Consider the following 72,089-nt stretch of genomic DNA (forward strand, 5'->3'; position numbering starts at 1 on the left):
TATTTACATACAAACATATTTATGTGTGGCAATATAATAGAAAGCTCTTCAATTGTTATATATCTCAGTTTCCCCTCCTAAAAGATTAGTTTAATTTCAGAATTACTTCAAATTACTATTATCTAACTACTACAGAAATTTGTTCTTAAGATTAATATTCTATTTGTAATGAGGTTTTACTACATATGCCCAAATTACCTAAGATGGAGTCACTTAGAAGACAACAGCATACTTACTGTTACATATCATAGCCCCAAATGGTCATTGTTTGGATTCTGATGAAATCAGATGGAATGAAAATAGAAGTCATTTCTGTTTTGGCCAGAAACCCTGAGGTCTTCCCCACCCCCAGATTGATTGATTTATTTAGAATTTTTTTTGACTAGGTGAAAGAAGGCATTCTTTGCCTCAATTTCAACCTACCCTTAATCACTCAATAGATGTAGCCTCAGTCAAACTGAAACCTGTTGAAGACCTTAAAAATGGCAAAAATCTCTCTCTCTGCATCCAGGGCTATGTCCAGCTATCTGAAGATCATCACTGGACCCAGATAACTCTTCAGGCAGGAGACCTTATATAGCCCTCCCTCACGTTAGTCCAATTCTCTTGCATGATATGGCATCACTTCCTTGATGCCATGGTCCTCTTCAAGAATGAAGAACAAACAACAACAAGATTTTTGTGTGTATATGTGTCATGGATTCATGTGATAATCTGGTTAAATCTACGGATTTCTTCTCACAAGAATGTATTTTAATGCAAAAACCAAAATATTTAGAATTACAGAGGAAACTAATTATATTGAAATAAACATGATTTTTTTTTCTTATCAAAGTTCATAGATCCATTGCTCCCTTGGGAGATTGAGGAATCTAGATTAATTCTGCTAATATCACTACTTTGTCCCAAAGAAATCAAAGTAAATGGAAAAGGACTTATGTGTACAAAAATGTTTAACTACTTTTGTGGTGATGAAGAATTAGAAATTGAAGGAATACTCATCATGTGGGGAATGGATGAACAAGTTGTGCTATAAGACTGTGATGGAATACTATTGTGCTATTAAAAAAGTGACTAACATAATGGTTTCAGAAAAAGAACTCATTTTCCCTCGAAGTTTCTATTAATTCTAGGACTCCCTTATCCCTTTCCAAAACATTCACTGAGTTTCTTTTCCTCTATTTCCAATATTGATTTTAGTGAGTTCTTTCAAAAATACAAATATTTACTTAATGTTATTAAAGAAAATATGCAAACAACTGAAATTTGGGGATGAATACTAGAATTTTAACTTAATACTATGTTATAAGACAGTTTGAATTTTTCTGAGACAGGCAGAAAATCACTGTGAACAGTGTTATAAAAGGTAGATAATATACTCTACATATTTATAGTAATGATTGGATTGCTGTTATATTTAAAATCAATAAAATTTTTAGAGTTGGAAAAAAGATTTATAAACTCATGCAAAGTGAAGTGAGCACAATGTAGAGTATATTATACACAGTAATAGAAATATTTTAAGGAATATCAACTGTGAAAGACTTAGATATTCTGATCAGGGCCAGTGATCCAAGACAATTCTAAAGAATCAATGATGAAAAATGATACCCACCTCCAGAAAAACAACTGACAAACTTCTAAAGCATATTGAAGTCTAGTTTTTAAACTTTCTTCATTTTTCTTGTGTTGTATTTTGTCTGTGTTTTTGTTTGCAATATGTTTGATATGAAAAGATGTTTTGAGTGATTTTGCATATATAATCAATATCAAATTGCTTATATTCTCCAGGAAAGGGAAGCGGTGAAAGAGAAGGAAAATTTGGAACTCTAATTTTAAAAAAGTATGTTTAAAAATGTACATGTAATTGGAAAATATTTAATGAAATAAATAAAAATATATTGTGGGATGGTGGTGGGAAGTGTGCTTGATCACATTCTAGAGAACACATGGAAAGTTTTCATTTTAATTGCCTTTACCATAAGCTCATGCCAAGGCATATGCAGAGACAGGGAATGAATCACATGAGTTTTGGTGTGACTCAAATGGCCTCCCCATCAAGTTTGACTGAGAAATCTGAGTACTAGAATGGAACATTTACAGAAATTCTTTTAAACTTATGATTAAGCATCACTTTCTATTCTAATTAATTATTTTAAAATACATTTGGATATCAATACCTAAAAGTAAATGAAAACTTCACAATGCCTTACATCATAGTATTCCAAAATCACAAAAATTTTAAGTCACAAAGGCATATATTATGCCTTAATATATTATATTAATATATTGTTTATAAAGAGAGGACAATTAGCATAAAGGAATGTTATATTCGTTGATTGAAAAAGGAATTAGTGAAAAAATACTTTATTACTTAGTTTTAGGAATAGATTCCAACCTCTATCTCCTGCCTCTGTCCACAGCTTGACCAGGTGCTTTCAGAAAGTACAAATTGCCAGTTATTTAAGACTTATGTAAGTCACCACAGTTAACAACAATTAAAATAAATGCTTCCATAGCAACAGAACAGCACACATAGTCTATTGCTGAGAAAGATAATAATGGTCCTTTCAAAAGAGTCATTCTTACAATCTAATTTACATCACATCAGTTTATTAATTCCACTAATCATAAAGCTAGCTAGCCTTTGTTTCCTTTTATGGGATCATTTTATATAATTACAAAATATCTTGATTGGTTCAGTCATTTATTTGAGGATAATTCTTAAATGATGCCAGCTGTTAGTTTGCATGAATTTTCATCTAGAAAGGGATATATATATATATATACATACATATATATATATATATATATATATACTTAATACAAAAATGTGTATTAAAAGGGAAAACATTATTCAGTATATTATGTATTACACATTATACATTTTTGTAGACATTCACATTCATTCACTCATTAGATCCTCACAAAAATATTTTACCTGGTTTAAGGAAAGAGAAAATTATTATATTTTTCTCCTTCCTTTTATTATGAGCCCCTTTCCTCTTGCTTTTCTTCTTCTTTTCTTCCTCTGTTCCTCCTTTGTGTATCTTCTTCTGGTTAGTTGCCACTTTTTAGTAATTTGTATATGATTAATAAAGTAGGATTTTTATCCCTTGGCTAGTAGTATAAAGTTTTATCCATGCTAGGATACACAAAAAGTCATGATGTTAACTTCATTCTTCTTAGTAAAAATATAACACTGAGAGCTAACTGCATTTCGAGTCTTGGCATAAATTATCTTTGTCATTATGTTTGAAAACTTTAGAGGATCATACATTTTGGATTGGCAGAATAAAGAAACTGAGGCCCACAGATGTAAATAGTCTTGCCAAAGGTCACACAAATAGTTGCAATGCTAGAAAAGATTTCTGGTTTCCTCCCTTGGCAACCAATACTCTTTCCATTAAGCCACATTGGACAGCAATAATGCTGACATTATCACTCAATTGTGATAAGGATAAATGAAATGGTGTAAATTAAGAATACACTCTGAATAAAACATGTGTTTTCTATTTTTATTCTACAAACACACACACACACACATGCACACACATGTTCACACATTCCTTTTTCAAACTGTATTGAATGGTAAATATATAGGGTATCTGTACAGTTTTATGCTTACTAGCTCTCATCTAATATTTTTACTGTTTAATAGTCAAAACCTAAAGAAAAAAATTTTATATATTTAATGGTTCCCCTTCCTCTCCTTTCATTCATTTCTTATATTTTTGTGATTTGGTTTGTAATGCACTTATTCAATAGAAATTACTCTTTCCAAATCTACCAAAGATATTTTAATTGCTAAATTAATTGCTCAATTCAAGTAAATTTTGTGTTTTTGTGACACTGATTTTTCCTGCTTTTTATTTAGATATTTATCTTTGTCACATCCTAATTAGTATGAATATCCCTTTGGGATCTGTTCTGGGTTATTTTCTCTATGTCCTTTCTTCCATCATTCCAATGGGCTCAAGTATCATTTTTATGCAGATGAATCATAGATAGAATGATAGAGGGATAGATACATAAATATATAAATGTGTGTATGTGTGTGCATATATGCAATCTACTCACTCTTTTCAACCCAAATCCTGAATAACTTACTTATTGTCTTTGCCAATTGTATATCCTATATACATCTCTAATTGTACATGACCAAAATAGAACTAATTTTTATTTCTTCCTAACCTTCTTATTTCTGTGAAGGATAACATCATTTTTCCAGTCACTATGATTTGCAACTTTGGTGTCATCCTTGACTCTTAATTCTTCTGTAACCCACATAATCCACTCAATTGCCATGTTTTGTCTATCCAGTATGCCTCCACAACAATTTTTCACTTCTATTCCCTTCTACACACACACACACACACACACATACACACACCCCTTTAGTTGAGGTCCTCATCATCTCTTTATTGCAATAGCATCTGAATTGATGTCCCTGAATTGATGTTGCTCTAATTCACCTTCCACACAGCTGCCAAAGTGATATGACTAACTAGATTTTGAGACTTATTGCTTATTTTTCCCTTTCAAGAACACTAGTCAAAGTGCCTACTTACTGTCCCTGGCAGAAAACATTCTGTTTCCCCTCTCTTTGCCTTTTTATAGACTATCTCTCATGCTTAAAATGCACTCTCCACTCAGTTCAATCTCAATTTTCTAAATTTCTCTAAATTTCAAGTCAAATGTTGTCTCCTAAATGATACTCTTTTGATTACCCTTAAATATTTGTGCCTACTTCCCACCAAAATAACCTTGTATTTTGCTTTTTTTAATCTATATGTTCTTTCTCCAATAGAATGTAAAGATTTTGAAAGGGGACCCTTTCATTTTTGTCTTTATGTTTCTAGTACCTGACACAATACCTGGCACAGAGGGTATATAGTAAATGCTTGCTGAATGACAGGATAATTAACCTGATTAAGCTCCTATTTGAAACCTATAATTAAATCTTTTCATTTTTTATGTGTAATAGACATCTAAATTTAAACATCTGAAAACTTCCAAACCAATTGATATATAATCTTATACTTCTGTACCCTTTAGCCCAGCAGTGTAGCAACAACAAATTTGTCTCCTGGTGTTTATCACATTTAACTTAATACATTCTGTTCTCCAGCTCAGCTAAATAGAGAAATTGCTCAGTATTTTATATGGATGTGTATGTATGTATGTATATAGATAAATGGATGGATGGATATATAGATAGACAGATAGATATTCTGCCTAGTTACCAAGGGAAAGGTGAAATATGAACATATGAAAAAGGATTTTTCATTTTCACAAAATGTTATTCTCACCTTCTCACCAGTTGGCATCCAGGAAAGAATTGGTACAGACATATATTTGTCTATTAAGAATATATCTACATTGACAGCAATGGAAATCCCTTTTGGTACATATTGTCTCTTGTATTTACTAAAATTTCTAGAGAAAAACCTTCATCAAGTTATGTTTCAGACACTTTTAAAATAAGCAAAAGTTCTCTGAGACAGTTTTTGGCTGAGTCATCAGACTTTTAAACTATCATTATATTCTACCATGTATTTAATATAGAATGTGTATATTCTTAAATAAAATCATGAAATATTTATCAAATGAAATAAAAGGTACAAAAATTATGCCATGGAGATAAGATTCTAATAAAGTAAAAGAGGCAGTTAAGTGAATGGAAATCAGACAGCACCAAATTTTCTAATCTATACTCAAGGTTTGAAAGCTGGGAGCTTCTCTTTTTATTCCTATCTCTTGGATTCATTCTTCCCTGCCCCAGGCCAATGGGTTAGCTGACTGAAAACTAAACTAATGCGTTTTTTGTTTTTTTTTTTGCCAGTTATTGATCCCAGAGGCACTCACTTTATGTATCTAGAACAAAGTGACTGACAGCTAAGGATTAAACAGCAGAGGGGTCCTACATAACACTCATAGAACTGAGGAAAATTAATGGATGGATAAAAAATTGATTCAGAATTTATCACATGCAAAGCATTGAAACTATAAATAGAAAAACCAAGATACTTTTTTTTTTCTCTCAAGGACTTCATATTCATATATAAGAGAATTTAGCTGCAAATCATATGGAAAGGTCCCATGGTTATTATGGGTGATTATAGTTATGCAGGGACAAAGCAGATGCTAATATATCTTACTTAATGGCATTTCTACTGGTCAAATCATCTCTATTTCTAATTTTGAACCATGCGATAGTGCCAAGGTCTTTATTGTGAGAACTTTCTTTTTTTGCTCTTTGGAAATTGTGGTTGCTAAGGCCAGCAGATTCTACTTACCTGTTGCTGCCAGGTTGCATTTGTATAATGGTATGGGGGACTGTACTAGATGCAAGACCATTTGTCTGAAGGATGTTCCCATAAATTTTGGGCTTACACTCTCATTGCTGGCAGTTAGTCAAAGGTTGGTGTGTCGTTTTAAGAAAGGTGGTTCTCATATCATGGTCTGGAAAAAGGAAGGAAATCAGGAACAACAATCCTGGAAACTACTAGCTGAAACTATGATTGTCATTTCTGTTATATTAATGAAAAAATTGAGATACAGAAAAATTAAATAACCTGTTCAAGGCTGTATAATTAGTTTGTGATGGGAATAGAATTCAAACTTGATCCATGGGCCTGTGAGGAAGCAGAAGATAGGTCAGAATTAATGTTTTATATCCCAAAACAACAAAGAAATAGGAAAAGAAAATATTGTTAGCAACTTTTTCATGGTTGCCCCAATTTGTAAACTGAGGAAGTATCTCTTATTACAGACAATTAAACACACTGTTGTATATGGGAAATGATGTGTGCTATGAGAAATTATGAAATGGAAAGTTTCTGAAGAAACTGGGAAGGCATCTCTGCATTGATACAGAGTAATGAAAGTAGAGCTATATGAACAAATTATACAATGAAAATAACGTTATTTAAAAAGACAACTTTGTCAGAATTTTGATCATTGTAATCATAAATCACAAGACCAAAAGAATGAAGATGAAACAAGTCACTTTCTTCCTCATTGATCATAAACTTAAAATTCAAAGAGATGTACATTTTCAGACAATTAATGTGAGAATATATTTTATTATACATTGAAATGTCTTGAAAACTTTATTTTTCATTTAAAAAGAAATTTCCTTATGGTAAGAAGAACAGATTAAAAAAATAAAAACACAATCAAGAATATTTATACCATGATACAACACATTTAATTCAATATAATTTATTGCTATGTAGTGATATTGCTCTGAATTTAATTCAGGCACTGAACCACACAGCTGAAAAGGAATGGTAAAAACACATTGCATTATCTTTTTTCTTAAAAAAAGAATTTGAGTATTTCAATGTACTGCTTTGACTGAGCAGGATTGCTATTGATATTGCTGTTATTGGTAACGAATAGGAAATATTTATTGAGAAAACATGTTAAGTGCAAATGATTTAAAGTGTTATCCATTTGTGTGGATCTTGTATTGCTAAAACATATATTTTGTTTAATAAAATTTTCATAAAACAAATAGTAGATGCAAACTGGGCTCAGAGTTAAGAAATATCTTTTTGTCTGGGCTTAATTTCTAGATAGGTAGAAGCAAATTAATAGTATTTTAAAGGATGAAACCAAAGTTTCACATACAAAAAGCATAAACAACAACAATAACAACAACAAAAGACTTTCTTGTTATGATCCTTTTTGCTTTTCCTTCAATTATACTACAGTTTTAAAGGGGGAAATGTTTGAAATAAGGGTTTAAGTAATTAATTGATTGATTGAAGAGTTCATATTGCTTGTCTTGCATATGTATGTGTGTGTGTGTGTATGCCTCGTATTTAAAATATAGAAAAGACACAAAATCAAGGATATTTATTTTGAGCATGAAAATCTGTAGGCAGTCATATGGACATGTATAGAGAAAGGGGAAAATGTAATTTCTGGCTCCCAGGAGATAAAATATTTTGTAATGAAGAACTTCAGAGATAGCACAGAATCTCATGATTAGAAGGGATCTTGGTGGTTACCTAGTCAAAGTTACTTACACATCATCAAGAATGTTTTCTATGATTTTGTTTTTGTTATTTGACCTTTGTCCTTGAGGAGATCCTGATATCAGGGAAGTGATGCCATGACACGCAAGTGAATTATATTTAAGTGAGGGAGAGCTGTGCAAGGTCACCTTACTCACTTTACCCTCCAGAGCAATCTGGCTCCAGTGGCCAAGTATAGATCAAGATGACTGGAGATGGCCAAGGATGAAATGGAAGACTTTTATCTTTTTAAGCTAAGGTCTTCAACAGATCTCAGTTTGACTGAGGTCACATCCCTTCAGTGATTAAGGCTAGGTAGCAATTGAGCTATCTTGTCCAAAAAAATCTAAATAAATAAATCTGGGAGGGGAAGACTCTCAGGATTTCTGGCCAAAGCAGAAATTACTATTTACATTCAATCTAAGTCGATCAGGACCCAAAGAAAGACCAAAGAGGGCTTGACCTAGGACCTATTGATAGCCAGTGAGAATCAAACTGATTTTAGTTTAAGGCCTGGCATTTAAGAAAAATATCTAGATAGAAAACCCCAAGATAAATTGCTATCTAGCCTTATTCACTGAATGCAGTTGTTGAAAACCTTAGCTTAAAAAGGCCAAAGTCTCCCATTTCATCCAGGACCATCTCCAATCATATGATCTATATCTGGCCACTGGACCCAGATGGCTCTGAAGAGAAAGTGAGGCAAATGACCTTGCACAGCCTTCTCTCACTTAAATGCAATTCACTTACATTCCATGGCATCCCCTCCCTGATGTCCACCAAGTTTCCTACTCCTGAGCTTTTTCTTCTATAAGTTAAACCTTTCTAATTTTCTATACTCATTCTTTAATGATCTGGTCTCAAAGTCATCCTCTCTATGGGACAGGAGAAAGACTGATGGGTTTAGTGTCAAAGAATCTAGACTCAGATCCCAACTCTGCCCACTTACGAGGTGTACCACTGATCAATACATATCATTTTTTGGGGTGAAAAAATAACCCAGTTATTCAGTGGAAAATGAGGAGGATGGACCAAAGATCTCTAAGATTACAATAACCTTATCCTAATAAACCTCCTACATACTGTCTTAAGCTTTTAAATATCCTTGCTAAAATGTACCCAAAACTGAAGAACTTTGTGTGTACTTCAGATCCTCATGGGAGATGTAATGGAGGAAAAAATAAAATTGGAGTCAGTAACACCTATGGATGAATTCCAAGTGACTTTACACTGTGGAAGTCACTTAATCTCAAGAATCCTCATGGTTGTCAGCTGTAAAATGGGAATAATTGCATTTAACCCATAGGGTTGTGCTCATCAAATAAGAGAGTAGTGGTAAAGCTCTTGGTAAGCCTAAAATAATATATAAAAATCAACTAATCATGAAGTTTATGTATTATATAAGGTAGTGTGTCTTATGTAATTTAGAAACAGTCTGAAAGAACCTGAAAGATCCTTTGCCATTAAACAAAGATGTCACAAATTGTTTAATGCAAAAAAATGTTAAGTCTGGAAAATAAAATCACTCACCAAAGATAAGGACAGCATTGGTGGGCATATTTGTCATCAGGGTTTGCTAGATAGGGTCAAGCATATGTTTATTTTTCCCCATTTAATCGTGTCTTATTTTTCCAGTTACCATTTTTTTTCCAGTTTCTACCATTTAAGATTTTTATTTCAATTTTTTTCTTCCTCCTTTCCTTCCTCAAGGCATCAAGCAATTTGTAACTAGTTATACATATGCAGTAATATTACACATTTCCACATTAGTCATGTTGTGAAAAAAAGAATCAGAACAAAAGGTTAAAAAACATAAAAAAGAAAAAAAAAAACAAAAATAAGTGAAAATAGTATGCTTCAATCTACATTCAGACTTCATAGTTCTTTTTCTGAAGGTGGATAGAATTTTCCACATTTTCCACTATGAATCTTGTGGAATTGTCTTAGATAGTTGTATTGCTAAGAAGAGATAAGTCCTTCAAATTTGATCATAATACAACATTGCTGTTACTACATACAGTGTTCTGGATCTGCTCACTTCATTCAGCATCTGTTCATTTAAGCCCAAGTTTTTCTGAACTCTGCCTACTCATCATTTCTTATAGAATAATAGTGTTCCATTACAGTTATCTACCACAATTTGCAGACACATGTTTCAAAAAGAAAAGTGATACTCAAGAAGAAAACTGTCATTTTTTAAGTTTATATTTTAAAGTAACATTTAGTGATTAACCAAAAATAAGTGCAATTAAGTTTTAGTTTCTTTGATGATTAAAAATCACATCTTTTATGGTAAACAACAAATTTTTTTCTATAAATAGATAAACAAAATTCTTGCATTTTAAATGTGACTTTGATGGCAAGTGCGGGTGCTCATGAAGAGTAAGCTAGTAATTATAGACCTTTAACTTGGAAAAGATGGTATTTTCAATGTTTTTGAAATAAAATATTGCTACTACAGCTCCTAGAGAAAAATATAGTATTGTTAAGTAGCAGGCTAGTATAATCTCCAAATGGGAAAGAATTGTTTAAGCAAAAATGATTAACAGGTTGAAAGTTTTCAACTTTGAACTGAAATTCAAGATAAGTATGAAGAATTTAAGAAATCAACTTAATGGTTTCAATGAATGAATAGGTCTAGTTGAGTGAATGAATAAATGGGGGAAGAGGAGAAATGAAAGAAAGAAATAGCAACTATATATTGGTTTACTATATTCCAATCATAGTGCTTTGGATTGGGGATACAAATATAAAAGTGTAAATAGTCCTTACCTTCAAGCACTAAGAGTTCTAGTAAGTAAATATCTAAGGCAAAATTCAAATACAAAACTCCTTACTCAGTCATGCTTTTTATGCACAAAAGCAGGCTATCATGCTGAACAAAGGTATCCAATGGAATACTACAGGAAATATCACTTTGTCCCCCTAGCTAGTCAAACTTTTAAAAATTAAATTCAACAAGCATTTCTTAAGGATCTATTACTATCATACCCTGTATTAAACTTGTGGGCATCAAACAAAAATGAAATATAATTCTTGACCTCGAACAACTTAAGAGTCTGATTTGGATGAATGAATAGTTGTTCTACCTTACACATGTGTAGATGTCATGAAGCCTAATGGGCTTTTTCTTTTCTCCCTTTATAGTATTTCTCTTGATGAGCTCATCAGAATCCATGGATTTAATTATAATCTCTATGCTGATGATTCTGAAATCTATTTAGCTTTGCCAATCTCTTTCTGTCCAGCTGTTTTTTTAGCTGTGCTCTTCTCTTTGTGATCCCATTTGGGATTTTTCTTGGCAAAGAGTAGTTTGCCATTTTCTTATCCATCTCATTTTACAGATGGGGAAACCGAGGCAAATAGGTTTAAGGGAGTTGCCCAGGGTCATGCAGCTAATTAGTGTTTGATGTCGTATTTGAATTTAGGATGATGTCTTCCTAATCTCAAGGCCAGCACTGTATCCACGGAGTCACCTGTCTTCTCTGCTGCAATTAGAAGGCAGCATCTTCAAGTGCCTTTCAGAGATGGATATCCATTATATATCTTAACTCAATATATCTGAAACAGAACTCATTGTTTTTTCCTCTAAGCCTCCTCATCTCTTATTTTCCCTCTTGTTAGACAAAACTGTCCTCCCAATTTCTCAAATTCATAATCCAGTTCATAACTCCTCTATATCTCTCATCTCTTCATAGATAATCTATTGTCAGACCTGTTGATTTCATCTTTGCAATATCTCTTGTATTTTATGTGTGTGTTTGTATGTGTATACATTTTTGTTTTTATATATAGATTTATATGTGAGTGTGCATGTACCCATTTTTCTCCTTGTGCTGCCATCATTCTACTGCAGGACCCCATCATTTCATACTTGAATAATGAAAATGGGGTGCTGGTGGGTCTGCTTGACTCAATTCTTTCCCCTCTCCAAGGCACCTCCAATCAACCACCAAAGGATTTTCCAAAAGTACAAGTATTGAATGGGTTGTTTCACTAGTCACTAAATTTGAATGGCTTCCTATGTCCTGCAAGATAAAATACAAAATGTTATGCTTGACATTCACAACACTTAAAAACCTGGTCACTTCTCTCTTTCCAATTTTCTTACACCTTAATCCCAATGATGTACTCTAATCCAGTGAAATTAGCTTCCTTGTTTTTCTATAAATAAGACACTTCATCTCTGTCCTCTATACTTGGAAGGCAAGCCCTCAGCATCTCTACCTTTCCTAGCCCCAAATACCAACTAAAATCTTGTCTTTTACAGAAAGCCTTGCCCAACCTTTTTAAATTCTAGTGTCTTCCTCCTTTTAATCATTTCCTATTTATCTTCTAAATAGCTCCCTTTGTATATATTTGTCTGCAAATTGTCTTCCCCGGTAGATTATAAACTTCTTGAAGGTAGGGACTGATTTTTGCCTTTTTGTATCCTAGTATTTAGCACAGTACCTGGCACATAGCAAGCACTTAATAAATGTTGGGGTGAGACAGCCAAAATTGGATAGAAAATTATTTAGGCAGTGTATAATGTAAATTGAAAAATTACAAAAATTAGTTAAATACAAATAAATTTTGAGTTATATTTTAGGATCATAAAATCAAAAGTTCTGATATGGAGAAGGGGATGACTAAAGAGAGGTATAGAGAACATTTGTTTGGTAAAACCTATGAGTAAATTTAGCCAGTTGTAAGCTCAATAAAAATCTTAACAGCATGACAATCTTCTTCCAAGCTGCCAGTATGATTTTCCCTAAGCAAAGATGTGACCATGCAATTTCCCTTCTAAATAAGCACTAGAGGTTCCTTATTGCCTGTAGGATCAAATATAAATTCCTCTGTTTAGTATTTAAAGCCCTTCACAATCTGGCCTCCAACATATCTTTCCAGATCATTACCATCATTCCCCCTTTCTGTACTGATTCAGCCAAACTGTCCTTTCCCCAGTTTCTCACTAGTTTCACTCCATGCTCTCTCCCCAATCCACTTGCCTTTGCCCTGAATATATCCTGAATATACCCTAACCCCATGCTGGAATGTGCTCTTTGCCATCCCTGCCTCACAAATCCTTCTCTTGAAACCATGAACTTCTTCACCTAGCTCTTCCTGAACACCTCAACTACTTATGTCCTCCTTCAAATACTTTGATACCTTATATTTATTTGTACTTATTCTCTTTAGTTTATTTATTCCATATATGCTTTTACTTTTACTTATCTGCTCTGTTTAAATATAAGGAGAGTAGAGATTGCTCCATTGTTTGATTTTTATCTCTGAAGTTTAACATTGTATTATAACTTCATGTAGCAGTCATTAAGAATTGTTGATTAACAAGAGTAAACAAAAATGCTCTATATTATCAATTAGTAGAAATGTAGTGTCTACAACAAAATAGGTGATTATGCTATTTTATTCTGCAGCTTTCAGACACCTTCTAGTATAGGAGTTCCTAACTGGGAGACTATCAGCTCACTTAAAAATACTTTAATAGTGATATTTTAGTGTAATTAACTTCCTTTGTAATCCTAATATTTTAATTTTTGAATTTTACTTTGATAACAGGTCTAGAATGCTAAAGTAAGTCTACAAATTACCTATGATGTGCTAGGCATTGTGAAATACTGGGGACACATAGAAAAGGATAAACATTAAAAGGTTAAGAATTATTCTAGATTTTTGTATTTGGTTCTGAGAAACACATTTAGAAATAACATTAGTATGCTGATGTATGTTAAAAAATGAGCAACCAGGATAGTTAGAGTCCTGGAAATTGTATCATATATATAACAGGAGCAAAAACTTGGAGGTTTTATGGAGGTTTTATTTTAGCTTACAGAAAAGATGAGTTGCTAGGTAGAAGAGAAGTCAGAGGAGACTAAACTAATTCTGATCATCCCCAGAGAACAGAACTGAGAACAATGGACAACAATTAGAAAGACAGATTTTAAGACAATACAAGACAGAAAAAATATGATAGCAGTCCAAAAGTGGCATAACAACTCATAATCATGTAATACTCTAAAGTTCATAAAGTATATGACTTCTAACAACCTGTGGGTTATATATTTAAGATATATATCCATTTTACAGAGGGATTCCTCATACATTTAAATATAAGAGTTTGAGATTAAAACATCTTGTTCCAGACTTGAAGTGCAACATGTTTTTATAGTTACACAAATTGCCTTTAATTTTAGCTAATTCAAAAGATAAATAGGCTGCTTCTGAAGAGATTTTCCTTGTATTAAAAGGCTCTTAACTACTTGTAAAAGATATTCTAGTGGAGATTCTTGTTCTGCTACAAGAATAAAGGTCTTACTTTTGAGAATATTTCCAAATTTAATTTCTATTGTTTCAAGAAAGGATAACAAAGACATGCATTATTTCTGCTGAAAGCTTCCTTAGTCTTGGGCTTCTGAGAATAAATAAATAAGAGTAACTCAGTTAAAATAAATAACAGATTTCCTGAAAACTAGAATGAAGTGGAGAACTCAGTGATCTCACCAAGGGATAATGAGAATTTTTTTTAAAAAGATAAAAATAATGAAAAATTGAAGAAAAGGTAGATATCTACTATCAAAAATAAATATACTTGAAAACGGATCAAGGAGTGATAATTTAAGAATCAATTGAATCACTTAAAAACAATAGTAAAACAACATGAAAAATATGATTTAAAAAATTATACATATTTAACCTATATCAGATTCCTTGCTATCTTGGGAAGGAGGGAAGTAAGAGAAGAAAGGAGAAAAATTTGGAACATAAAAGTTTTACAAAAATGAATGTTAAAAATTATCTATATGCCTGGAATGACTTACATGAACTGATGCTGAGTGAAATGAGTAGGACATCATTATATACTTCAACAACAATACTATATGATGATCAATTCTGATGGACCTGGCCCTCTTCAACAATGAGATGAACCAAATCAGTTCAAATAGAGCAGTAATGAATTGAACCAGCTACACCCAGCAAAAGAACTCTGGGAGATGACTATGAAAAACTACATAGAATTCCCAATCCCTCTATTTTTGTCCACCTGCATTTTTGATTTCCTTCACAGGCTAATTGTACACTATTTCAAAATCCAATTCTTTTTATACAGCAAAATAAGTGTATGGATATGTATACATATATTGTATTTAATTTATACTTTAACATATTTAACATGTATTGGTCAACCTGCCATCTGGGGGAGGAGGTGGGGTGAAGGAGGAGAAAAGTTGGAGCAAAAGGTTTTGCAACTGTCAATGCTGAAAAATTACCCATGCATATATCTTGTAAATAAAAATCTATAATAAAGAAAATTATACATGTATTTGAAAAAAATAAAATACTTTTAAGAAAAGAAAACTATAGTAAAAAAATGAATATTTTTAGTAATGGAAAACTTCTTGAATTTTTTAGAACTAGATGAAAAAGAGAAAATAGAAAAATCCACCAATTGATTGAGGTTCAAAGAAGACCATAAAAAGTTGGGATTTCAGATCAATGTCATTAGATGCCTCAAAAGAATTTCCAGGCAAGAGGAAATAGACAGCAAAACTACACTAGTGGGAGATCTCAACCTTGCTCTCTCAGAACTAGATAAATCAAACCACAAAATAAATAAGAAAGAAGTTAAGGAGGTAAATAGAATACTAGAAAAGTTAGGTATGATAGATCTTTGGAGCAAAGAAAGGAGTACCCTTTTTTCTCAGCAGTTCATGAACCCTATACAAAACTTGACCACATATTAGGGCACAAAGACCTCAAAAAAATGTAGAAAGGCAGAAATAGTAAATGCATTTTTTTCAGATCAAGATACAATAAAAATTACATTCAATAAAAGTACAGGGGAAAACAAACCAAAAAATAATTGGAAACTAAATAATCTAATACTAAAGAATGAATGGGTGAAACAGCAAATCATAGACACAATCAATAATTTCATCCAAGATAATGACAATGAGACAACACACCAAAATTTATGGGATGCAACCAAAGTAGTAATAAGGGGATGTTTTATATCTCTAGATGTTTACTTGCATAAAATAGAGGAGAAGATCAATGAATTGGGCTTGCAACTAAAAAAGCTGGAAAAAGAACAAAATTTTAAAAACCCAATCAAGCACTACACTTGAAATTTTAAAAATAAAAAGAGAGATTAATAAAATTGAAAGTAAAAAAAACTTAAATTAATAAATAAAACTAAGAGCTGGTTTTGAAAAAAAACAACAAAAATTAAATTAATAAATAAAACTAAGAGCTGGTTTTGAAAAAAAAACAACAAAATAGATAAATCTTTAATTTGGTTAGAAAAAGGAAAGAGGAAAATAAAATTGTTAGTCTCAAAATGAAAACAGAGAACTTTTCATAAATGAAGAGGAAATTAGAGCAATAATTACGAGTTATTTTGCCCAACTTTATGCCAATAAATTTGATAACCTAAGTGAAATCAAGGAATGCCTACAAAAATATAGATTGCCCAGATTAACAGAAGACAAAATAAATTACTTAAGTAGTCCTATTTTCAAAAAAGAAATAAATAGAACAAGTTATTAATCAACTCCTTAAGAAAAAATCTCCAGGACCAGATGGATTTACATGTGAATTCTACCAAAAAATTTAAAGAAAAATTAATTCCAATACTATACAAACTATTTGAAAAAATAGGGAAAGAAGGACTTCTACAAAATTCCTTTTATGACACAGATTTAGTAAAGATACTAAACCAGGTAGGATGAAAACAGAGGAAGAAAATTATAGACCAATTTCCCTAATAAATATAGGTGCAAAAATCTTAAATAAAATATTAGCAAAGAGATTATAGAATGTCATCTTCAGGATAATACAGCATGACCAAGTAGGATTTATACCAGGAATGTAGGGCTCATTCAATATTAGGAAAACTATTAGCATAATTGACTATCAATAACCAAACTAATAAAGACACATGATTATTTCAATAAATGCAGAAAATGAATTTAATAAAATCCAACATCCATTCCTATTTAAAAAAAAAAACACTAGAGAGTATTGGAATAAATGGACTTTTCCTTAAAATGATCGATAGCATCTATTGTAAATGATCAGCAAGCCTTATGTAATGGGGACAAACTAGAACCATTTCCAATAAAATCAGGTATGAAACAAGGTTGCCCACTATCACCATTACTATTCAGTATTGTATTAGAAATGCTAGCTTTGTCAATAAGAGATGAAAAAGAGATTAAAGGAATTAAAGTAGGTAATGAGGAAACCAAATTATCACTCTTTGCAGATGATATGATGGTACACTGAGAGAATCAACTAAAAAACTATTAAAAACAATCGACAACTTTAGCAAAGTTGCAGGATACAACAACACATAAATCATTACCATTTTTATACATCACCAACAAAGTCCAACAGAAAGAAATACAAAGAGAAATTCCATTTAAAATAACTGTTGATGGTATAAAATATTGGGGACTCTATCTGACAAGGGAAAACCAGGAACTATATGAATACAACTACAAAACAATTTCTACATAAATAAAGTCAGATCTAAACAAATTGGAAAAATATCAAGTGCTTTTTGATAGATCAAGAGAATGTAATAAAGATGACAATGCTACCTAAATGAATCTATTTATTTAGTGCTATACCAATCAAACTCCCAAGAAACTATTTTACTGACCTAGAAATAATAACAACATAATTCATCTGGAACAACAAGAAGTCAAGAATTTCAAGGGAGTTAATGAAAAAATGCAAAGGAAAGTGGCCTAGTTGTACCAGATCTAAAAATATATTATAAAGCAGTGGCCATCAAAACCATTTGGCACTAGCTAAGAAATAGACTAGATGATCAGCGGAATAGGTTAGGTTCACAGGACAAAATTATAATGACTATACCAATCTAGTATTTGATAAACCCAAAGGCCCCAGCTTTGGGGATAAGAATTCACTATTTGACAAAAATTGCTGGGAAAATTGTAAACTAGTATGGTGGAAACTAGGAATTGACCCACACCTAACACTATATACCAAGATAAGGTCAAAATAGGTTCATCATCTAGACATAAAGAATGATATTATAAACAAATTAGAAGAACATAGAATAGTTTACCTCTCAGATCTGTGGAGGAAGAAGGAATTTATGACCAAAGAAGAACTGGATATCATTATTGATCACAAAATAGATAATTTTGATTATATTAAGTTTAAATGCTTTTGTACAAAATAAACTAATGCATTCAAGATTAGAAGGGAAGTAATAAATTGGGAAAACATTTTTACATTCAAAGGTTTTGATAAAGGGCTCATTTCTAAAATATATGGAGAATTGATGTTTTAAAAAAATTTTTAAGAATTCAAGCCATTCTCCAATTGATAAATGGTCAAAGGATATGAACAGACAATTTTCAAATGAAGAAATTAAAACTATTTCTAGTCATATGAAAAGTTGCTCTAAATCACTATTGATCAGAGAAATGCAAATTAAGACATCTTTGAGATACCACTACACAACTCTCAGATTGGCTAAGATGACAGGAAAAGATAATGACAAATGTTCGAGGGGATGGGGAAAACTGGGTCACTAATACATTGTTGGTGGAGTTGTGAATAGATCCAGTCATTCTGGAGAATAATTTGGAACTATGCTCAAAAAGTTATCAAAATGTGCATACCCTTTGACCCAGCAGTATTTCTATTGGGCTTATATCTCAAAGAAATCTTAAAGGAGGGAAGGGACCCACATGTGCAAAAAGGTTTGTGGCAATTCTTTTTGTAGTGGCTAAAAACTGGAAACTGATTGGATGCCCATCAATTAGAGAATGGCTGAATAAGTTATGGTATATGATTGTTATTGAATATTATTGCTTTATAAGAAACAATCAGCAGGATGATTTCAGAGAGGCCTGAAGAGACCCACATGAACTGATGATAAGTGAAATAAGCAGAACCAGGAGATCATTATACATGGCCACATGACAATCAATTCTCATGGACATGGCTCTTTCCAACAATGAGATGATTGAGGCCATTTCCAATAATCTTGTGATGAAGAGAGACATCTACACCCAGGGAGAGAACTGTGGGACCCAAGTGTGGATCACAACATAGCATTTTCATTCTTTTTGTTGTTGTTAGCCTGCATTTTGTTTTCTTTCTCATTTTTTTTCCTTTTTGATCTGATTTTTCTTGTGCCCAAGATAAATGTACCAATATGTATACATATATTGGATTTAACATGCATTTTAACATGTTTAATATTACTTGCCATTTGGCAAGGGGCTGGGGGGCAGGAGGGAAAAATTTGGAACATAAAGTTTTGCAACATCAATGTTGAAAAGTTATCCATGCATATGTTTTGAAAGTAAAAAGCTTTAATAAAAAAAGAAAAAAAAAGAAACTTTATGATTTTTGGGCTCAGAGGTGGGAAGATGGGTAATGTCAGTCAGTTGGCAGGCATTTCCTAAGTGCTTTTTAGCTATTTGCCAGATATCTTCATAGGAAAATGAAAAACTACTAATTCAGAGCAAAACGGGCATCTTAGTTCATGTTCCTTTTAAGGTTTGAGTTTTAAGAGACTACATTATGGGGAAATTGTATAATTGCCTAATGGTCTGTGGATAAAGTGATTTTTTCTGTGACAGTGATTTGTCCAGCTTGTTTTCTTAAATTACCTTAGCCAGACTGAGAACACAAGGAGCTATGAAATTTTTAAAAATTCTAAACCTGAAAAAAATGACCAAATACCAATATTTCCACAAAGAAAGAATAAAAAAGGTGTACTTATGAATCCATGTGTCTCAATTACATATCCCAGAAGTGTTAGTGGAGTTATAAGCTTAATAGAGCTTTAAAAGACAATTCAACATAATACTTCCAAAACTTTTCTCCTAGTCTAGGTCCCTCCTTGAGCTTCTTTCTTTTCTCTTGTGCATTGTTAGAAATACTTCATTGAAATTCTTTTCTTTGTTTTCTTCTTTTGTTGAGGCTGTCATTACCACTATCCTCCCACTTCCACTTCTAATGCTATCTTCTACCCTGCTCCCCAATTAAAAAGAAAAAAATAAATCTTTCATTAGAAATATCTGTAGTGAAGTAGAATAGATCCACAGATTGGCCATGAAGCTGTGTACTTCTAATCCATCTATATTGTCTGCAGATAAGAAGCATGCTTCATACATTGGTCCTGTAGGGTTGTAGTTGGTGATTTCATTAATTGGAAAACTAAGTCCATCCTTGGCTTCTTCTCCCCACTATCCTCCATTACATTTTTAATTCTGTTCATTCTGTATCAGTTCATATGATACATATAGAAACATTCTGATACAGTTCATAAACATTTTTCCATGTTTCTCTGAAATTTCTATTGCAAAATAATAGACAAAATCTATTCTATTACATTCATATACCATCATTTGTTCAGCCATTATCTCCATATTGATTCTTTGCTAAAATGAAAAGTTATACTTTGAATATTTTCTCTAATCAGGGCTTGTTTTTGGCTTTCTTTATATCTTCCTGCTCCTAACCAAATGCCTAAGTACTGAATAATCACTTAATAAATGCTTGTTGTTATTGTCAATATTGCTGCTGCTACCGTTCTCTCTGACATCAGCCAGTGGTGGTATCACTATTAATGGTTTCATCATTAAAAGGTATGCATGATTTAGTGAATTTTGAAGTTTAGGTCCAAATTAATTCTAGACTAGTAGGTACACCTCCACTGACAATACTGTATGTCTTTTCTCTCACAAACTCCTCAAAATTGTCATTTTCCTTTTATTTTTGCCAAGCCAATACTTTTGAAGTAGAACTTTTGAGTTGCTTTAATTTGTATTTTTCTTATTGGTGATTTGGGAACTTTTTTCTCCCTTTTTCACATGTTTTGATTCCTTCCCTTGAGAAGTTGTTCACATCTTTTAACTAATTATCTGTGCTCCATGTTCTTATATTTTAGAATCATTTTCCTATACATCTTGGATGTCAGACTTGGCAATGATTTTTCTCTTCAGTTAATGATTTCTCTTCTAATTTTTAACTGTGATAATTTTGTTTGTGCAATACAAATTGTCTATTTTGTTTCCTGTCTTTCTTATTACTTGTTTGACGAAGAACCCTTTTTGTATCCTTAGTTGTAAAAAGTATCTCCTCCCTTGCTTTTCTCTCCTAGGTATATTTCTGACTTAATGGACTTCAACACCGTAACTCAGATGTAGGTTCATCTTGCTAACTTCCCTTAATTCCTGTGCACTCCTCACTCTGAAACTCCATCTGCCCCTATGGCCTTCTCACTTTGGAACATTTTTTTTTTTTTGGTCATATTAGTCCACTTTTCCCATTGATCATTTTCTCCTAGGACTTTGTCCTTTTCAGGAAGAGGCCTATGAAACTCAACCTTCATTCTCTTTCTTGAGGTGTTTACATTTATAACTTTCCTATCTTCAACATTCTTACAGATTGATGGGTGCCTTCCCAACCAATCCTAATGCTAGCCCCCCTTTTCCACCCATTTGAGAACTATTTTCAGGAATTAGAATGTAAGTCTACTGAGAGTTTTTGCATCCTCAGCTCTTAGCACAGGGTGTGGCACATATTAAGTGCTAAATAAATGCTCATTACCATGCTGATTTGTTTTATATCTAATTTACAATGTGACTTTTTTATAACTGAATCATGTTTCCATTTGTAACTTATTGTAATACACATTCTTAGATGTTAATCTAGACATAATTTTTGACAAATTGCTTTGTAGTTTTCTTAGGAATTTTTGTTCAATAGTGAGTTCTCTTACCCAGGTGGTTCGGGACTTTATATTGAACCTTATACTGTACATATGCATTTATATCTTCTGTGTATTCTATTCCACTGATGAATTTTTCTCTTAAAAAAAAAAAAAAACTAGAACCACATACTTTTTCTGATGATTGTTGACTTTGTAGTAAAATTTGATTTCTAGTGTCTTTTCATTCCCACTCCCACTCCCACTCCTCCCAACCCCCACCATTTTCTTATTTAATGTTATTGATTTTTGGTTTTTCAAAATGAATTTTAACATGTAAAAAATAACTATTGTTTTTAGTAGTTCTACTGATATGAATCTGAATTAATTTGCATAATATTACTATTTTCCTAAATTGGCTTTGCCCTACCATGAACAGTTAATATGCTTTCAACATTTAGGTGTTTTTATTTCTTTAAAGAACATTTTAGGATTTCATTAATATAATTTATGAGTTTGTATCTATTCTATAGATATTTGGAATTAAATTTCTCTCTCCTCCTGGATTTTCTTGAAAATATATATGTAGTATATTGGTCTACCTGCCATCTGGTGGAAGGGGTGGGAAGAAAGAGGGGAAAAATTGGAACAAAAGGTTTTGCAATTGTCAATGCTGAAAAATTACCCATGCATATATCTTGTAAATAAAAAGCTATAATAATTAGAAAAAAAACTAACTCACACACTTCAGTAATCACCCTATGTATACACACTTACTATTGATGTTTTGCTTCAGTAGAAATACAAATTTCCTCACAAAAAAAGAAAATATATATGTAGAATTTGATTATTTTGTATATTTTATATCTTCTAGTTAGTTATCATTTTTATTTCTTTTTTGTTTCATCTCAAGAATTCTTCAAGTAATCAACTGAACTATCTGCAAATAGCAATAATTTTGCTTCCCATTTTATATATAATTATGCCCTCATTTTACTTATATTGCCATTACCACAGCTGGCATTTCTTGAACTCATGTAATATAATAGTTATAATAAATAGTAATAATGATAAAAGATAAGAATTAATAAGCATCTTGATTTGCTTCTTATCTTATTTGCAAGACCTTTAATGTTTCCTACATTTATTAATATGTTTGCTCTTGATTTTAAATAGCTATTTTTATCATATTAAGGAAAGGTATATTTATTCCCATGATTGTTTATGTTCTGATAGAAATGGGTTTTGAATTTGTCAAATTTTCTGCATCTATATTTACTATTTAATTACTATATGCTCTGCTATGCTTAGGGATTTTCCTAATATTAAACCAATTCACCATTAATGGCATAAATTCAAGCTAGCCAGTAAAATTAACTAATATTCAGTCCTTCAAATAAATATTCATTAAGGATATTGGACTATACTTTTCTTTCCTTGTATCATCTATCCCTGGTTTAAAGTATCAAGACCTTAAGTGTATCATAGAGAAAATGTGGCATGGTAACTTTTTCTATTTGTGCATAACTTTATGTAATATTAGAAGTAATTATTTTTGAATGGATAAGAGTAAACGGCCTCTGGGTCAATTTCAGCTCTAAATAAATAATATTATATTCTATGAATGTTTGATAGAATTCACTTATAAATTCATTTTGTTCTGGGGCTTTTTTTTTTTTTTTTTGGAGTTAATGTGTGACCCAGTATTTTTGTACCCTAAAGATTGATTTATTTAAATTCTTTTACTTTTTTCTGATAAAATTTTCAAAAATACATTTGTAAATATCTATTCATTTCATTTGGACTTCTTTGGACTTCTCCATCTTGACCTAGAAAGAACTTCATTCTGGAAGATCACTTCAATTCCTTAAACTAATACCTATGTTTTAAAAATATCCTCTGTCCTGAGGCCCTTTCCTTTATTTGGATGGTAAAGGGCTACTCCTATATCCATTTAAAGAGAATGAACAGACCATCTATTTCTTCATTTCTTCATGAATCTGGTCTTCTTCATCATGCCCCAGAGCCAGCTATTTCTTTCCAACACTTATTTTTAGCTTCCATTTATGAGTTCTTCTCCATTAGAATGTAAATTCTCAGAGATCTAGGACTGTCATTTTTTTTTGCTTATATTTGCATTCCCAATACTTTTCAGTGTCTGACACATAGTAAGCTCTTAAAAATGGCTGATGATTAAACTCATTGGCATGTAATTGGGCAAGTATATCCTGAATGATTTCCTTTCCTTTTCATTTGTTGTGAATTCTGATTTTGAATTTTTGATATTGAAATTTGTTTTCCTATCTTATTTTAAAATCAGATTAGATAATGCTTTATCCAATATATTAGCTTTTGCAAACAAAAAATAAAAGAAAAAAACTAGTTTTATTTACTTATAAAATTTATTTATTAAATACTAACGCTGATTTTTTCATTTTTATAATTTCCATATTTGTGTTTGGTTGGATTTTATTTCCTTTTCTAGTTTTCAATTGTATTTAAAATCAGATTAGATAATGCTTTATCCAATATATTAGCTTTTGCAAACAAAAAATAAAAGAAAAAAACTAGTTTTATTTACTTATAAAATTTATTTATTAAATACTAACGCTGATTTTTTTCATTTTTATAATTTCCATATTTGTGTTTGGTTGGATTTTATTTCCTTTTCTAGTTTTCAATTGCTCATGCCCAATTAATGATTTAATCTTTATCATATTGATGAAAGCTTTTGAAAGATTACTTTCCCCTTAAGGACTGTTTTGATTTCATCTTCCAATTTTTTTTTTTTTATTTTGTCTGTTTTCATTTTATCTCATGCATTTTTTCATTTGTGTGTGTGTGTGTGTGTGTGTGTGTGTGTGTGTGTGTGTGCTCCTGCTTCCAAGTTTTAGCTGGGTAAGGCTGAGAGTTCTCTTTCATTTTGTATTTGTTTCCCCTGAACTTAGTAATAAAATTTGGTATGTGACATACAATTAAGAAATGCCTTTTCATTCACTCATTTATTCACTCATTTAATTTCTGATAGATGTTCTTTTCCATTCTTTTTTCCTTACATAAGACTGTTAGAACAGAACAAGATCATTCCCCTCTCTTTTATTTAACTCCTTCTGTAACCCTGAAATGTTTTTGAAGGGACAGTTGTCTCTTAACTTTATATTGTAATATAAGTACTTCTTTTTTAATCTCTTTCAAGTGCATTTTAGTTTTCTTTTTACTGTTGTGTTTTTACTTAATAATTTCTATTCAGCTTAGGTATTTTATCTGGAGTGATTAAAAGTCCTCTCTTCCCCTAAAGATCCATGTTATCCTTATAGAATTATATCTCTCTTAAAGGCTAAGCAATTGTTGGTTTTAAGGCCTTATCTATTACCTTTTGCAATATCATATTCCAAGATATTGTCTTCTTCATGGTAGTTGCTGACAAATCTTACCTGATTCTGACTGCAGTTCCTTGACACAACAATCTGTTTTTGGATTCTTTTAATATTTTTTTTAAGAATTTGACATGAAGACTTTAGATTTTGACAATTATATGCCTTGGAGTTTTCAATCGGGATCTCTTTTTTTCCTCATAAATTTGATGGGGTGCAGCTTCTAGGGAAATGTCTCAATAACTCTAGAGTTATTGTTCTAACAGTCTATTTGTCAATAATCCTAAAGTTTCCTGGCTTTAGGAATACTATATAATATAGTCCTACAAACATTGCTGACTATTACATAACAATTTGTTGGTCACAATAACAAACTTCCTGAGACAATAGTGAATAGACCACCCCCTCAAACCTACCTGTAAGCCAATAAGTAACATGAAGATCCTACTCTCTTTTTTTCCTATAAATTTATCTTTTCGCTCTTAGTGCTTTGCTAAATTCTTTTGGAACTTAGCCCTCCTCAATTGGTGTTAGAATTATAATAAATTTTGCCCCTTCACTTGTAGATGGGTTTAAGCCTGCAAATCCTTTTAAGACACTTTGTGACACCTTGTGATCTGAAACCCCAACCTTTTGCATTCTCCTTTGAACCTCAACATTTGGTAGCCCATATGGGGAGAGTCATCTCCCCTGTCTTAATGCTTCCCTGTCAAGATAAGAACCCACTGTTTTCTCCCTTGATCTTATAGTTGGGACACCACAAACTTTTGGGAAAGGCATGTCCAGGTGTCTTGAGTTGTATGCTCAGAAAATTTTCTTTGACTGGGGATGCCCAAACTTGGAAATTCTTGTGATTTTTGGCAAAGCATCATTCTAATTAGGGAACCTTTGACATATTTTCACCCTCCCTGGGATGCCAGAGGAGATGAGGCACTAGAGGAATAGAAATTTTATAGCTTTTGGCAAAGATTGGACAGTTCTCTTCCATGTTATTTTTTTTCCCTGTGTTTGTGTCTCTCTGCAAAATGTGTCATGTTTGTTTTGTAAGCTAGGTTTGGTTACCTGGAAAGATTTAAAATGTAGCAAGCAAGGAAAAAAAAAATAAAACTTCAATACTATGATTAGAACACTGAGAAAGGTTTCTTAACATCCTTGACTCCCACCTTAAAAAGGGAAAAGCCTGACTTTTTTTTTTTCCTGTGGATCCCCTTTTGGCCAAGCTGGGGGGATACAGAAATAAAGTTAGCTAATTTAAATTATAGAGCCACTAAAAAATATATCTTGGCAGATTCTCAAGGTTTTGAGAGCAATGATTAAGGAATTTGGCAATTAGTCATTTTAGGATTGAAAAAATAAAAATAATTCCTGAGACATTTCCCACATTCTGAAAGAAGAGAATAAAAAGAAAATAAAACTAGGTAAATAGCAATTTTTTTTGCTAACCCTTCCTTGATTTCAATCTTGTCCGGATTCTCCTTCTGCTCCATTGGGAAAGGGAAATATGATTCACTTTACATAAAGGGTAGGTAGAGACTAAAAAGAGAAAATACCCTAAAAAGTTTTAAGGGGCCCTCTCTACATCCTTCCTTGATCACTCAGCATGTTCCACTTCCAGGAGTCCTGAGTGTATCTCAGTTGTGAGGATTGCTAACAAGATCAATATAGCACATGTTTCTCTCTTAGCCCCACACATCTCAAGATCAGATTAGGAAAAGAGATTATTGAAGAATAGTAAGGAAACTCAAATTCAGCCCCACCTATAGAAATGGGGGAAGTAGCAATATCAATGGGGACCCCATACAACTTTGCCCAAGCACCTCCTCAACTCAGCTTGGGGGAGTGAGGGTGGAGGGGGGTCAAGTCCCATGATCAGCATTCCCTGAACCTGGTACTTGAAACTACCATCAAAGGGAGAGCCTGGCACCAGCCACTCCAGCCTTCAGCAGATTCTGTTCAGCAACTGCCTGGAAAGAATCCTAGTGCCCCTGGCAGTACCAAGCATGGCAGTGTGAGGTGAGGAACCCAATCAGCTTCTGAATTTGTTAAACCCACGATCTCAGTTTCGGTTGCAGAAATGTATTAATTACGTAATTTATGGCAAATTATATCCCTGCCTAGTTTTCTGATTTTTGAAGAGAATTTATAATGGTTGTTATTGTGAAGATTATGATTGCAAAAGTTTTTAGCATAAAACAAATGCTATATGAATGTTAAGTGTTTTATTAGACATAATTGCTTTATGTTTGATAACTTTATGTGAGTTTTTAGATTTAACCAACATACAATGCCAGTGTTGAGATAAATGATTTTTGTGTATGTGTGTAATTTGGAAACAAATCTAACTAAAATAAGGTTACCACACCTGGGGTCCCCAGGACTAGAAAGATAGTGCATAGAGAAAAGAAAATCTCATTCTCTTCCTTTCCTCTTTCCTCCTTTCTTGACTGGAGCAGGGATACATGAATGGAGGGGTGAGAGGGAGAGAAAGAAAGCATGTGTGGATTTGCATTCATTCTCCTTAGTTTTTTTTCTGGATGCAGATGACATTTTCTGTCCAATGTTTATTGGAATTACTTTGGATCACTGAACCACTGGGAAGAACAAAGTCTTTCATAGTTGATCATTGCACATTCATGCTGTTATTGTGTACAATGTATTCCTGGTTCTGCTTATTTCCCTCAGCATCAGTTCATGTAAATCTTTCCAGGCCTTTCTAAAATCAGCTTGTTCATCATTTTTATAGAACAATAATATTTGATTAACTTCATATACCACAACTTGTTCTGTCATCCTCCAATTGATGAATATACATCAATTTCCAATTATTTGCTACCACAAAAAGAGCTGCTACAAACATTTTTGCACATGTGGGTCCTCTTCTTTTTTTTATTATTTCCTTGGGATACAGATGTAATAATGGCACTGTTGGATCAAAGAGTATGCTGTTTTATAGCCCTTTGGGCACAGTTTCAGATTGCTCTCCAGAATGGTTGGATTATTTCACAACTCCACCAACAATAGTGTTCCAGCTTTCCCATGTCCTCTTCCAACATGTATCATTATCTTTTTCTGTCATCTTAGCTTATCTGAGAGGTGTGAGGTAGTAACCCAGAGTTGTTTTAATTTGCATTTCTCTAATCAATAGTGATTTAGAGCATTTTATCATATAAATATAGATGACTTTAATTTTGTCATTTAAATTGTTCATATCATTTGACCATGTATCAATTGATGAATGATTTATATTCTTGTAAATTTGACACAGTTTTTTATATATTTTAGAGATGATACCTTCTTCAGGAATACTCACTGTAAAGATTTTTCCCAGCTTTTTTTTTCCCTTTTAAGCTTGTTTCTATTGGTTTTGTTTATGTAAAATCTTTTTAATTTAATGAAATTATAGTTGTCCATTTTACTTTTCATAATATTTTCTAGTTCTTCTTTGGTCATAAATTCTCCCTTCTCCAAAGATCTGATACATAAATTATTCCTTGTTCTCCTAATCTCTTTATGGTATCATTTTTTATGTCCAAATCATGTATCTACTTTGACCATATATTGGTATGGAGTGTTTTAAAGAACTTTAATTAAAACCTACTAAATAGATATGTACATTGTAATCTATTTTCACTGACAGTATTAAAAAAAAGATTTAAGAGTCTGAAAACTTTAGGAAAACAGAAAAGCAATTCCCTGCTACTTTAAAAACTCATACAGCAAAGAGCCTGCTTTTTCTTTATCTGCAGTCAGAAATCTAGGGGCCCTGTCAGTAAAAATTGGCATTTAACCTTTTCCTGGCTCACAAAAGATAAATAGTTTGTGTGAATTAGAAAATAAACAAATGGTAATTCAGTTTGTATATGGAACATTTAATTAGAATTTAGGGAATCTCATAAACTGAAGTTGTTGAAACTTATTTAAGGGAAGGAGAAGCTGAAACCTTCCCTGAGAACTTTCAAAGCTTCAAGAAGTTGGGGACAGAATAAACAAAAACTAAAATAAGATAGAAAATTTATTTAGTCTTGCTAAATAAAATTTTAGAAAGTTTTGTAAATATAATTTAGGGAATTAGGTATTTCCACTTTTGCTAGAAAATTAAGAGGAAATGACAGCTAAGACAATTGGCTGCTATTTATGAAAATTTTAAGATTGTTAACTCAGTTATTTGGAGTTATTGTCAACATGTTAAACCTAAAATTGGTAATTACTGTATGTGGAACAACAGGGATGAGATGAAAAACATATCAGTTCACCTTCAAGTATGAGGTGCAGCACTCTTTTGCTCCTTCACAGAATTGAAACAAACAGTACAGCCCATGGAAATTGATAGTTGAGGTGGACAACAGCAAGCTGAGCCCCTTCTCTGGAGTCTCTGTCCACTTCTCTTAATTTGTAAGCTGGTCAGCTTTCTTGAAACCATCAGGGTAAGCAAGATCATCAGCTCTGAGAAGTGAGTTTGTTTGACATATATAGTTCCCAAACAAAGAATGTGTTTGTTAAGAATTTATAAGCTTATTTACTATATAAAAATGATTGATTTCTAATGATTGGTCCTTGTACCAGGATGAATTTAAACTAAAGAAGAAGAAAAACATGTTAAACAAAATCTTCTATGTGTGTGAATCCTGGTATACTTTTAAAAATAATATATCTAGCCCTGAGCTGTGATTAGTAGAATTTGCTATTAGACATAAAATCTCTTGGGATTGTTATTGATATGGATCAATAAGTCAGTAAATACCATTTGAGAGTTATGCCATAAGTTACTTAAAGGGATGCCTTCCTAAACTGTCATAGGTAGATGTCTTATCTGGGCAAGGACTGGGAAGACAATCTTAGCCTCTGTTCAAGGTGGGATCTTTCTGACTCAGTTTCCCAGTTCTATTTCCTTGTTTCCCACCTGGTTATTCCTCAGTCTAGCTATGAGGTGGAATTATTAATGCATGACTGGTTATCAAACAAAGCTAAAGATGCTTTATCCTGTCACATAGGTGCTTTTAGGCTGAAACCTGAAGGGTCTATTTTGATGCTATTATAATTATGTCTCTTCTTTTTCATCTTATAGCAAATTTCTATAATTAGAGCAAATGGTCAGCAGAAGCCATGAGCACAGTACAAGTATATAAAATCTTGCCATTTTCTATCATCATATCCTAAATAATTAGGTAAATGACTAGATATATACATGTATGAAATTAGGTCCCTAAGTTAATATACTAACTATGGGACCTAACTATTATTCTATTGATTACTGAAACAAAATCTGAAACATCTTCAGTATGATATAGATCTTGTCACTCCTTGAACCTGCCTCAAAGAAATAATTGCATACTTTTCCTGAGTGAGATCCTGTTCAGACAAAGGCTTTTATGTCTCTGAAAGATGGGTTCAAGTCTGCAAATTCTTTTTTTTTTCTTTATTAAAGCTTTTTATTTTTCAAAACATATACATGGACAATTCTTCCACATTAATCCTTGCAAAACCTTATGTACCAATTTTCACCCCATTCCCCATCCTCTCCCCAAATGGCAAATTGTCCAATATATGTTAAACATGATAGAAATATATGTTAAATCCAATATATGCATATGTATTTATATAATTATGGTGCTACACAGGAAAAATCAAATCAAACCAGAAAAAAAAGAGAAACAAAATAAAAGCAAGAAAACCACAAAAAGAGTGAAAATGCTATGTTATGAACCATACTCAGCTCCCACAGTCCTCTCTTTGGGTTTTAGATGGCTTTCTTCATCAAAAGATCATTGAAACTGGCTTCAATAATCTCATTGTTGGGGAGATTCTGATGTTTATCAGAATTGATCATCATATAATCTTCTTGTTGCTGTATACAATGATCTCCTGGTTCTGTTCTCTGGTTTCTGCTAAGTGAAATACTTAGCATCAGTCCATGTAAGTCTCTCCAGGCCTTTCTGAAATCATCCTGCTGTTCATGGAAAGTGCTTTGTAGTTAATCATGAAGTTTCTTAAACAATTTCTCTTCTCACTTACCTCTTTCTTCATTTACTAAAGGTTTATCTATTCTTCAATGTCTAGAGCAAGTTCCATATCCTCCATAAGATAATCCCCTATATAATATCTTGATTCCAATCAATTTCGTCAAAGAACACCTACTATGTGTTTTTTACACATTCAGCACTGGTGATATTGAAAGAAAATGGAAAACAATTCTCAACCATCAAGGACCTCACGTACCATTAGAGTTATTCTTAAGTAATTATGATATTTATAATATGTTGCACCCATTTTTGATGGTATATATAACTCTGTAATTATCCTTCTGCGTCTCTGTCTAGAAAACTTCCTGAAGGCAGAAACTGTTCTCTCTCTTTATTCTTCCAGTCCTTAATGAAGGGCCGTGGGCATAGCCAATATTTTATGCTTTTGATGTTATTTGGCTCAATTTGTAGGGGGAAAAAAATTAAATTCTCATCTCAATATGCTTAGGAGAAGGTGACCAAAATACACACACATGTCACTTAATAGATATTTTAACTTATGAAGAAAAGAAGTAGTGTTCTCATTTCCCATTCTTTATTACTTAATTTCTGAACTTTATTTGGCTGTATGTTAGACACAAAATTTGTCAGTTATCCTAATAATAAGAACAAGTGAAGAGTATACTGGCATTTAGAAATACATCTTGGAAATCATAAGTGCAAGAATTTATTCCCTACATAGATTTGGGATAGAACCCTTTGTTTCTTGCTGAATCTGTTTCATCATTTATTGTAATGGAATTAGAGAAAGTTGCTTTCACTGATTTTCTTTAATAACTTTGAAATCTGGAGTTGATAGCCATCATAAAGGAACGGTTATTATCAGTACAAATCAAATAAATGGGATTTCCTCCGCTCCCTAATTTTTGACCTTAGAGATAATAACTTTATCAAAGCAAAACAAAACAACAAAAACTGAGTGAGGTACATAAAAGGTGTGATGGGCAAAATAAAGCAACTACTTACCATTTTATATATTCCAGTACTTATGACAGCTTCATTTTCCCCCTGAAATCTAATTGCTAATTTGAAATGCCAATGACTATAAAATTTTGCAGACATTTTAAGATGCAAATTACATATTATGCCAGTGATTTTAACATGGCTTTATTTCTCACTGCTTATGATTAAATTTGGAGGTAAGATTTCCAGTTTAAAGAAATTTGACCTTTAGGGAAAAAATATCAAACACAATAAATTGATGAAATATCATTATGGCATGAGTATATTTAACTCAGACCACTACTTTAAATAACAGAAGAATGAGGTTTTATAGTGACTCTTACTTGACTTAGTGAATCTAACAAGGTACTAGATATATAATAGGCACTCAACAAATGTTCCTTAATCATTTATTGACATAGCCACCAAAACAGTATTCTATGATACTAAATAAATTCGAAGATTTTTTTGGCAAGCCTTATTAGTACAACCATGTATTTTCCCCTTAGTAAAGTCCAAAAAGTTTACTTCTCTCTTTGACCTTTCTCTCTTTCCAGTGCATCATCCATTATCATTTTATGCCATCCATCCATTATTATTTTCCAATGCTTCACTCTGGCTAAGTCAATCTGAAAGGTAGTATATGTACCTGAAAGAACATTGGGCTTAAATTCAAGAGGTTCATAGATTTGAATTTTGCCTCTGCTATTCTACATTTTAGTAATTGTGGGCAAATCATTTAACTTCCTTAAGTCTTACTTTTTTCAATCTGTAAATAAAGATAATTATCACATCTTTTGTATTTCTCATAGTGTTGTTACAAGGTTTTAATGAGATGGTGAATGTAAAATACATTGCAATCCTTAAAGCACTCTATAAATGTTATCATCTTTCACTATATATTCTCAGTTCTATATTTAAGGAAGTAAAAGAAATGATATAATCCCTCTCCCCTCCTTAGTAGCATGGAGGACATGCTGTACTTTAAAAATATAATATAGGGCAGCTAGGTGGTGCAGTGGATAGAGCACCAGCCCTGAAATCAGGAGGACCTAAATTCAAATCTGGCATCAGATACTTAACACTTCCTAGCTGTGTGACCCTGGGAAGTCACAATTCCAATTGCCTCCAATAAAAAAAAAAAAAGTATTGTAATATCTGACATTTATAAAGCTTTTAAGATTTTACATAATCCTTTACATGTTATCTCATTTAATCATTTCAATAACTCCTTAAAGCAAGTTTCACAGGCATCATTTTCATTTTATGGAAGAGGCTACAAGATGGGAGATTTTACCTAATTTGCCCATGATCTCATAGAGCCAATAAGTAATCAACTTTGAAGCCAGGTCTCTCCTGAGTTCAAGTACAGGATTCTTTCTACTATGTACTTTGGTCTCACTAGGAAACTTGCAGGCCTGGGAGTCAGGGGTATGCTAGTAAAAATTTAACAATGTGCTGTTATGTGTGTGTGTATTGGGAGGGAGGGGATGTATACACACTTTTAAGTTTAATCTGCATTATTAACATATTAAGTCTAGACAATCAACAATTCAATAAATCAAACTCTGATTTTGTGCCCAGATGTAAATGCTCAAAATGAAAGCATAATAATCAGTTCTCAAGTATAGCTGGCTCCAACATATCCCTTTTGGAGGTATTCTTTAATATATCTTCAAGGTTGCTACAAATCAATTTCTTTCAAAAAGATCATATATGTTTAAAAAAACCACGCAGAAGAATGTGTAAGAAATTAGGCCAGCATTGAGGGTTCCATTTGATATTTTCAGTACTGATTATATAAAAGTAGCCAGTTGCTATAGTAGATAAATTGGTTCTAGAGTCAGAAAGAGTTCAAATAGAAGCTCAGACACTAGTTGCATGACCCTTATTTTCTGCCTACTTTAGTTTCCTTATCCATAAAATGGGAATAATAATAGTATTTGCCTCAGTGGTTGAGAAGATGAAACAATATTTGTAAATCACTTATCTATTCTTCAATGTCTAGAGCAAGTTCCATATCCTCCATAAGATAATCCCCTATATAATATCTTGATTCCAATCAATTTCGTCAAAGAACACCTCCTATGTGCTTTTTACGCATTCAGCACTTAAAGTGTTATATAAATGCTAGTTTTATATATATATACTTTAACGTATTTAAGATGTATTGGACTACTTGTCATCTAGGGAAGGGGATGGGGGGAAGGAGGGGAAAAGTTGGAACAGAAGGTTTATCAAGGGTCCATGTTGAAAAATTACCCATGCATATATTTTGTAAATAAAAAGCTATAATAATAAAAAATATATATATATATATAAATGATAGTTATTACTTTTGTGCCTATCAAATCTGATCATAACTAATTTCATAGAGCTATTCTAGGACTAGAAAAATCAACAAATATACATTAAAATTTTATTATAAAATCCATCCTTGTAACTATGCTGAAAAGGTTATCAAACTATGCATACACTTTGATCCAGTAATGTTTCTACTAGGTCTATATTCCAAAGAGATCATAAAAAAGGGGAAAGGACCCAGATGTGCAAAAATGTTGGTAGTAACCCTTTTTGTAGTGGGAATTGGAAATTGAGTGGATGCCCATTAATTGGGGAATGAATGAATAAATTATCATATATGTATGTTATGAAATATTATTGTCCTAGAAGAAACAATCAGCAAGATGATTTAAGAAAGGCCTGCAGAAACATGAATTGATGCTAAGTGAAATGAGTAGAACCAAGAGAACATTGTATACAGGAAAAAGAAGATTATGTGATGATCAACTCTGATGAACTTGGCTCTTTTTAAAAATGAGATGATCCAGGTCAATTCCAATAGATTTGTGATGGAGAGAGCCATCTGCATCCAGAAAGAGGGCTATGGAAACTCAATGTAGTTCACAAAACAGTATTTTGAACTTTTTTGTTGTTGTTTGCTTGTTTTTTTTTTCTTTCTCATTTTTCTTTTTGATCTGATTTTTCTTGTGCAACATGATAAATGTGGAAATATGTATGGAAGAATTGCATATATTTAACATATATTGGATTATTTGCTGTTTAGGGGAGGGGTGGGGGGTAAGGAGGGATAAAAATTTGGAACAAAAGGTTTTGCAATGGTGAATGTTAAAAACTATCTTTGCATGTATTTTGAGAATAAAAAATTATTGTTAAAAAAAATCCATCCTTGTTCCATGAAGTTGGGAATTCTTTAGGTCAAATCAGATTTCTCTCATATATTTACTGATGTCAATAGTACACATCATTCATTACAGCATGAACATGAACAATCTCCTAAGATCAGAGAATATTAGATTGTGATACTTAAACTATGTTACACTGAAGTTGATCTCTTCATCTGAGTCACCATAAGGTTTTTGATTTCTCACAATATTCCTAGAAAAATCTGATGTTCTCAAATTACTTCTCTCTCTACTTCTGAAAGAGGTCAGGAAAGGTAAAGAAGTAAAGTTCTCATTCTAAGAAAAATGTAATTTGGGTTCATATCTTATCTCTTGAAATTTAACAAAAGTTACTTCAATTATTTTCATTTTTATTGAAGCCCAAAGATAGCTGACAGAAGTTGATAAAAATCAATCTAGATATACCTTAAAATTTTCCAACCACTCTAGTCCATTTCATAGTGACTTTTTAGAAGATGGGATCATCTTCTCCTCTATCGCAGATTATAACATTTGTAACAATTATAATGCTTTAGTTATTCATTTTGGGAAAAAAATAACTAAGTGCGACTATACAGACATTAGAAATATTTTGTTCTAATCAGTCAAGATCCTCTTCCTCCTCACTCTACCTCCAATTAAGAATATAAGAGGGGTAAAGCCTATTACATACATGTATAATCAATCAAAACAACTTTCTATATTGGTGAGGTCCAAAAAAGATTTTTTTGTCTTTTCATTCTTCACTTTAAGTCCTTCATCTTTCTATAAGGAGTTGGGTAGCATGTTCATCGTTAACTTCTTGAATCCTGGTCAGTCATTTCACTGATAAGAGTTCAGTACAATAGTATTATATTATGTGCATTTACCATAACATGTTCATTCATTTCCCAATTTATGGACATTCTTCCCTAGATTCCAATTCTTTGCCATCTTAAAAAGAGCAATAGATAATTGTATATACCCTTAGAGTACATTTTGCTTAGAACTAATCCCTCTCCTAATCTAACCTTCCTTTAAATTCTCCTTTTCTTCCTTCCCTTTTTTCCTATTTAACTGTTCATATATCTGTACCCAACTGTCTTCCTTGTTTTGATCAGTTCAAATGAGAGAGGGATTGAAGTGTCAGTTTCTTCCCTCTACCAATTCTCCTTGTTTTTATACATCCTCATTACATGAGATAATTTTCCTTAAGCTTCTCTCCCATCCCCACCCCCACCCCCAGGTATTTTCTTCTCCCCCTCTCTTTCTATTCATTTAACATCACCAAGACATATCAGAACCACTGCCAGGATGTCTCTAATTGGATTCCCTTTATGAGCCCTGATAATAAGGATCAGAAGGGACAAATGATTTGTTACTTCTCCATATTTGAAAGTAAGCACGTTTTCCTTCTTCAGTCCTTTACCATTGTTTGTCATTTCACTTTTTTAAGCTTTTCTTCATTCCTGTGTTTGCACTTCAAAGTTTCTCCACAGATCTGGTCTTTTCATTAGGAATAGTTGGGATTATTTCATTAAAAATATTTTTTTTCCTCCTATAACATTTACACTCAGTTTTGTTAGGAAAGTTATTCTTGGCTGTAAGTCTATATCTCTGTTCTATCCTTTAAAATGATAGTTGCTAAATTGTGTGATGCTGTGGCCCCTTGGTACCCAAGTTCTTTTTTCAGGTGCCCTATAGCATTTTTTTCTTTTTTTGACTTGGAAGTTTCTTCTTTCTGGGTGATCTCCAATCCAAAAATATTCTTATCTGCTATCTGGCTCTTCCTGAAATGCTCTTCTTCCTCATCTCTACCTACTGGTTTCCCTAGCTTGTTTTAAATCTAACTAAAATCCTATCTTCTACTGGAAGCCTTTCCCAAATCGCTTTTAATTCTAATGCCTTCCCTCTTTTGATTATTTATTTTGTCCTTATATAAGTCGTTAATGCTTATCATATCCCTCTTTAGATTGTGTACCCCTATAGGTCGTTAATGCTTATCATATCCCTCTTTAGATTGTGTACCCCTAAAGACTGACTATATTTTGCCTCTTTCCATAGCCTCAGAGTTTAGCACAATGCCTGGTACACAGAAGGTGCTTAATAAATATTTATTGATTAAATGAATGATATAGTCACTTGTAACACCTCTCCAAGGAGAGATTTCTCATTAAGGGGAGGAGATAAGTATATATGGGTGCTCTCATTTCCTTGAAATATCCAAGATGGGCTATTAAGATTAGATTTATACCTTTTTGTCCCCTTCAAATGATGATGGTCAAGGGAAACAAATCTGGTTCAGAACAAAAGCTGATTCCCTGGCCTCTAGTGCTTTTTTCAAAAACGAATTCTGAACAAGAAAGTCTTGCCCATTGAGAGTGAACTAGAGCTGAAAATGACCTCAAGGCCATTTCAACTTCCCTCAGACCCAACCTCCCCTTCCCTCCTCCACAACCTTTAAAAGATAATGAAATTGAGGTTCTGGACAGTTGAGTAAATTGCCTGAGATGGTACAGATAGTATATTTTCTTACCTTATTCAGTAATTCTTTTTTTTTTTTTCCTGTCCTAATATTTTATTGTTTAATTCTCAGTCTTTATATTTATTTTTTTCCTTCTTCAATCATTTTTTGCTCCTTATAGAATTAAATATTCAAAAACCATGCAGTTTTAATCTCCTCTTATAAACAATCTCTATGTTATTATCTAGTAGATCTCACTCTCTTCTTTCCTGCTCCCCTTCTTTTGTTGGAATCATCAACTTCTGAGAGAAGTAATAAGATGAAATTTCCCTATGTCCCAATTTGTTTTGTTCAGTTCTGCTCTCTACTCTTCTCATGATCATTGTCTTTCCCCTTTGCAATCTTCCCTCTGGGTCCATGACCTGTCATCCTTTTAAATGCTGGTTGCCCCTAGTAGTCTTGATTTCATTTGGCTAAGGCTATTGGTTCTTCATGGAACAACAACACCCTTTTAGAGGAGTGGTTTTTCTGCTCACTGAATTAGTAGACAAATTGTAAGTAAGCACTTTTTTCCTTGTTCAGTCCTTTACCATTGTTCATCATCCATCACAACATATAACTATTCTCCAAAGAGAGTGTTTAGTGGGGCACCCTCTCATCATTTCTTTAACAATATTTCAATCTCCTTCTGTCACCTTACCAATTCCAATGCAGGCTTCTTTCAGAGAAACTGTAAATGTTATTTTCCCTTTTGTTTTTCATAGATATCATTTGGGTGATTTTATCACATTATCCTCTACCTTTCACTTCCCTTCCAACCTTTCCTTCTGATGAGGTGTGAGAATTGGAGTGGGAGATCCTCTCTGGTCCCCCAGGTCCTATGGGAAAGATTCACAAACCCTAAATCTGTGGCAAAATGAATTTTATTTCCCCTAAGAAGATAGCTTGCTAGGAAGTCAGCATTCTTAGTGGTCAGGGAATAAGCAAAAGTGGGTTACACTGAGAAGAAAATATCTTCAACAGTGGGCATGGTCCTGTTAGAACATCTACAAAGATTGGTGGTTCAGAGTTCTTTTTTATTAGCCTTCTTAATTCAATTCAATTCAAAATTGAATGAGATTACTTAACTGGGAGTTTGAGCCACTGGGAGCAGTTTGAGTCACTCAATAGAGGACTATCAGACTGAGATCTCCAATTGAAGGAGATCACTTAACTGGGAGTTTGAGCCACTCAATGTTGATTATGCCCCAGGCCTAGACTTCCAATTGAAAAGAGATTACTTATCTTGGGAGTTTCCTTTAAGGACAAAAGAGTGTGTCACTCCCAGGGAAGACCTTGAGACCCCAATCACCTTTATCTCACAGATTAGAGGGGAAATAGTTTCAGGGCCCCCTCAAAGGTTAAAGAGGGACAATTTACATAACATTCATAATCAGAAAATATATGATTCATCGTGTTTTAGTGGCTTCTATAGTATAATTTTTGCTCTTTTATTAACTTCACTATTACTTATGTTATCCTTATTAGTTGCATTCATTTACATATCTTGCATTTTTATTGTTTGTAGTATTTGAAAGTCAAATAATCTCCTATCTAGAGTATCTGGGAGGGGGACAGGAAAGAGGAAGAAGGGTTGAGGACAGTAATTCTCCAAATTATTCTATTTTGTTTAATATTGATTTGTTTTGTCATTAATGATTAGATTCAGGTTTAAAGTATGTCATTTTAAGTTGCATCTTTGCTTTCTTTGCCTTTCAGAATATATTATTCCATTCCCTTCTATAGTTCCTGATGGATAGGGAATAGTCTCATCTTATTCAAATTTAACTTTTCTCTTTACATTTCAACATCTTTCTCAGAGCCTCTAGCAAAATTGGAAATGACAACTTTTGTCTGGGGATTTGCATCATGTATTTTTTTTCCTTCAAGCAAATGATCTGTGAATTCTTTTGACTTGTTTTGTTTTCTGGGTTGATAAATTTAAGGCAGTTTTTTGTATTGTTTCTTGCATTTAGTGTTCAGATTTTTGACTTAAATATGCTCTCCTGAGAGCTTACAAAATATTTAAATTTTTTATGTGCATCTTTTCCTTGAGATCAACATATGTTACTTGTATGTAGACTATGTATTCTTTGAAAATTACTGGGTTTTGCTTTTTTTGCATCATCTTGTTCTTGATTACATTTCTATTCATAATCTGTTTTTGTCTCTGGCTTTGAGGGTGGGAATAGCCACCATATATTCATTTTTTTATTTGATAATTAGCAATTCCATATTCTCCTGGGAATATAGAAGATTCAGTTTCATCAAGCATCAATTTGCTTAGTCTGCTAATATTGATTTGGAGATATTTGCAATATTTGCATCATGTGGGACAGTAGCAATCACTAAAACAACCAGAAGTCTGAATATGATTGCAGGAAAATATTTTTCTTTTTCATGAGAAAGGGTGCAGTCTCTGACACACAAAGCCTAGTTTTAGAGAGAAACACACATTCAGGCAAAGGGCATACTTTTTTATTCCCCAACAAGAGCTTCCCTTCCCAATCCCCTAGATTCTTTACTCATTGGCTGAGGTTTCTAAAACACTGTTTCTTTAAAAAAAAAAATGAGGTAAGAAAGGCTGAGGCTATCAAATGTTTAACAGAATAGGGTGTTTCCCACTCAATTCAGTCCCTGCCCCTAAGGAGCTGACATTCTTTTGGGGGAGATGCATTGTCACTGGCAGACAGGTTGTTAGAACCTAGTCTTTCATCTCCTCCCAAGTTAGGGAATTCACTTTCACTGATCTTTAGAATTTACTCCAAGTAACTTCCTTGAGGACTGAACTGACTTTAGTTATATTCCAATTCTCTTTCAGGCCTAGTACATACTTCTTGATTCAGTTCTCTCCATTTTTAAAATTTTTCTGGTTGTACTGAATCATGACTAGTATTATATGGAGGTTTGGGAAAGGTGATTGGATGATAGATACGGGCAGAGTTTCTGACATTTTGGAGTTTCCTAAACTGGAGAGTGTCTGAGCAAAACCAAAGCCCTATCCTCTTAGCTGTAGGTTTTGTTTTTTGTTTTTTGTTTTCCTCTCTACATAAAGGTCTGCTAATAGATACTGGGTTAAGGACAGGGGTGACATATACTGGCAAAAGACATAAGTAAGAGAATTACTGAGTAATTTCAGAGCACAATTCATTGGGTTACTTGCAAATCCTAGGCTAATGGGACAGGGATATTCAGTGATCACAATAAGGATTAGCATTCTCCATTGTTAATTCCTAATACTGTTACATTGTTTTTCTTGGTTTCTTATCCTGTGGAAGCAATGGTTTATTTCTCTATGGCTCTATCTCTGGGAATTAATCTTTTATTTTGTTTGTCATTTTATTTTTTAATTAGTAAGGTTTGGAAAAAATGTCTTGTTTTACATCTTGGATAACCTTCTATTAAAGAATGGTAGAGTTATAGAAATGCTCGTGTATAGAAGCCATCAACATTTGAAACAGAAAGTAAGAAATAAATATTTATATCATGCTTACTACATGTTAGATGTAGTGCTGTGCTACTGTGTTACGTGCCTTTAGAAACATTATCTCATTTGATCCTCACAACAACTTTGTGAGGAATATGAGGCAAACAAAGGTTAAGTGGCTTGCTCAGGATTTCACTCACGCTTTCCTAACTCCACTGCACTACATAGTTGCCTCAAATAAAATTATGCTTATTATTGAATGCCACATCATTTATTTGAAGAGAATAAGATAACAATATTTTTCATGATCTATTTTTCCATGTGATTTTGTAAAAGTAACTTTGCAAACAATTTTTTAAGGAACTAGCCATGGCTACTCCTGCCAAGTCTACCCCATTATTTTTTTTCAGTGCCCAGAAACACACACAAAACTTTTTCTTAAAGCTGTTGCTGCTTCTGATCCCAGTTACTGAGGTTTCCTCCTGAGGGGGAAAAAATATTCAAGCATGAAGATAACCATTCTTCTTAAACAATATACTATTAGCTAGTAAGATAACTCTCTTATTAACTCAAGTATAAAGGTTTCTGGAAAACATCAATAGTAAACATATCTTGGTGCTTCTAAAGATGCCAAAGGAAGTAAAAGAAAAACTAACTGAATATTATGTAACAGATTCATCAGATCCCTTATCCTGATTAGTGTTACTCTGGGAAGATAAAACATTATAAAATTAAAGCTGTCCATTCAAAAATTTTGACATCTTAAAACAGGGAGAAAAAATGTGTTTTAGAAGAATGGCTTGACTTTGTATCCCTTCTTCAAGCGAGGAAAAAAACTCTTCTGTTTTTGTTTTTTTTTTTGTTTTTTAATATGTTGTAATTTTGTAAATCAAGGTGACTTGCTTTTCAGTCTTCCTAACTTTTCTTGAATTAAGACAGTTTGACCACTGGATACAGTTTTTGAAGTAGGGCTCCCTATCTATGTGTCATCTATTCAGGAGCATGTTCTTCTTGGTTTCTTTGGCCTGTGACTTCTTCAGCAGTGTCTGGCTTGGATGCAAGAATTTCTGGTTGCCCACTATCTCCATCAAATATAATATCTTCAGGATTTGGTGGAGGGGGGCAAAACTCTTCATTTGGCAAGATGTGCTGAAAAAATGTTTGAGCCTGTTTAACAGCATGCTCACTTCCCAAAAAACAGTCTGGTCCAGAGCAGATGTACATGTTTGAAGGTAAGTCACTATAGGAGTCTCTATTAATGCCTGAAGAATCTCTCATGTTGAAATAGAGGGCCCACAGAAGATTTGGCTTTTCTTGTTCCCTTTTGTCCAGCTCCACTTCAGTATATGGGGTGAATAATTTTTGTACAACCAATTCTAAATCTTCTCTTGCTGTTTTTTTTGAGGATGCACAAGTCAAATGGACAAGATATGTTCCTTCCATGCATGTCATTGTTGAAGAGCACAACTCAATGAGGCGGACAGGAGCAGACCCTGGGTCTATTGATGGCATTGTCAAAATGGAAATGTGCTGATCAGAATCTGCCTTCAGTATAGATAGATCTGTGATCAGGACTGCCCTCGATATCTGCTTATAGGTCACATTTGAACATGTTTTCTCAGAAAGGCAACTATCTTCAACAATAAAATACTTAGCATTTATTCTCTGACCAGTACGATCTATGATTGCCTTGCACTTTCCAGATTCTTTGTCTACTACAAGGCACTGTACTTCATGGTTAAGACAATATGTTCCACCAAATACTGCACACATTCTACAGAAACCCTGGGGTATTTCTCCTTGACCATACAATGGGAACAAAAAGGGAGTATTGCCATATTGCCCAAGACATTGAAGAAAGTTCCTCGTTTCTCTGAGGCCATCTAAGGTGCTGCTGGATGTTTCTGAAATCATTGCCATGGAATGAAGAACAAAGTGCCTCAGGTTGGGTGTCAGTTTTTGAGTTTTTAAGTATTCTGAAAAGGTACTTTCCTCATAAGCTTTGTATTCATCAGGGTGCTGTTCATAGTCTAAACAAAATGTCAAAAATTTCATCAGCATTCTTTTTTCTACCATAGTGAGTTTTTTGCTATTAAAAACATCTGCTCTGGAGCAAGGTACCAGTAGCACATTCTCTTCTTGATATCCAAGAATTCTAGTAACATTTTTGAACTCTGCATAACGACTAACATTTGATTTGATTAGAAGGTCAATTAACAATCCTCGAGAATAAAGAAGCTTAGAGGTCAAATCAATATTAAATTTCCTGCCTTCTTTAATAATTTGGGAGTAAGTAATTCTTTTCTTCTTGGGTGTAGCAGCAACATCTTCTATGATTGGTACATTTTCAGCTTTTTCCGGCTCCAAGGCTGACTGGCTAAATTCTGTATAATTTTCATGATATTCTTTCTCTAGCATCACATCTACTTCAGGGCCTTCTAGTGCAGTCTCTGACTCACTGTGTGGTAATGGCAATTCAGATGTATCAGAGCAAGCTGTGTACATTGTGATTAGAGGGTCATTTGGTCTAGGAGACATCACAGAGACAGGATTCTTCTCCAAAGCACCAACTTTTTCAATGTGATCATCTGAATCCTGAGTGACATAACAAATGACTTCTACATGTTGGATGGTCTGATCTTTCTTTGTAAGAACAATGGCTTCTTCTGTTTCCAGTATTAGCTCTTGACATGCTGCCCAATCGACCCCAACATCACTCTCTTCCTGATATTTTTTTATCCAAGATAATAGTTCTGAAAAATTGAAACCAGCCCAGTTTCCTCCATAATAACTTCTTGAATCCACATGTAGAACACTTTGGCCACTTCTTGAACAAGCAGCTGCAACAATGGACTCAGGCAAACCAGTTCCGATAACAATCACATCGAATTCTGAAGGGAGTTTATCTGCCATCTTGAGAGGGAAAGAATCACATCTTACCATTCGTTTTTTAGTATCACTTACATATATATCACACAAATTATGCTAATTAACAAAAAATAGTATACAACTTAAAATATACCAATACATGAACTTACAGTTAATTGAGCAACATGAAATCATTAATTTGGTCTATTAATTCACAAGTAAAAATAAAAGCATCAGCAACAGCAGTAGTAACCATGGTAGTGGTGGTGGTGGTGGTGGTAATACTATTGCTGGTGGTAGTATGTAAGAAGGTATGTAAATTTATTATTTTCAAGAACTCTTGATTTGGAAACTCCCTCCACTCAAGCAGCTTTATAAGAGAGCTGATTATGATAATAATAAGTTAAATGACTTGCTCAGGGGTCACACAGTCATTATGTGTCCAAGGAAGGCCTTCAAACTAGTTTTTGCTAACTTCATGCCTGGACTTTTCATTACTTTCATCACAACATTGTCTCTCTGAGACCATCTAAGGTGCTGCTGGATGTCTCTGAGGTCATTGCGATGGAATGAAGGACAATTTGTCTCAGGTTGAGTGTCATTTTTTTAAATTTTTAAGCTTTGTGAAAATGTGTTTTCCCCATAAACTTTGTATTCAGCAGTGTGCTGTTCATAGTCCAAACAAAATGCCAAAAATTTGGGAATTTAGAGTTTGGGAGTTCAGAGTTTCCATAATAGCAATAATAAGTAGTTGTAGCAGCAGTAATAATAATAGTAGTAGTATAATGCAGGAAGCTAAGTGGCAGAATAAATGATGTTGGAACTTAGAGCAAATAAGATTTGAATTTAAATTTATCTTTAGATACCAGCTGTCTAACTCTGGGCAAGTCATGTAACCTTTCTCAGCCTCAGTTTCTTCTTACCTTCTAGGGTTATTGTGGGAATCAATTAAGATAAAATTTGTAAAGTAGTTTGTAAAACTTAATCCACTACGCAAACATCATTTAGGAGAATTCAACTACTGGATGGATTCAGTTTGCATTTGTACTAATTATGAAAAGAAAATTGTCAGAGAAATAAAATATTTATTTCTTAAACTTTTAAAAATTCTCTGCAAATAATTAATTCCATTTAACCAGGAACCTTGTTGCATAGAATTTAAATATTATAAATTATCTTTGTCTCTTCATTACAGTTTTTTATGTGGACACCTTTGGTGCCTAAGAATTTGATATGTCTGTGTGACATAGAACATATAAGCAATATGCAAGCTCAGAGAACAAAGTAATCTACTTATGTAGCAAGAATGAAGATCATTTTTAATGTCATGATATCTCTTGTAATAAATATTTTTTAAACTAAACAAAGACCTCCAGCATGCTCACTGAATCCTCTATGATAAACATATAACAAAAATAATGATGAGGATGATGATAAAAATGCTCAAAAATCATTCAATCAGATGTTGAAGGATAGTTTAGTGATCTGAATTAGAGAACTTCAACCTATATAAGAAGTCTATTAGAAAGCAGGTGAAATTGCAATATTTTCATGTATCTTAAACATCAGAACTAGTAAGAACTATGAACTTTATACTCTATCATATGACTTAAAGATATTTTCAGACTAAGTCTGTATCTATCTGTAATATTTTGGGAAATCAAACTGCTAGTATTATTTTCAAATCTCCCACTTTTGCCTGATGAAGTAGTATAGCAAATGAAATCCTCTTTAGCGAGAACTCATTATATACAGCCCCAGCAACCTGCGGCCCTTCTACCTTAAGAGTTAGAATGAAACAGTCTAAACATTAAGGTAAAAGAGTAAGATCTCACTCTATAAAATCACATACTGTGAAAGCCTATCTTCTGTAAGGCATTAAATAAGTATGTACCACAGGACTGAATGGGACCAGGTGAAGATTTCTCAACAAGTCTATGAGATGGAGTGGGTCAGACTCTAGGCCTAAGTTTCAGGAAGTCACATCACCCACAGGAAGTGGACAGCATTGATGACCATTGGTCAATGATTACTTCCTTTTCAGTCCATCCAATGAACCCGAGTCTTTTGCTATTAAAGGAATTCATTATTTCTGGTTGGACATCAGACACAATGCTGGGAGATGGGAGCTTTGAGGCTCTATGTCTGCTTGGCCCTCTCTTTGCAAGGACTGAATAAATCTTTGAAGATGCCTCTGAGTAGTCAATCTGGGTAAGGGGGTCGAGCCCCCGTCCCACACAGTTTATGGGGGCTCGTCCAGGACCTGTGGCTTCCCAGAGAGATGGCTGGGGTTCTGATGCAGGGCAGGCAGGTACCAGATTGGGTTTTCTCTGACATCCTTGAGATCAGATCCGTAGCCTCCCTTCTCTGTGAAGTATGGGCCTGAAGAGAGGCACTCAAATACAAACAGAAGCTGAAGGAAACCCTCTGAAGAAGCCTGAGGGCAAGTGAACAGTCAGGTAACTTGTGTGCCCATAATCCAGAGATAAAAGGGAAGGAGCAGTCCAGAGATGGAGGCTGCTCTCCCCAGGGCACTGCCTGTGTCCTTGGGTTGCTCTTAGACTAATGGGGACTTTGGGATTGTTAAAGCTTGGTAATCCAAGGTTAAAGGGTGTTGCCTAGTGAGCCAGAAGGAAATCCTATAAACAACACAGACCAGAGGCGTTCTGGATGACTGCTGCGTGGGGGAGACCCTGTTTGGGGAGACAAGTCGAGAGGTTGGCTCTGCATATTACAGGATCTTAAGCTATGAAATTGGAGCTGCTGTCTCCAGAGGGAAAGGGGAAGGAACACTCCAAATCAAATCTTGGGAGCAAAAAACAAAAATCTAAAATACCACGTGCACTTGATGAGATATTGCTGTTTTTTGTGGGGAAGGGACGGTCCTCTTCTTTGTAATTTTTGTCTGTGTGTGTGCTTGTGTCTTTGTGGAGAATATCTATATCATGTCTCTTCTGTGAGCTAGATTTTGTTTAAAAAAAAAAAAAGGCTTGGGTTTTTCCTGTGGACTTCAGCTCTGGCCAAGCTGAGGTGACAAAAAGTTAGCTAATTTTTGAGAGCAATCATTGGGGAGTTTGGCAGTTGGTTACTTCAAGATTACAAAAGGGCTTAGCTATATGGGTGTTAACTACTTTATTGGATTTAATTGCTTCATATTTGGTAACTTTATATGGGTTTTTAGATGTGAACAACATATAATACTAATATTGAGATAAAGGAATTGTGTAATTTGGAAACAAATTCAACTAAATTAAGGCCTTGATGAGGAGGATACTGCATAAAATAAAGGGACACTAGGGAAGAGGGGTGAATGAGTGAGAGAGAAAATATGTACTCAATCAGTTCAGTGAAATTTGTTATTTGAGATATGAGAGTTAAAAGTTTTATAAAAATTGTAATCTCTTTGCACTGACTATGTTTACAGAAGACTTTGGGAATTTGTGGGGGGAATAAAAAACAGAAAAGTGCTATGCTGCTTTTAAAACAGACACCTTAATCTGAAAGTTTTTTCTGATTCACAAAGGAAAAAAAAAAAGGAGCAAAACTTTACCTTTAATGGGTTTGCATTTTAAAAGCCTGGAGACCCTAGCAGAGGTCCCGGGCCAGATGCAGCAGCTGAGGACGTTTATTCCCCTCACCCAGGGCTATGAAATTTCTTTATTTAAAGGTCCACAAAACAAAGTTTTTGCTTTTACTATAGTCCCGCCCTCCAACAATCTGAGGGACAGTGAATTGGCCCCCTATTTAAAAAGTTTGAGGACCCCTGCTAGAGTATATAGCTCTGAATGGAGGGAGAGAGGGGCAAAGGGGAAGTAAAGACAGGAAGTGAAAAGGAGTTTTCTTCTGGAATTCCTCTTAAATTGTGAATTTATTAAGCTTCTTAAAACGAATTTGTAAGGTTATTATCCCTGAGAAATAACTTGTTGTATTACATAGGTCCTAATGAAACAATGAATTTACTGATAATCTAAAACTTTGTTAAGGAGGAACAATTTATAACCATTGACTTTTACATCAGGAATGTTGAGCTTAAGGGCACCTTCTCAGATATCAAGACGAGTTGTATATGATGAATCTCTTACAATTATATGAGGTGATTACTATTACATGGTATGTGCTAGAATTGTGAGTTTGTTTACTTTAAACACAAGATCTTAGAAATTTGTGTACAAATAATGAAACACTGCTTACTAGAAACTTAAATCTGCATTTGATTTGATTTTAAGTTTTAAAAAATAGGTTATTAAAACAAAGTTCTGGTAGCTTACATAGGGGTTCACATGTTTGTATTCTCTAATTTGATGAAGTATGTTGCTTTCTAAAATGTATATTGAGTAATTTGTAAAAATTATGAGCTCTGCTTTAAAATTTTATCAGCTCTGCTGAACGTATGTATAAGTTTTATGATATTTGGTCCAAAGTTATTTAGATATTATCTATATTGTGAATCTTAAAAGTTTAATTTTTTTTAAAAGATGATAAAAAAAAAAAACAAGGACAAGAAAGATTGATTTGCAATTTGGAACTGTGCTTAAAAAGCTATCAAACTGTGTGTACCCTTTGATCTAGTAGTGTTACTACCGGGCTTATATCCCAAAGAGATTTTAAAGGGAAAGGGACCAGTATGTGCAAGAATGTTTGTGGCAGGTCTCTTTGTAGTGGCCAAAAACTGGAAACTGAGTGGATGCCCATCAATTGGAGAATGGCTGAATAAACTGTGGTATATGAATATTATGGAATATTATTGTTCAGTAAGAAATGACCAACAGGATGATTTCAGAAAGGCCTGGAGAGACTTACGATGCTGAATGAAATGAGCAGGACCAGGAGATCATTATATACTTCAACAACAATACTATATGATGATCAATTCTGATGGACGTGGCCCTCTTCAACAATGAGATGAACCAAATCAGTTCCAATAGAGCAGTAATGAACTGAACCAGCTACACCCTAAGAAAAGAACTCTGGGAGATGACTATGAACTACTACATAGAGTTCCCAATCCCTCTATTTTTGTCTGCCTGCATTTCTGATTTCCTTCACAGGCTAATTGTACACTATTTCAAAGTCCGATTCTTTTATACAGCAAAATAACTGTTTGGACATGTATACATATATTGTATTTAACTTATACTTTAACATATTTTACATGTATTGGTCAACCTGCCATCTGGGGGAAGAGGTAGGGGGAAGGAGGGAAAAAGTTGGAACAAAAGGATTTGCAACTGTCAATGCTGAAAAATTACCTATGCATATATCTTGTAAATAAAAAGTTATAATAAAAAAAAAAGATCAATGAAATGGAAAAAAAAAAGATTGATTTGCAAAAGCAATTGATAGTTTGAATAGAACATTCAATTAGAATATCACAAAGTAAAGTATTGATTTTTTTTAAAAACTTTTTAATTGGTGTGCACATTAAAATTGGAAATTACTATAAATTACATAAGATTCTATCCATTTTTGTGATAGGCTATGGTCTATTTATTTGGCTATCACTTATGAAAATTGTGAAATTGTTACTTAAATTACTTGGTATTATTGTTGTAATATTGTGTAGAGGGCCACAGATAGTGGGGGAATTCTGGGTAAGTTATAAGACCCTTCAGCCCAGAGCGAACCTGACAAAGTCTGGTTTGGCTCCCCATCTCCCCCAAAGGCTCTTACCCTTCCTGAGAAGTCAGGGAGGGCAGGACCACCTGGTTCTATTTGAAACAAGAGATACTAAAGTAAAGAGAGGCATTTACATATCAATAGTGGTGTGCTTATAGTTAGCACTTGTTCAGTGTGATATGGTAATGTAATGGTTCTCTAGTTGGTACATGTTTAGTGTGCTGTAAAATGATGCAATCATATGAAGGTATTTAAGGGCTGAGAGCACTTGAAATAAAAGGAATCCATCTTTGACCATTCTAGTGGGTCTCCTACTTCATCACTCCTCCACTAAGACCAAGGACTTGGACTGGTCTTGAGATCCTCCAGAAAGTTAGTTAGATGGTATATTTGGCACCCCAGAGTGGGGGCTCTAGAAAGCATACTGCCATATTGAAACCTAAAATTGTTAGGTATTATGTGAGTTATGTAGACACCAGCTGATGATAGGCCCCAAAGTTGGGGTTTGATAATGTGAGGAATTCACACTGGCCATTGTCTTTGGCAAAAGGTAGATTTATTATGGAAAGGGGCAAGCTCCTAGTGGAAATACCATTTGTCAGGGGAAAGGAAACACCCTATGAAATTGGGCCTGCTCTTAGCTGGCAGGCTAAATCCTGAAAGGGACTTAGCACCTAAAAGAGTTAGCTCTAAGGAGAAGAAGTAGGCTCAAGAAGTATGATGGAGTTGAGAGAGATTCCATGAGGAGTAGGAAAAGGAAAAGTAGGAAAGATACTTGAGGTTGTAATGTGAAAATTTAACTCACTACCCCTCAACTGGGTGTGGCTGCTTCTTAGAAGTGAGAGAACAAACCCACTCATTGGAGCTCACATCCTTCCTGCTGGTTAAATGAACTTACTTTAACATTAATTGCTTTTATTGTTTAAAGAAATAGCTTACATTTACATGATGCTAATAAGTGAATGTTTTTATTTTTCAAGTTTATGGCTGTTTTAAGGCAAGGTAACTTTTGATGCTGTATCAAAGATTCTACAGCTTAGCAATGCAAGAAACTTTTAAGAGGCTTGTTACAACTGCAAGATCTCTGAAAATGATTATTTCTTCCAACATTTCCATCTGTCTTCAGCAAAGTATTTAATATTTATTTAAGTGCATAATGGTCTCCTTGTTTAATGAATATAATAGCAAATATGATCTATAGCTTTCTTGAAATATCTAAAGCAGAATTTTAGTTTTGACTGTGTTTTGCAGGTGCATTTGATAAATAATGCACAATGATTTATAAGACTTTTGTTTGTTTTTATATAGACCTGAAGTCCCTGATTGGTGAAACTTGATATTGAGATGAAATTTCTTGGAACTGTAACTAAAATTGTTTTGAATTTTGAATTTGGATAGGATTGCCTGATGGATCAAAAAATAAGTAACCCAGTATTCCAGAGAAATGCCAGAAATTACTCAGAGGGATGCCTTCCTGAACTATTGTCATAGGTGGACATGTTATCTGGACAAGACCTGGGAGGACAACCTTAGCATCTGCTTAAGATGGAATTCGTCCCAGTTCTGTTTTTTTGTTCCCACCTGATTATTCCTGAGTCTGGCTATGAGATGGAATTGTTACTGTATGACTGGTTGTCAGAGCTAAGGATGCTTTATTCTGTCATGTATGTACTCTCAGATTGAGGCTCTGAAGAATCAGTTTTGACTGATTATATTATATTATAATCATGTTCCTGCTTTTTCCTCTTATTGCAAATTTCTGTAATCAGAGCAAGTAGTCAGTAGAAGACATGAGGCACAATGCAAGTATATAGATGACATCTTGATTTGCAGCCTAGACCTAGAAGCTTCTCTGGCTGCTGCTATAAAACCCTTAACTGTCTTGCTTCCCTGGGGTGAAAGTTTCTTTGTCCAAAGGCCCACTTTGCCTAAGTACTTGGGCCATCTCTCACTCCTATTTGCTTATTTGGAGAGGAAGCAGACCTGAAGTGACCTGATCAGGCCAAGGTTTTTAAGACCTTGAAAGCTAAATTGACCTCTTTCCCTGCCTTAGCCTACCTTTTACACTGGACATTGATGGAAGGCGGGGCCAGGTTCTAGGGGTCTTAACTCAGACTCTGGAATCCTATCCTAGACCCCTTGCCTATTTCTCAGAGAAACTTGTTGTCTTTGGGGTGAACCTTCTGCCTTAGAGCTAGCTGCCCTAGACCCTTTAATTGAGGAAGCCCCTAATCTCCACATGGACCAGTCTTTAGAGATTCTAATTCTCCACCAGGTTTGGAGCATTTTTGTCTATATCAGAGCTTTAGAATTGGGGAAAGAAATGAGAATGAATATCTATACTGACTCCAAATACATTTTTCATGTTTTGCATTATCATGGGGAGAAAGGGGATTTTTGACAGTCAAACATTCCCCCATTAAGTATGCAGGGAACAATTACTGCAAGCTGTCCAAACCTCTAGAGATGTTTCTGTTATATTTCATAAGGAAGAGGGATTCACTTCAGGCCAAGGGAAACAGGATTGCAGATTCAGTTGCTTGTGCTGCTGCCCATTTGCCCCTGACCATGGCACCTTTAATTCACCAACTCCTGATTCCTGTATTCCCTCATATAGTTTCCTGTAAATTCTGAGAGGCCTACACATATGCCTCTTTTCAGGGGCTTCAAACTGTTTTAGGTTTTGTTAACACTTGTAATAATTGGGTAAAAGCCTTCCCTTATAAAACCGAAAAGCTTCTAGAGATTTTGCTAAAGGAGATCATACTCATTGAAGGGCACAATGTCCCACCCATTGCCCCTACTTCTTTGAGGAAACAAAAGCAGGAATTTTGGGAAAACATTCTTTGGTAACTATCCTAGGAAAAGCTGTCTGGATGAGAGGCATTCATGATAGCCTCATCTCCTCTTCCCCCCACCCCCACCCCAGCCTTCCTCTAAGTGGGGTCCCTGGTTACTGTCCCGAGTAACCCCCGTATTAACTCCACTTTTTTTTTTTTTGCTCATATTTAATCCTTGCATTTTTAATCTATGTATGATAGTTTCTTCCAGACTCTACCAGGGGTCCTCAAACTTTTTAAATAGGGGGCCAGTTCACTGTCTCTCAGACTGTTGGAGGGCCGGACTATAGTAAAAACAAAAACTTTGTTTTGTGGGCCTTTAAATAAAGAAACTTCATAGCCCTGGGTGAGGGGGATAATCGTCCTCAGCTGCTGCATCTAGCCCGCCGGCCATAATTTGAGGACCCCTGTTCTAAGCCATGAAATTCCAATCACTTGGTCAACCTAAAATCACCTGATACCTAATTCTGACATTCAGCACTCGACGCTGCTGCCATCACCTACACATCAGTTGTCTTCCTTCCTCAGTTTGAACCTCACTGGGCAGGGCCAACAATTCACCTTTTGTCAGCCTGAAACAGCTCCAGAAGATGAGAGCTTCCTCCCTTTGTCCCAAATGAATCTGTACTGCTTGAGGTGGGAATGATGGGATAAATAACCCTGAGCCCCCCAGGCCTCCACAGTGCTGTAGTTCTATGGCTGCCAGATGCCAATCTGTTGATCTGTGATGACAGGGTTTCCAAGACAGATAGTGGGAGTTGATGGAAGCTGGCTCTCTGATTCCTGCTTGTTGCTTTAAGTAGCAATATCCTGTCACCTGCTTGCTTATGCACTTGATCACTAGAATAATTCAAGATTTCTTAGCTAAAGTGGTTCCAGAAAGCTTCCACTGATGTGTGGGAGTTGGTTCTAAATGGTAGAGGGTGGGGTACAGTTAATACTGAAGAAAGGGACCAGCCTAAAGGCCCAGATAACAAGGATGTCCTAGTGGAAGAAACGTATCAGGATTGGGGTGAGAAATCTCCAAACACATGAAAAAGAGAAGGAAGTGAATGGGACCAGGGAAAGATTTCTCAAAAAATCTATGAGATGGAATGGGTCAGACCCTAGGCCTAAGCTTCAGGAAGCCATGTGACCCATAGGAAATAAATAGCATTGCTGACCATTGTCAATGGTTTTTTCCTTTTCAATCTATTCAATGAATCCAAGTCTTTTGCTATTTAACCAAATTCATTATTTCTGGCTTACCAGGCCAGGCACAATGCTAAGAGATGGGAGCTAAGATGCTCTAGGTCTGCTCAATAGGTGTGCTTGGGCCTTTCCTGGCAAGAACTGAATAAATGGTTCCTGTTTGTCTCTGAAGATGCCTCTGAGTAGTCAGTTTGGGTAAGGGGATCTAGTACCCATCCCACACAGAACTTATATCTTAGTTATAGAACTTATAAATTGTGGGTCTTTATGGTGTGGTATTTTAAAGTAGAATATCAATCATAACATCATGATGAATATGTTATTTTGGAAGATGATACCACAAGTAGAGACAATGCCATCTGTCATTACAGAAAATGATGGTAAACTTGACACTTTACGTGTTTGAAATAAATACCTTCTACTTTCAATACCAAAAGCTGAAATTTCTGAAAGTCTGTAAGACATTCACTGTGATAGGTGAGGGAAACAATGAGACTCCCACAACTGGATCTGAAAGAAGAAACAAAAAAAAAAATTCAAATTTACATTAGGTGCAATGGGAAGTCAATGACTAGGATTAATGACTTGGAGATTTCTTGGATTTTTAGTTAAGGGAGTGGATGCATGCATGTAAAATTAAACAAAACAAAAGATCCAAGTATAGCTCATTCCAGGGAATGTATTATCCTATCTCCCATAAAATGCATTTGAAAACAGTGGCTAGATAGCAATTTTGCAAATTAATTCTCATTATGAGTTTGCTCATTGTAAGAAATAAATAAAAATCCAGAAAGACCCAAAGCATTAGCTAATCATCTAGGAAACATAGTAAAAGGGAAAAACAAGATAATTATTTAGCAAATTCAGACTAAAATTTCTCCCTCTTGTGGCTTTACAATTCAAAGAAACATTGATGAAATAGCAAAGCTTTGACTAAATATGACTTCAAATCTCAAGTCAATAATCCTTTATTAAACACTTACTTTTGTGGAAATATATAATTTGAAAGATCTCCTTTTAGTTTCTGTAGAAATAAAATATACTCTCTTTATCTTTCAACAGATAGGTGAGGTCAGGAAAAGAGGAAAAAGGATCTTTCATTAGATGAAGAGGTAAGATAACCTGAGATCACTTTCCAATCGAAGAGCAGTCTTTTCAGTCTATCTCCTGAAGGGATTAGACTAGATTTTACTTAAATGAACAAATACCTTGTTCCTTTCAAGAGTGTGGTAGGTAGAAGGTTAGATTCTAGATATAGATCTGTGAGAAGAACTCTATTGATTCCTAGAAGAGAGTTGTACTGGAGGAAGGATATATGTAGTTGCTCAATTTTAGACTGTTAACTATTTTTAAGCTATTTTTTCCTTGTTTACAAATCCTATAAATGCTGCATAAAATCTTCACGGAGCAAAATCATATGAGAAGGTATGGGGGACTATGTCAAGTTAGACATTTCCCTCTCTAAACTAGAAGTAGCTTGGATACAGACTGATAGCCTAAATTAAATGAAACTTTATGCAAACTGGTGTCTACATGGAGAATATGGCATTTACATTCATATTTTTTTTTTTCCTTCCAGCCTATGTGCCAATATTTGGGTATTACTTTCTCTCTGCTACAAATCCCTACAATTTTCTACTCCCACAAGTTTATTCACATTGTCTCCCCTTCTCCTAAAATTGTCTTCTTTCCTATAGATCTGACTGCAGTAATTCCTACTCATGGAACAACTTAAATATTATTTTCTTCATTGTAGATCTCCACATCTTCATAACTTCTCATAAAGGAGGAAACATCAGTAGAAATAAGAGTAGAGTCAGATGAGATAGATTTTAATCTTGACAATATTTACTTCCTAGATAAGTCATTTAACCTCTCTGTGGTTCAATGGATAATAAATAAATTGTCAATTTTCTTAACATAAGCTAGCATATGGCTTTGTACATAGTAGATAAGCAATACACATTGTGCAGTTGATGAATTCACCAGCATTAAAGTTTGCAAAATCTAACAATTTTTCTTAAGTACGAGGCTTGCAGATCAGAATGCTGATACTAACTTGGATCTAGAGTTCTGGATTCCTTGCAAAGGCTTTTGTCAGATAAGGATTATTAACACTGAACTTTATTTTTCTGTAAAAATGTAACCAAAATAATGAAGAAGGTCTTTAACTAAGTTCTAATTGCCATAATAATCTGAAAGTGAAGAAAATGCTAACAAATGGAGTCCCTATAGGATTTAGTATATCATTTGAAGGTAGAGTTAGATTACAGAAGCTGAAGGAGGAATCAGGTCCACAAAACAGAAAACCCTCTGCTGGCATTATACTTAATATGCTTATGGAAGAGAAGAGAAAAAAGCTTGTAATGGAAGTCTGCTTCTGCAAACAAGCTGATATTCCAAGAGAATAATTTCTCCAAACAGGCACTGGTTGTTTCTTTTGGGACAAACTTCCACGAAGTAGAAAGTAGTGATTAATATCACAAGGAAATATAGTTTTACAAGGGATGAATAATGGGATATAAACTCAAAGGGAAGATGCTGTCATATCAAAAGTAGAAGATGATGAGGGAATAAGCAAAGAATGGTTCTAATCCCCCAACTCAAATGATCTCTTCCCTTACATCCTGCTATTTCCTTTGTAAATACTCATAAGATTATGAATTTAGAGTCCCTAGCACCTAGCATAGTTTTTGCCACAAAGTAAACACTTATTTCTTGCTGACTGATTTACTGATTGATCTTAAAAGATATAATGAAAATTTCAATTATATAACATTAAAATTACGCATAAACAAAATGTTATGTTGAATAAAAAAAGAAATGTGTAGGAAAAACTTTGTATCAAATATCACTGATAAAATCTGAAATCTAATTTATATAAGGAATTAAATTTATTAGGCCAAGAACTATTATTCACTTAGGTGGTACAAAAATGTAAAGTTTTCAAAGAATTTAGAATTATAAATAACCATGTGAAAACATGCACCAAATTGCCATTAGTAAGAAAACTGAGAATTAAAAAAAAGAAATACAACTCTACTTCATACCCTGAAAATGAGTAGAAATTAAAACAAAATCAACAACAAAACAAGGTATATTTATTGTTAGAAGTTGTGTTGGAAGGCAAGCACACTACTAATATGCTATTGATAGAACTGTAAATTGGTCTAATTATTCTAGAAGCTTAAGAAAATGTCTAGAAATATGTAAAGAAACTGTCTAAAAACTGAGTCCTTTGGCTCAGGAATCTCCTGTTGACCATATTCCCAAGGTGTTCAATAATAGGAAAAAATAATCTGCTTTATACCAAATATGGGAGCTCTTGTATCAAAGTAGTATTAAAGAAATAAAAATAAAGTGTCAACTGACTGGGGTAGCTAAATATGATAAAAATATCATTGTGTAGTAGTATATTCTAAACATGATGTGTTTGGAAAAAAAGGAATATTTGCATGAACTGATGAAGAATGAAATAACTGAACTCTCTATATATATACACATATATATATATATATATATATAATGACTATTAAAAATAAAATGTAGGAATGTAAAAATAAAATGTAGAGGAAGCCCAACTGGCCAAATGTTCCCAGAGAACAAATTATAGTCACTTCTCAGTATATCACGAGAAGAATGTTGCATATGTTGCCAAATAGTAACTGCATTAGATGTTTTCTTTTCTTACAAAGAAGATTAAACTCTCAGTATGGTGTGGATAGGGTGGGCATATTTTCATAAATAACTATGATACAAAAACAAAAAAAAATCAATTGAACACTAACATATATATATATATATATATATATATATACATCTTTATTGTGTGAATATACAGATACATCTAGATTCTTCTCTGAATTTGCCTACATATGTACGTACACACAAACATACCATGTATATCTATATATATAGATATAGATATAGATATATAGATATATATCTATTTCAGGAAGGTACATATAAACTTGTATATACATACACATATAAATATATATATATAAAATAATAGGTGGATGGGATGGATGGATAGATTTGGCAATTTAAAAAATTCTTAAGCATGCTTTCAATGATGACAGATTATTTCTATGTTAGGAGCATATCATGAGACATGCACAAAGATGATTTTCCTGCTTCAACTTTTGGGCACATCAGAGATGATGAATTTCCTTGTTTCATTTGGCTATCTGGTTGTTATTGTTATTGTTTATCCTTTGTTCTCAAAATGGCCAATGACATCAGAAAGGTAATACCATGACATTCAAGTGAGTTGGACTTAAGTGAGAGTGGGTTCTGCAAAATTACCAGACTCACTTTCTACTCCAGAGCCATCTGGGTCCAGTGGTAGGATATACATTAGAATGACTGGAGATGGCCCTGAATACCTTAGTGTGGGTCAATCAATGAGAGCTACAATGATTTGGATTTAAGGCAAGGTAGAAGAGCTACAGAATGATTGGATTTAGAGGCAAGGTAGGAGGAGAGGAGGAGGAAGAGGAGAGGAGGAGAGGAGAGAGGAGAGGAGGGAGGAGGAGGATGGAGGAGGAGGAGGAGGAGAGAGAGAGAGAGGAGGAGGAGGGAGGAGGAGGAGGAGGAGCAAGAGGAGGAGGAGGGGAGGAGGAGGAGGAGGAGGAGGAGGAGAGGAGGAGGAGGAGGAGAAGAGGAGGAGGAGGAGGAGGAGGAGGGAGGAGGAGGAGGAGGAGGAGGAGAGAGAGGAGAGAGGAGGAGGAGAGGAGGAGGAGGAGGAGGAGGAGGAGGAGAGGAGGAGAGGAGGAGGAGAAGAAGAAAGAAGAAGAAGAAGGAGAAGAAGAAGAAGAAGAAGAAGAAGAAAGAAAGAAAGAAAGAAAAGAAATCTAGTCTGTAAATCCAAAAGTATCTTGCAAAGTTTCAGCAATCAAATTTACTTCCTTTGACCAGAGCACCTGCAGATGAGGATATGATATGCTATATAGACAGAAGGAAGGAAGGGAAGGGAAAGACAAAAAGAAGGGAAGGAAAGAAAAAGGAAAAAAAAAAAAGAAAAGGAAAGGGAAGGAGGGAAAGGAAAACAAAGAAAAGGAAAGGAAGAGATAGGCAAGGAAGGGAAAGGCATGGAAGGGAAGGGAATGAAAGGAAAGGGAAAGGAAGTGGGAAAGGAAAGAAAAGTGTGAAGGGAAGGAAAGTGGAAAGGGAAGTCAGAAGGGAAGGAACAGAAAGATAAAAGAGCTATGTAATTCAATGCAAAAAGGAGCTATCATTTTGATAGATGTGGTAAACCCTGATTTGTCCTTTGGTGCTTCTCTTCTTCTGTCCCCCTGGATAAAAAGAAGAGCCAGTTTTTTCCCTCATCTTCCTTCACCTCACAGTATACTGTGGGAAGTAGTGTTCTCTGTATCTAGACTTTCCATAAAATAATAGGTGAAAGAGAAATGTTTTTTTTTCCCCCTACCACTATGCTCCTAAAGAAGTATAGACTCCTTTTCTGAGTTGCAATGCCTTTCCTGAGAACATGATCAAATATTTTTCAAGAAGCAGAGGTGTCAAAGCTTCAAGATAACTAATGAGTTTGAGCGATCCAGAGAGTAAAGTAAGCACTTATGTTAGAAAAGACCACTACCACAAAAGTTTAGATCCAAAACTTGTCCTAGATTTTCAAAAGACATAGGCTTTGTAAGAGACAGTGAAGAGTTGTGGTTAATTATAAATTGCTGATTCAGTAATGCTGGAAACTACTTTATACTTTCTAAGAGACTGCATTTGTAAATTATTCAGTTCTATTTCAAGTCATTCTGCCAATGTGCAATATATTTTATGCTTTTAGTTTTTCTTTTGTGGGTAGGATATAAATATCTATCCCATACCCTATTTACAGTGTACATAAAATATCTTTCTAATCTCTCATTGTAGGGAGAACTAAGATATAAGTCAACATCTTAGTTTTAAATAATTTGTTCCTGGGTAGAGAATTCAAAGAATAAGAGAAAAGGAAGTCTATCCCTAATCAAGAAAGATTAAGATCCCCCAATATTGAACCAATTCCCAACTGATTGCATAGATTAGAGCAAAAAGGTTCCTTGGCGGAAAAGTTAATGGGCTCAGGGCCCTAGCTTCTTGGTAAATAACTAATCAATTTGAAGAACAATACTTCTTGGATTACTCAAATCAAAAATATATCTGAAGAATCATATTCCCTATTTTACTTTCATACTTTATATATGTTTTCTGTTGACCTCTGTGTTGTATTGTAATAATAGGTTTAACTTCATCTTTTCATGCTTTTTCCTGTCATTTGTTAAATAAGGCAATATGTCAGGGAAAGTTTTTATTTAAGGATCCAACTTGTTACCAGTAACATTTTTGGTATTAAAAAGACTGTTCTCTTTTTTCCAAAATATTGCATATCCTTGTGAGTGTACATTTATTAAAGGGGAACCTATTACTGAATTATAAAAAAGAGAACTGAAAAAAAAATATTAAAATTTTTATAATTATATACTCCATTCCTCTTCATTCAGAATTTTATTTGTATTTGAAAGCAACTGAGAAAATAGTTTTAGGAGTAAAAAAAATGACATTTTACATAAATGAAAAAGATATTTAGTTCCATGTTAAATATCATGATATTAAAATGGCTTTAAAAAAACAATCTTGTTAATAATGAAAAAAAAATCTTCAATTAACCTAAAGTTCAAAATCTGTTTTTTGAATGTCGAAACATTAAAATAGCTATGCTTCCCCCACCACCATCTTTTTCTTATTAGTACATTTAGAGAACTCTAGAAATTAGACAATATTTTCAAATTTGGAATCCTACATATTTTCTGTTCTTTAATCTAAAAATCAGTTGCTTCTTTAAAAAGCCACCCACCTGTTCCACTTTTTACCAGAAGTTAAGTAGCAGAGATCTGTAATGAAATCTTTTAAAATAAATAAATAAATTATGATAGCACATTTACAGGTATTCCATGGAATATCTTTATAAATAATATTGTTTCATTTATTAAAAAATAATGGAAACAATCAGATGAATTTGGTATCCTTCATGTTTATTGCTGTAAAAAGCCTGCCTACTCATTTGCAAAATTACATCTGAATGGTATGGAGGTGCAGGTAACTCAATTCTTCAATGAAATTCAACTAGAAATCTCTTAAATTAATAGAAACTTAAATTGTGTGGCAATTGTCCCTAAAATGGCCACAAAATATCAGTATGTACATAATGTTCTTTGAAGTAACTGGATATCCTATACTATAAGTACATTCCTATCTTTTTTTTTTTTTTTTTCTTTCAGAAAATGAATCTAATGTTGATATCCTTAAATATATTCTGTTCATTTGTTCAGGTATTCTCAAAATGATGGTACTTTCCTTATTTCCAACACTGATACCACAATATGTGATGCTACAAATATTTTGAAATATATAAGATCTTGTTCTCTCTCTCTCTCTCTTCTTTTTTTTTCATTCACATCCTTGGAGAAAATTCCTAGTACTGGTAACACTGGGTTAAGCAACATTAGCAATTTCATCAGTTTTATAGCATAGTTCCAGTTTTTGTCAGAATAGTTGAACCAACTTCCAGCTTTGTCAGCAATGGGTTTATTTTCTTTAACTTCTTACATTATTTCTATATTTTATCTTCTTTATCAATTTGTTTATTATGAGGTAAATCCTCAGTTATTTTGATTTATATTTCTATTATTATTAGTGATTTCATATTACTATTAATTATTTACAGTTATTCTAAGAGCTATTTGTTCATATCTTTTGAATAAATGAGCACTTATTCACTAGAATACACATGGTTGTTGGTCTTATTTAATGTTATTCATAATTTGGAGATCAGAATTTTACCAGGTAGCTTTGCAAATGTCTTTTTCTCTAATTGGCAGTTTCTCTTCTGTTTTAGTTATTTTCAGGCCATTCTTGCAAAAATGTCTTAAATTTCTATATCCAAAAAATTCTTATTTTGTGGGGTTTTTACATTTTAATAGTATTTTATTTTTCCAAATATCTGTAAAAATAGTTTTCAATATTCATTTTTCTGTTTCTTTGTATTCTAAATTTTTCTTCCTCCCTCTCTTAACCCTCCCTTCCCCAAGACAGCAAGCAATCAACAGATTAATTAATAGATTAAATATATGCGATCTTTCTAAATTTATTTCTATATTTCTCGTGGTGTACAAGAAAAATCAAAGAGAAAAAAAAAAAACACGAGAAAGAAAAAAACAAAAAAAAGTAAAAATACTATGTTTTGATTCACATTCATTCTCCATAGCTCTCTCTCTGGAAACAATTGACATTTTTCATCCCAAGTCTTTTGGAATTGCCATGAATCACTACATTGTTGAAAAGAGCCAAGTCCATCACAGTTGATCATTACATATTCTTGTTGTTACTGTGTACAATGTTCTTCTGGTTTTGCTCACTTCACTCAGTATCAGCTCATGTAAGTCTTTCCAGGCTTTTCTGAAATCAGCCAGCTCATCATTTCTTGTAGAACCATAATATTTCATTACCTTAATTCATAACTTATCCACAGCCATTCCCCAACTGATGGGCATCCACTCAATTTCCAGTTTTGTACTGGAGCTGCTACAAACATTTTTGCACCTGTGGGTCCTTTTTCCTTTTTTTATTATCTCCTTGGGATACAGATACTGTTGGATCAAAGGGTATGCACAGTTTTATAGACTTTGGGGCATAGTTCCAAATTGCTCTCCAAAATGGTTGAATCAGTTCACAACTTCACCAACAATGCATTAGTGTTCCAGTTTTCCTATATCCCCTCCAACATTCATCATTATCTTTTCTTGTCACCTTAGTCAATCTAAGAGGTATGAGGTGTCTTAATTTGCATTCTTCTAAATCACTGGTGATTTAGAGCATTTTTTCATGAGTAGAACTTTAATTTCTTCATCTGAAAATTGTCTATTACTTTAACCATTTATCATTTGAGGAATGACTTGTATTCTTGTAAATTTGAATCAGTTGTCTATATGTTTTAGAAATAAGACATTTATCAGAAACACTGGCTGTAATTTTTTTTCTTCCAGCTTTCTGCTTTCCTTCTAATCTTGACTAATTGGCTTTGTTTGTGCAAAAACTTTAAATTTAATGTAATCAATATTATATATTTTGTATTTCATAATGTTTTCTAATTCTTCTTTGGCCATAAAATTCTCCCTTCCCCACAGATATGACACAGAGACTATCCCCTGCTCTATTAAATTTGTTTACATCTAAATCATGAACCCATTTCGACCTTATCTTGGCATAATGTATTAGATGTTGGTCAATGCCCAGTTTTTACTATACAATTTTCCAATTTTCCCAGCAATTTTTGTCAGATAGTGAGTTCTTATCCTAGAAGCTGGAGTCCTTCGGGTTTTAAAAAACTAGAATACTAACTAATAAAAATGGTTTTGAAGATTACTTCTTTATAATTTAAAACTAGTAATGCTAGGCTACCTTCATTCCTGCTTTTCCTCCCTACTACATTTCTTGTGATTTTGACCTTTTGTTTCTGCAAATGCATTTTATTATATTTTTGTCTTGTCCTACCTAGTAGTCTCTTGGTGCTTAGATTGGGATAGCATTAGTCATAAATTACTGTAGTATTATTTTTTTTAATTCTATGAATAGAGTTCAATCATATAGGATGACTTCTCCAATTATTTATTTTACTTAAGTGCTCTTTTATTTCTGCTTTAAAAAAGAGTTTCTACAAATCCTAAATAAACTCAAGTGGCTTCCTGTTACCTCAACTCTTCTGTTTGGTACTAAAAACCCTTGATAACCTAGACTTAACTTATCTTTCCAGCATTATTGCAAATTACTCTTCTCAATTGACTTTGAGGTTCATCCAAATTGGCCTCCTTGTTGTTTCTCATATATGCAACATCATCTTCTCCTCTGTGTCTTTTTGCTTGTTGTTCCTGTCTCTGGAAAATCTCCTTACAGTCATCTTTTATAATTGCCATGTCCCTTAAAAGTTCAATTGAAGCACCACTTTATACATGAATCCTTTTCTGATTACCCACAGTTGCTATTGCTGCCTACCTGAGGCTTGTTTAATATAACAATTAATCAATAAACAATTATTAAGTGCCTACTATATTTCAGGGACTATACTAAGTACTGGGTATACCAACAGTGAAAAAAAAAAGGCAGTGCTTGCCCAGAAGAAACTTAACCTGGATTGTTTTTCACCATATATCTACCAAAATGCCCTTTGGACCCTATTAAATATGATCAGGTCTCAGCCATGATTTACTCTATCCAACAGCCATCTTTTTATCGTTTCCCTGTAGATAATCCAATATCTTTTCCTCTCTCTGTTTCCCAGATCTTAAAATATAATCAAATTAATACTATAAGAAATGTTTCCTATTACTAGTGTTACCAAAAAAACATTATCACAGGTCGATCAGACGTGTTACAACTGGATTTATTTTTACAAGAGAAAGGAAAATGCACGTGGGAGCTTCTAATACCAAGAAGCCTGCAGGTGCAGGGAAAGTCTTGGTATATATATTATAGGGAAAAGGGGATGTCACAGAATGGGGGAAATCAATCAATCTCCTCCCAACAAGTACAAGAAATTATGAAAAAGTAAAATACCAAAAGCAGGATTCTTTTGGGAACTGCTATTATGAAGCTATGATATCTGCTTATCTATAATGATCCCAACTGCTGAAACAGTTTCTCAGTCTGGTACAGATTGACTGGTGTAATATTCTCTTATCTAAAATATAATGTGTTCTGGGAGCAGGTTTCTTGAGGGGCTTCTGGGAGCAGCTTTCCCTTCAGTTCAGAGTAATAATCACTTCAAATTCAGCCAGGAGTTAAATTTCAAATCCTTTATTGTTTCCTTTTGTGTCTTGTCTCCTTCCTTGGGCTCAATTAGCTTTTTTAGAGGCTTCTCTCTCTCTCCTTGGTTCCTGCCGCTAGTCCTTTGCCTCTGCCAGCTTCAGCCACTAGCTCCCTCTGAATCTCTAGCCAGCACAAAGGTGGAATATGGAATGAATCTGACTCCACCTCCAAGACTGGGCTTGTGTCTTCTGACTTGTGAATCTCCTGAACTGAATCCTGGCTTGTGAATCTCCTGAAGTGCATCCTGGTTAAGGCCCTTAGCTTATATATGCTCTCTTAAAGGTGTGAATCTTGTGAACCTGTAGTAAGTACTAAGTACATCTAAAGAACTGTTAAGAACCCTGCTAAACAACCATTGTCCCTATCAATTCCACTGACTTATTACCTTGTAAGAATTCTAACAGACTAGTGTCTGTCTTGATTCCCAAGGACACATATAGAATCCACCTTGGAAAGAAAACAGCAAATTGTATCAGCTGGGGATAAGGGGGTGGCAAGAAGGGCTTCATCCTTGAATGTTTGGGACCTCTTGCACACTCCAGGGACCCCTTCACATTAACCTATGGCTCCATTCATAATGTCTCTGACTTTCCAACTAAAATATTTCCTACATTATCACTTATCAAATACTTTATCATTCATTCATTCAAATATTCACTCATCAATTCATTCAGTTACATATCTATGTATATCAATGTATATCATGGCATCTGGACTGTTATAGAAATTCAACAGGAAGGAATGGAACAGAGAGAGAGAGAGAGAGAGACCCACCCAGAGGGACAAAGGGACAGTGGGACAGAGGAAGGAAGGAGGAAGAGGAGGAAGAAGAAAAAAATAGCATTTATTAAGCACTTCCTATGTTACTGGCACTGTGCTTGTTGATCTTCAGATTGTTTGACTTATTTATTCAATTTCTATCTGACATTGGATTATTTTCTATTTTTTAACATGCACAGTTAATATTTTTAGGAAATATTCATGCATTTTATTTAAGTACTCAGTTTGGAAATATATAATTATTTCTGACAATTCTCTTTATTTCTTTTCCACTGTGAATTTCCCTTTTATCGTTAACTTGGTTTCCTTATCTTTGTCCATCTACTTATTGATCTCTGTATACCTCTTTCTGAATGTATCACTATTTCTGTCTGTCTGTCTCTCACACATACACACACACACAATTAGCTACTAATATATTTTATAGATATTTTCTCATAACCAACACTTTCTTATTATATCATATTCCTTTTGTTTTCAGTTTCATAGACCTCTTTTTTGATTTCTGGTTTTTGAACTTATGGGGAGGGATATTAATCTGTGTATTTTCTAGATTTTTTTCTTTTATCACTCAATGCATTGACTTTCTTTTGTCAATGTATTTAGTGGTAACTATTTACTTTTAAACTGCTTTAGGTGAAACAAATTTAGGCATGTTGTTTCATAGTTAATGTATTTAGTGGTGACTATTTCTTTTAAACTGCTTTAGGTGAAACAAATTTAGGCATGTTGTTTCATAGTTATTTTTCTTTTTTTATAACTAATTCATAATTATTTTTATTCTTTGACTCATTATTTTGGATTACCTTTTTAAATCTCCATTTTAGTCAGCATTCTTTATTAATATTTCTTTTATTAATTAAAATTTTATTGCTTTATGATCTGTTAGAGGGCAGTGTGGTGTACTGGTTGGAGAGCTAGACCTGAAACCTAAAAGATGTGGATTAAAATCTCATCCCACATGTGGGACCTTGAAGAAGCCACATGAACTTGTAATACTCTAAGTAACACTCTCAGACTTTTAAGTTACAAAGTGCCAATCTGCATTGGTAGAGGGAATTTGCTCATCCAAGAGCTCCCTATGCCAATTAAAATGTATTCATTTATTCTATAAATATCTATTAAGCCATGAGTCACCAGAAAGATATCCTGCATTTAAGGTACTATGTAGAGTGAATCTTCCTCAAAGGAGAGTTCACAAAAGCTTATCAATGTATTTACGTTTAATAGTTCACCAAAGGACACACAGTATAAAAGAGTTTAATTAAATAAATAGCATAGTAATGATAAAATATGACCCTCAAGTGAATCTTGAGTTCATTCTCATTTAAAGTCATATACCCTGAATGGGAAGAATCATCCTCTATAAGATCTATGTATGATCAAAGCACTTTTAAGGAGAGGCAACATATACCCCTTAAATTGCAGGCTTATGGTATTTTCTAGTCTTATTGCACTGCTCTCAGCTAAAACTACTCCTTCCAAGTGATGCTCTTTTCTATGACTTGATGGTCATTGCATCTCAAAGCTCTGTACCTTGGTATCTCTGCTGTTCTTTGCCAATCATCACATCTATACTTCATCTGATTTTTGGCTATACAGATATTTTCAGGATTACCTAATATTTCATCCAACAATGATTAAGGTTTCTGTTAGTTAATAAGCCTCTCCCCTGGGTATTTTTTTTTTTTCAGTGAGCTCTCTCAGATTGGTCTATGTGAAGCTCTTCCCTTTAAAGATTCTGCACCAGAAAGTAACAGAAGCCATGTTAAAATGTAGTCTTCTCTTCAACTCTTTTAACCAACCCTTCTCTGTACTTTATCTCCTCCATTTCCTTCTTTGAGTCGCTCAATTCAGTTTTCATGCAACAGGGTCAGAAACCTGTTTTTTATTTTTTATTTCTTAGGCTTTCTCATATATTCTTGACTTAGCTAACATCTTTGAGAACACTTTTTTGAGAACCAGAAAAGATGTTGAGTGATACTTGAATGAAAAAAACTACTCTTTATTTCCCCTAACATACTCTTTTGATCTTTGCAAATAACAATAGCTGAGTAGGCAGGAAAAGCTGGCAAATTTTTTCTCACTTTTATCTGTCATCATACCACAGATTAGTTTATCTCAAGTACTGCTACAGATATTTCAATCTTTTTTTTTCTTCCTTTTTAAAGGAATTATGCCTCTTTCTAATTACTAGAAACATTTTATTCCCTGTAACTTTAGAGTTTTGACAATCATTACTAAGCATTTTGATTTGGAGATTTCTTTCTAGTGATTATCCTCATGTTCTATTTTTTAAATTTTTATTTATTTTATTAAAAAACAGAATAAGAAAAAAAAAAGCAGAGAAGGAATACAAAATAAAACAAAACAAAACAGAACTTTGTCATGTGCCCAGAACACCTGAGAGAATTTAAAATATATAATAATAAATTACCAGTTCAAGAAAGGATATATAGTAATAGAAGAAATTATATTCATGAGTATCCATCTTTTCTTTACTTCCTTGTAGGTTGTTCTTTTGTTCTCTGCTGTGCACCTTTTTTACTTTATTCTTTTTTCCCTCCTTTCATTCCCCCATATTCATTCCCCCAACTCCCCCAAGAAGATTATAGTTAAAAGCAAGGATATATTTATATATACATATATAGATACATACACACAGACACACACACCTGCCCCACATTCACACACATATTTTTCCTATCACTACTAATTCTTTACTTTAATTTTGTCCCTTAACTTATTTTGCTATTACTCCTCATTCATGGATCCTTCCCTTGTCCTCTCCTATCTTTTGCTTCCCCCTCCACCCATTCCTCCTCACTTATTTCCTTATAGATTTTTGAGGGTGCTATACTTTTCACGTATATATGTAGTATTGGCCTATTTAACCCATTCCCATTGTGAGTAGATTTTCAGAACTATGAGCCCTGCTCTCCCTTATAATCCTTCAGTGACTATTCTTCCTCTATATCTCATTTGTATAACTTAATTAGGATTTTTACTTTAATTCTGTCCCAGTCTTTCTTTTGAGCTACTTAATTGCTGATGTCAGTCTTAAAACATGATATACATTTCTCACATAAAAACATAAGCAATTTATCCATGTTAAATTCTTTGGAACTGATCTTTGATATTGGCTCTTATATGTTAAATTTTCTATTGAGTTCAGGTTTGGTTAATAGAAATTCCTATAAGTCTGTAAGCTTTTTTAAATGTCCATTTTTTTCCTCATTCAATATTATAGATAATTTTGCTGGATATAATTTATTAGCCATAGGCCTATTCTTTTGATTGCCGGTATACATGAATCCAGGTTTTATATTGTGGCTGCTGCTAAGTCCTATACAATTCTAATTGTAGCTCCATATATTTGAATTTTTTTCTTATTTCTTGCAAAATTTTCTCTTTGATCTAGGGATTTTCAAATTTGGCAACAATATTTCTATGTGTTTTCCACAAAGAAGGTCTCTTTGAGGTGATGATCAGTGACTTTTTCTATTTCTACTTTCCCTTCATGTTCTATAACCTCCGAGATAATTTTCTGAGATTATTTCTTGGATTATTGTATCAAGGTTCTTTTCCTGGTCACAGATTTCAGCTAGTCCAATTATTCTTAAATTTTCTCTTCTTGATCTGTTCTCCAGATCTGTTGTTTTTATTTTAAGATGTTTCACATTTTGTTCTATTTTTTTCATTCTTTATAATCTGCTTTGTTATTTCTTGGTCTCTCACAGCTTTATTTTCCCTTGCCTAATTCTAATCTTTAAAGATTTTTTTTTTTTTACCTTTGAGACTCTGTATCTTTTTTTTTTAGTTAGTTAACTCCCCCCCTCCCAATCTTCTTGTTTTTCTTAAATGGTTTTTATTTACTTAGTTAATGTTTAGTGTTTCTCAATTTCTTTCATTTGATTTTTAAATTTTTTTTTTTGAGTTTTTCTATGAATTCTCTCTGGACAGAAAGCCAATTAATATGACACTTTGGGGTAGAAGAAGTTTGTTTTACTTCAGTGTCCTCCTATGAAGATGAACCCAGATCTTTCTGTTCCCATAATAATTTCTATAGTTGCTTTCTTCTTTGTCAATTCATTTTTTTTATATAGTTTTAGAATGAAAAAGAGGAATTTTTATTTCAATCCATCAAGATGTTTCTTTTTTTTTTCTTTTCATTATTTTTTTCTTTTTTTATTATAACTTTTTTATTGACAAAACATATGCTTGGGTAATTTTTCAACACTAACCTTGCAAAAACTTCTGTTCCAACTTTTCCCCTCTTTCCCTCCACTCCCTCCCCTAGATGGCAGGTAGTCCCATATATGTTAAATATGTTATAGTATATGTTAAATACAATATATGTATACATATTTATACAGTTGTCTTGCTACACAAGAAAAATCTGATTTAGAAAGAAGATAAAAATAACCTGGGATGAAAAACAAGTCAATTTTTTTTTAAAGAAAAAAATATTAGTGTAAACACTTCTAATCGAGGGAATGGGGAGATAAAGGATGGTGCCTCAAACTTCACTTCAACTCTTCACTCTAACCTGGAATGCCAAACCAAGAGCTCCACTTTCCTGAAAGTGCCCACAGCTAGCAGCATCCCTGCCCCATTGCTTTTGTACTCACTCACCAGATGTGCTGGGTCCTTCCCTTGCAGCAAAGCTGGGCCTGGAATTCCCAATCAGCTGAGGTTTCACTTGGTCTTCCCAGACCCAGACCCCCAACTAGGCACACAATCCTGGAAGTGAAAGTTTCTGTGGTTCCTTCTGAGGTTCCTGGAAAAGCCAGCTAGCCCCAGGGATCCCCACTTGGTGTTTCTGCTGAGTTATCCTGGAAGTGTTTGCCATTACATAGTGTTAATTACCCACTTGGTGTTTCTGCTGAGTTATCCTGGAAGTGTTTGCCATTAACGTAGTGTTAATCCCTGGGCTGAGGATCTTTGAAACTTCTTAAATTGTATCAGGAAGATTCCTGTTCTGCCCAAGTCTTCTTGAATTTTCACCAGTCTATGTTTGCAATGAGGTATAAATGCTCTATTTATAGGGGAAATCTCAAGAGCTTGAAATTTAATGACCTAGTCCACCATCTTCCCAGAACCCTTTCCCCTATTGTTATATTTTAACTTTGCTCTCTGCTTCAAATACTTGTGTATTTTTCTTTTGTGATTTCCTGACATTTTTTCTTTTATAATTTATTATTTATTTTGAAATCTGTTTTTTTTAAAATTTTAAGACCCAAATTCTTTCCCTTCCTCCCAGCCTCTCCCCAACCAATGAGAACATAAGCAATCTAATACCAATTATACATGGTAAATCATCTAAAATATTTCCACATTAGTCATATTTCCAAAAAAGCAAGAAAAATAAAGTGAGAAAATTATATTTCAATTTGTTATGATTAGTTCGGATGCGGTAAAAGCTATAAATTCAGATTTCATCAGTTTTCTTTCTGGAGGTGGATACTAATTTTTCATCATGAGTTTTTTGGAATTCATATTTTTCTTAAACCACCCTCCTCATCATTTCCCATAACAACATAGTACTCCATCGGAATCATATGCCTCAACTTAGTCATACCCCACCTGATGAGCATCCTTTTGATTTCGAATTCTTTGTCATCACAAAAAAGAGCTGCTATAAATATTTTTATAAATATGTCTTTTCCCTTTTTTTTTGATCTTTTTGAAATGCAGATATTATAGCCCTTTCTGTATATGGTTCCAAACTGTTTTCCAGAATGGTTGGACCAGTTCATTATTGTACCAATAGTTTGTAAATATATCTATATTTTTCCACATGCCCTCTAACAATTGCCGATTCTGAAAGATGTGAGGTGGTAGCTCAGAATTGTTCCAATTTGCATAGTAATTTAGAGTATTTTTTCAGCTGACTAAAGATAGTTTTGATTTCTGAAAAAATACCTGTTTATATCTTCTGACATTTTAGCAATCAGAGAAAGGCTCTTATTTGAGAAATGTTTATCAAACAAACTTAATATAAAATTTTCTGATGTTACTTCATTGTCTATAGCATCTTTTAGTAAAATGTGGTTTTTCTGATTATCTCTTTTAATTAGGTATATTATTGCTTTTGTTTTGTCTCAGATCATGATTGCTATGCTTGCCTTTTTTTTAAAGTTCATCTGAAGAATATTAGATTCTCTTCAGCCTTTTATTTTATAACTCAGTAAAGTGTGTATCTTATAATAACATACTGTTGATTTCTGGTTTTTAATGCATTCTGCTTTCTACTTCTGTTTTATGGGTAAGCTCCTGCTATTCACATTCACTGTTATGACTACTTTGTATTTCCCTCCATCCCATTTTCCTGTATTTTTTTTCTTTTTTTCTTTTTATCCTGTCCCTTTTCAAAAGTTGATTTGCTTCTAGCCTCCTTTAATCTACCTTTCCTTTTATCATCCCCTTCCTTTCTCTGTATTAAGATTTTCTAGTTTCTACAATAAACTGCTTATTTTCCTATCAAGTTGTTATTGCTGCTGCTACTGTTGTTTATCAGGACCTATACTGCTTCCTTAATTTCTCTTACTGGGCCCTTCACTCACTGTTAGAGGCTGGGGATCAATTAATTCCTGTATCCTGAGGTTCTTCTCATAATTACTACAGAATCATTCACTTCTTCTCTAGTTTTAACATGAAATTTCCTTTTACCAGAGTATTGATTTATTTTTGAGAATTACAGAGCTCTGAATCACTGCCAAGGGCAGTCTACAAGCAGACTGGAGAAGATCCACTTAATAGATTATTGTTTTCA

At 33.7% G+C, this 72,089-nt stretch overlaps 1 protein-coding gene across 1 annotated transcript; it reads right to left on the minus strand.

Annotated features, from left to right (window-relative positions):
* Positions 1-38,802: 38,802 nt before the first annotated feature.
* LOC100916460 (rab proteins geranylgeranyltransferase component A 2-like) lies at positions 38,803-54,184 on the minus strand. Its single transcript, XM_003765631.2, has 2 exons — positions 54,093-54,184; positions 38,803-44,075 (listed from the first exon to the last, which is right to left on the minus strand). Exon 2 carries the CDS (start codon positions 44,073-44,075, stop codon positions 42,153-42,155), a length of 1,923 nt encoding a protein of 640 aa, XP_003765679.2. The 5' UTR covers positions 54,093-54,184; the 3' UTR covers positions 38,803-42,152.
* Between the last annotated feature and the right edge of the window lie 17,905 nt (positions 54,185-72,089).

Source organism: Sarcophilus harrisii, chromosome 3 (genome assembly GCF_902635505.1).
Source record: "Sarcophilus harrisii chromosome 3, mSarHar1.11, whole genome shotgun sequence".
NCBI lineage: Eukaryota > Metazoa > Chordata > Mammalia > Dasyuromorphia > Dasyuridae > Sarcophilus > Sarcophilus harrisii.

Excerpts from the sequence above, each read along its gene's own strand:
- LOC100916460 (XM_003765631.2), bottom strand. The coding sequence starts at position 44,075 with ATGGCAGATAAACTCCCTTCAGAATTCGATGTGATTGTTATCGGAACT.